The following is a 72,089-nucleotide window of genomic DNA, read 5'->3' as shown; positions in this document are numbered from 1 at the left end:
CAGCGCATTTTTCTTTCTGTTGGATTCGTGACTTTAAGTAAGCACATTCACTCCGTCTTACCCATGAGCCTTATGGCTGATGTGTCTGTGATATCTAACTACGTTCATACGTCAAAGTCACCGTCACATTAGCGGAGGCGAGAATCTATCTTGAGTTAATGCATGTGTATGGTTATGGAGCTGATAAAATGAGCTGTAACTCGTAAACAAGTCTATTTTTTTAATAAACACATGAATGTATGACCAGATTATGTGTAACAGTGAGATTAATATACATGACACAGTTATACAGGACAATGTGACTCCTGGTGGTCCAGCGGCAGGATCCTGTGCACTCGGGTTCGATTCCTGAGCAGGGAGCTAAACCAGGTACTGAAGAGTTAGCTCTCAGTGCTGGTCCCAAGCCCGGATTAAAGGGGAGGGTTGCGTCAGGAAGGGCCAAAACCTGTGCCAAATCGAAACATGCAATGAAATGAAATGCTCCCTGAAATGGGAGCAGCCGAAAGAAGAAGAACAACAACAACATTAAAATATAAAATTATAGATGTCACACATTTCTGTTAATGTATGTGATTGAATAAAAGCAGTAAGATGTATATTGAGAGAGAAATGACCATTAACCTTGTGCTTGTTCTGAACATTTACATTTCTGGAGAGCAACTTACAATTTGTTTCATTTTTTATACAATTACAAGGGTTAAGGGCCTTGCTCAGGGGCCCAGCAGTGCAGCTTGGTAGACCTCATATAAAAACTATATATATATATATATATATATATATATATATATATATATATATATATATAAACTATAAAAATCACCTAAAAGGAATACATCAGTTAATTTTTTAAAATCTATATAACAGTAATCAGCAATGAGATCCCAATCCAGTCACAAAACTGACCCTCATCTGTAATACCACATATTAAGAACATTAACTAATAGAGTAAAGATGGATTTCAGAGAAGCTAAACAGCATTAAACTATAAAAAATACTGAAGTTACCAGAGTTTCTGAACTGTAAGAACCTCTAAGACGTCTCTCACAAAATAAAAACACATATTCTCTGAGATAGTTCCCCAATTTATAGCCATAGCCTTGATCCCTCGGTCTCTTTGAAGTGTCAAATGACTCTTCCATCCGAGTTCTGCACTGCGCACTGATATTTTCCCCAAAATCTTTCTGGACTCTCTGAATTCAATTAGCAGACAAATTGTCCCACCAAGAGGATATCCCTGTTCACGAATTAGTTTTTAGGTTGTTTTATATCTATGGTCTAACCCAAGGGGTTGTCAAGTGGTGGTTTGCGGTTCCAGATTTATTTAATACCTGAAAAAAATAAAAAAAAGTACTGTAGCAATGTCTGTAGTTCATCCAATCCAGTTCTCTAAACGGCATGAAATTTGCACTGATTTTCTTCTTCCTCTTTTTTTATTTATTTTTTTTTTAATTTCATTTATGCCCTCTGCTCTGATTAGTGCTCAAGGGGTTCAGAGAGAGAGAGAGAGAGAGACAGAGAGACAGATAGAGCAAGAGAGAGTAAGAGAGACAGAGAGAGCAAGACAGGGAGAGGAAGAAAGACAGAGAAAGAGATACAGAGAGAGAGAGGGGGGGCAGAGAAAAGGAGACAGAGAGAGTAAGAGAGAGGGAGCAAGTGAGAGAGAGAAAGAGAGACAGCGAGAAAGACAGAGAGAGCAAAAGAGCGGGAGAAAAACAGAGAGAGAGAGAGAGAGAGAGAGAGAGAGAGGAAGAAAGACAGAGAAAGAGATACAGAGAAAACAAAGAGAGACAGAGAGTAAGAGAGAGGCAGAGAAAGACAGAGACAAAGAGAGTAAGAGAGAGAGGAAGCAAGTGAGAGAGAGAAAGACAGAGAGAGAAAGAGAGACAGTGAGAAAGACAGAGAGAGCAAAAGACAGGGAGAAAAACAGAGAGAGAGAGAGAAAGAAAGAGAGACAGCTAGAAAGACAGAGAGAGCAAGAGAGGGAGAAAAACAGAGAGAGAGAGAGAGAGAGAGAGAGAGAGAGAGAGAATAAAAACACCATGTTTAACAGTTAGTTACAAAACACAAAATTCACAGCCAACTAATTAGAAATTATTAAGTATTCAAAAAACCATTTCAACCACCATGATTATTGCTTCTCTGCTTTATTATAATAAAGGAATAAAGGAATTTGATGAAAACTGGACCTTCAGATATTTTAGCCTTTCTATCCAGACTGTTTCTTAAGAGCCCTCTTTCACTGTACCATTTATTCCTGCTGTAGCAAAGTCCCAGGTGAAAGTATGTTATCTCATCTTCAGTGCTCATGAAGGCCTCAGCATAGATTGCACTTCCGCTCATTAAGACTGGAAGGGCTTATAAACTGCCCCCGAGGCTCTTTGAGCACCGGTGAATGTGATGAGTCAGTGGAACTGATGACGGGCAGAAAGGCTATTATGCCACGCTGAGCCCATAGATTCATAGGCTCACTTCCCAGTAGGCTGTACTGGTTGAACTCTGTCCAAAGTATTAGTATTATAAGCTTTACTCCTACTATTACTCTTTTCCCAAGCTTTTTCCTAGCTGGAGATTCATTTCCATAGTCGTTTTTGAATTAATGAGGAGAAATTAAACGGCTTAAAACATTATAGTTCGGGTCTCGAGAGGATAGAGTAATGGAATAAAACTGAATAAACATGCAGAACTGCACCGGCAGCCATTTTCACTGTCAATCGAAATTCGCTGGTGTATCACGTGCGATATCAAACTGTATCTATAGACTGTGTCAAGTAAACGTCACAATCACATGAATATCAATACGTTCCAGATTTAGCTGATTTGGATGCCATGTATGTAGAGCTAGTTTAAAAGAGCTAGTTCAACAAATGCCTGAAAGATGTTTTGCTAACTGAGTGTGATTTCCTCACGTTGTGAATGTCATGATTCGATCAAATTGTTAGATGTTTACATGATATACAGTAGAGAAACAAACATAAGCCTAATTTATTCCGATTAAAATCAAATCCCAGCCATGCTGTTCCTCAGTGTTCAGAATGAAATCTTTCAAAGCAGTTTTCTCCTTTTTCACTTTTAAGCCAGAATTTCAAATGCTAGCCTCCAGTTCCCTCACACCTTCCAAAAAACATGCTTGTAGGTGGACTGGCAGCTCTAAATTGCCTGTAGGTGTGAAAGTGTGTGTGCAATATACTGGTGTCACTTCCAGTGATCCTGGCCCTTTCTGCTCTCTGGACCTGCCTGATCCATCCTGATGCCCTAGTTCTGGTAGAAGACTCATCACTTGGAAACTATTCACTGCTGCTGCAGATGGATCCACATGAACAACCTGGAGATACATCGGCTCGCCTCGATTCTTCTCACAGAAAAACAGAATATCTTAGTATCTGCCATTATATTATGCTACGTTATATAACTATATTTTGTGCAGCTCAAAATTGATGATGAGTATTATGAGTCTCTTTGGCCCAAAATGCTTTATTTTGATACTATATTGGCAAAAGTTTTGGGACACCTGCCTTTACATGCACATGAATGTAATATGGAGTTGTCCCGCCCTTTGCAGCTACAACAGCTTCAACTCTTCTGGGAAGGCTTTCCACAAGGTTTAGGAGTGTGTTTATGGGAATTGTTGGACGAGAAGGCCTGGCTCGCAGTCTCCGCTCTAATTCATCCCAAAGATGTTCTATCAGGTTGAGGTCAGGACTCTGTGAAGTTCCTCCACACCAAACTCACTCATCCATGTCTTTCTGGACCTTGCTTTGTGCACTGGTGTGCAGTCATGTTGGAACAGGAAGGGGGTCATCCCCAAACTGTTCCCACAAAGTTGGGAGCATGATATTTGTCCAAAATGTCAAAATGTCAAAAGCATTAAGAGTTCCTTTCACTGGAACTAAGGGGCCGAGCCCAACCCCTGAAAAACAACACCTGACTTCAAGGATTTGGAGCAGTGTCCCAAAACTTTTGACAATATAAGTGTATTTTTAAACTGAAATTTGCACAAAAAAGAGAGTAAGGTTTCTGTCCTTTTCTTCTTCTTTTTTTTTTTTTTTTGCAGAAAACTACTTAAACTGGCAAAATTGCAAAAGACAGGATGAATGCTGCCAGTTAAGACACGTGTAATTATTTCCTATGATAACTCCTCCCACAGAATGCGTGTTGTAATATGGTCACACGACGCATCACGGCCCAAATTTGTGTAAAATATAGTTATTTTTAACAATTCCAAGCTCCTCCAAATATCTCAAAGATTGACTTACCATCACAAAATCCTGGAGAGACTGATTATGGTTTTGCAGTTTCATGATATGTAAAATTTGTATTTGTAAAATATGTATATGCAGAATAGACCTTTGCATAATCCACTCTTTTAATATCAATAAGTCACTATAGCATCTGTTAATAAAGGTTTATTGATTACTAAGTAGTTTGCTGTGGTTGCATTGTCGTGCTTGACTAATTAACTGTACAGAAGATGATTTCTTGCTCTTATTTTCATTTTTTAATTTAAGGTAAGCTTCTCTGAGAAATGAACACAGTCTTGAGCTGATGTTCTCTCATCATCAAGCTGAGCCCGAGCTCACAAACACATATGAATAACGATTTCTCTCGATATCCTGCCGCAAAGTCTGCGAGGTAAACATCATCTGTTTCAGGACTTTTTATCCCTTTTGAGTCAATAATAAGTCACATCAGGGGGATAAATGAAACCCACCAGGAAGAAGGAAGAACAATTTACTCTCCTGTTTATCCCCTTGACATCCTCACCAATTGAGATTAATGAGTATCTGCTGACAGCCCAACTTATCAGCACTACACAGTATTTCACCTGGTCACCACCAATCAACATCACATTCCTCCCTAAACATGAATAACCAGAAAACAGGCTAATCTACTAGGCATGACAAGCTAATAGGACTGCCAGGTTCCATCATAACTCTGTATAGTCGTCTACTTTGATAAATCTGTGACTACAATGCAATTACTGTTCATGTGGAACAATATTTGTTCAAAAAAAAAAACAATTTGTCGTGCGGTACAAGCAGCTGTGGCTTCAAGTTCCTGGACTCTTCAGCAATGTAGATGGATAAGTGTCAAGTGACACTTTTCTATTAAATATGTTGCATTAATATACTAGATTTATCATTTATGTTCCATACCTAATTCCTCAGAAGTCAAAAAATGACTGAACTGAAAGAAAGAAAGAAAGAAAGAAAGAAAGAAAGAAAGAAAGAAAGAAAGAAAGAAAGAAAGAAAGAAAGAAAGAAAGAAAGAAAGAAAGAAGGTGGATTTAACCAAAAAAAAAAAGAAACTGGATGCATTACTATAATAAAATATATATTATTAATTAGTACTTAACTAACAAAGTGTGTTTCAAAAATAAATATATTAACTGATATAAAATAAATAAATAAATAAATAACAACAATAATAATAATAATATCATATATAATAATACAATTTCATCAGAAAACAAAGCCTTAAAACAAAACAAACATAATAATAAAATGTAAACATAAATTAAAAGATTTAAAAAAATCTTTACAATATTATTAATACTTATTTATACAAATTTTTACGTGCTTGATATTTTCTTGTTCTACTTTACATTTGTAGTTAATTGTGCTCATTTTAAGCTGAAAAGAAAGAAAGAAAGAAAGAAAGAAAGAAAGAAAGAAAGAAAGAAAGAAAGAAAGAAAGAAAGAAAGAAAGAAAGAAAGAAAGAAAGAAAGAAAGAAAGAAAGAAAGAAAGAAAGAAGGTGGATTTAACCAAAAAAAAGAAACTGGATGTATTACTATAATAAAATATATATTTTTAAATAGGACTTAACTAACAAAGTGTGTTTCAAAAATAAATTAATTCATTGATAGATAAATAAATAAATAAATAAATCAACATCAACAACAACACAATAACATGACATATATAATAATATCATATATAATAATATTTCATCAGAAAACAAAGCCTTAAAACAAAAATAATAATAAAATGTAAACTTAAAACAAAAATTAAGAGATAAAGAAAATCTTTAGAATATTATTAATACTTATTTTTTTTATATTTATATAATATACTTATATTTACAAATTTTTACTGATTTCGTGCTTGATATTTTCTTGTTCTATTCTGCTCATTTTAAGCTGAAAAGAAAGAAAGAAAGAAAGAAAGAAAGAAAGAAAGAAAGAAAGAAAGAAAGAAAGAACACCTACATTATTTATGAGACATTTATTAAACATGTAGACAACCCCTAAGACTTTTAAGCTTCATTTTGTTGTCCTACTCATTCATTCCACTAATAGGCTGCTCGCTTCCTGCTGGATTGATGTGCAAATTTAGTGAAAATATTGAAGCCATATGTCGCCTCTAAAAAAACGACTCTACAAATGGTTAAATTAGTCAGTGTGCATTGGTGGAAGTTGCATCTTTAACTAGAAAAGCAGCTGCTGCTTCATTTGTTTGCTGCGAATGCCTACAAACCGAGTGCTACAATGCTGACATGCCACGTGACCCTTATGAGGGATTTAGTTAATTAAACGAGAGACACTAAACAGCTTCCAAGTCAAATGAAGTGCTCTATTTACTGGCATAGTTAACGTCTCTCTTTTGGAGCGGCAGTGACTCCTGAGTCCAGTCTGTATTTTCCCCAAAAGAAGCATCGAAGAAATTGTGTCCCTTATCTCCAAGCAGGCTGAAACAGCAGCATGGAGCATGGTCTGCAAATCTAATTAGACGAGATTTGTAAAAACTATTGTAGCTCCAGGTTTGATTCCAGCATCTCTAATCTCAGCAGGGGAACTGCTGCATCTGAGATGTGCAATTATTTTGCATAGGGACACACAGCTTAGTGTCTATATTTACAAAAAAAAAAAAAAAAAACACCAAAAAATCTTCATAGTCCAAAAAAGGTGTTAGTGTAAATTAGAGAAATTTTATGCAGATATTTCTAAGGTTGCTATTTATAATCAAGCACAATCTTGGGTGTCGTTTTTGGTCGGATGAAAGGTCACTGAAGTGGTGAGTGTTTTCATAGTATCAGCTTGAGTGTGCAGAACTGGAAAGAGACACAGATTCAAGAGTCAAGATTTTATTAAACATTCGTGCAGTGAACCCTTCCCCTTTTTTATACACTGTGCATACACTGATCAGGCATAACATTATGACCACCTGCCTAATATTGTGCTGGTCCCCCTTTTGCTACCAAAACAGCCCTGACCCGTCCTGCACTGTGTATTCTGACACCTTTCTATCAGAACCAGCATTAACGTCTTCAGCAATTTGAGCAACAGTAGCTCGTCTGCTGGATCGGATCACACGGGCCAGCCTTAACTCCCCACGTGCATCACTGACCCTTCCTTGGACCACTTTTGATAGATACTGACCACTGCAGACCGGGAACACCCCACAAGAGCTGCAGTTTTGGAGATGCTCTGATCCAGTAGCCAGATCACAATCTGGTCCTTCGTCAAACTCGTTCAAATCTTTACACTTGCCCATTTTTCCTGCTTCTAACACATCAACTTTGAGGATAAAATATTCACTTGCTGCCTAATATATCCCACCCACTAACAGGTGCCATGATGAGGAGATCATCAGAGTTATTCACTTCACCTGTCAGTGGTCACAATGTTATGCCTGATTGGTGTATAAGCGATTAAATTTAAAAAAAAAAAAAAAAAAAAAACCTCTAAATTGCAATTAGGAAAGAACAGAAATAATAATAAGATGAATATGTAAAATTAAAAAATAAAAAATAAAATAAAATAAAAACTTTTTGCAGTTATCTCTTTTTAACCACGATGACGGAAAATGGAAACTCTGCTGGGATTCCCATTTTCTGTTATGCCGGTGGAATGGAAATCAACTTATTAGACTTTTTCAATCAGTGTAAACAAATGAATTATTTTCTGTCTGTGAGTCTGATATAAAATGAGTCAGAATACACAGAATTTTACTGGTTGAAGATAAACACCTTCAGATTTTAGACGCTTATGAACAAACACTTGGATCATCTCAGAGAGCAGAAATGGGTTTGAGATCAACATTTACTTTGAAGATAAAAATTTTTTGGTACTTTTCTGTGGAAAATAATGGCCATAGTAGGCTAGGTAAAAACAGAAATACTTACCAATCACTAGAAATTCTTAAAGCTTTTAGTGTCTTCTTTCATGCGAGTCATTAAGCATCACTGTGGAGTGTGACATGACAAAGACATTCAAACTCGATGAAATCTGAGCTCATAGGAAGGTCTAACTTACTGAGTGTTAACGATGTGTTTGAACGCTGTTCTATTTCTGCAACTCAGAACAATCCCATTTGGTCATAGGTGTAACATCTGATTAACAACTTCTGATTAACAACCTGCGTAATGAAGCCTTCAGGAAGACCAAGATTTACCATCAGTGCTGAACATTTACAGCAGCCTCACCATAATCTGCCGTTTATTTCAGAAATTCTGCATTTTGTATCCAGACAATGGCTGCATCTGTTTTCAGAACACAAACCAACAGTCTGAAAGAAAAAAGAAAAAGAAAAGAGGTCAATGATTTTAGCTAGCCACATTAGCATGCATCCATTAAAATAAATTAAATCTATTGAAGTGTGGCAATGACAAGGAGTCCAGCCAATTTTTTCCCATGGATTTGCTGTCAATAGTGAGAAACAGGAGATAATTAGGAATGGCTGCTCGGTATCACCGTTAGCACTGACTCATCAGTAAGTTGCATGGATATTTTAACACGTTTTATATGACCTGGATATAATAATGAGAATATGAATTATGGTTAGCGAACAACCCGTCCCATGGACACGGGTTTCTAAATGGTCGTGTTGAATTTTTAGTGGCAGTTTATTAGTAACATGCATATAAACATTGCAGGGAAGTGAAGTCACAGAAGGGTATCTACCTTTTCTCTGAACACTGACGTTTCACACAGGATATTTGTTTTATATTACATTTCAGCAGACTTACCATTTATCTCATTTCATTCAGCTGAGCGTTAAAGGCCTTCTGAGTAGTAGGCCAACACCTTAACCACTAAGCTACCACATCCCACATTACTTAAGCCAAATGTGTGTTTGTTCCTAGCTGATAATGTGATATTAAATACTAAAAAACAAACAACATATGGCTGCTTAGTGCTGACGCTTAACAGTGTCACAATGACCGTCTATAAACACTGGGGAGAAGACATGGCTGGAGGTTAGCTACACCGATATTATTAACTACTTTGTTACTTTCAGGGTAAAAGAGCTTTTTATCCACAGAATGATATGAGCATCCATAAACCATATAGTGCACAGTTGGAATGATTTATAATCACTTATAATCATCCATTTTCACCCAGATAAGACTGGGTTCAAGATTCAAGATTAAATTTGTCACGTACACAGTTATATATGGTTTACAACTTGCAGCAGAAAAAAAATCCAGCCTACTCTTCTTTAGACTGTACCTATACACCGATCAGGCATAATATTATGACCACTGCGAGGTGAAGTGAATAACACTGATGATCTCCTCATCATGGCACCTGTTACTGGTTGGGATATATTAGGCAGCAAGTGAACATTTTGTCCCCAAAGTTGATGTGTTAGAAGCAGGAAAAATGGACAAGCGTAAGGATTTGAGCGAGTTTGATGAAGGGTCAAATTGTGAGGGCTAGATGACTGGATCAGAGCATCTCCAAAACTGCAGCTCTTGCGGGGTGTTCCCGGTCTGCAGTGGTCAGTATCTATCAAAAGTGGTCCAAGGAAGGAACAGTGGCGAACCTGCAGCAAGGTCATGGGCGGTCAAGGCTCACTGATGCACTAAGGCTGGCCCGTGTGATCCGATCCAACAGACGAGCTACTGTTGCTCAAACTGCTGAAGAAGTTAATGCTGGTTCTGATAGAAAGCTGTCAGAATACACAGTGCATGATGGGTCATGGCTGTTTTGGTAGCAAAAGGGGGACCAAGAAAATATTAGACAGGTGGTCATAATGTTATGCCTGGTTGGTATAAATAAACTAGAAATAAACGGAACGAAAAATAGGTAATAAAATGTAATATTTGTACCCTTATAACAGTTCAGAATGTGCAAACATCACAGAATGGTAAGTGATTTATTAACATGCAGGTGAGTTACCTGTAGTAACAGTAAAGTGCAGTGTGCAGAATTACAATGGAGGAAATGAGTCTTTATGGATTCCTAAGAGTCTGTTTCCTCTCAAGGTTTCTTCCTCATATAGTCTCCGAGAGTTTTTCCTTCCCACTGTAGCCTCTGGCTTGCTCATTAGGGATAAATTTAAATGTGAAAATTTACATCCTATATATTTATATATTTCTGTAAAGTTGCTTTGTGATGATTTCCATTGTTAAAAGTGTTATACAAATAAAAGTGAATTGGACTGAATTGTATATACCTTCTTTAGGGGCTATTTTAAATTTAACACTGCAAGCTATGCACATTTCCTCATTTCCTTGCAGCTACCTGTCATAGAATGCAAGACATACATTCTTTGTGGGTTTGCTGGTGCTCAAAACAAGATTTTCGAGGAATTTCTTCTGTTTATTGCTGTTGTTGTGGCAGCCAGTGACAGCACAGCTTGACCCTAAGCTCATTTTTATTCATACTAACACTCGAAAAGTTTCTGCTTAATTAATTCAGTTGCTGCCTTTAGCCAGATTTAATAAGAGTTCCTATAGAGGCAAGAGTTCGACGGAAGTTTGAACCCATCACGGCGATGCTCATTGGGTCTTCAAGAAAACGACAAACTAATCAGGAACAAATCTTTAAGCAGGTGAACACAATCAAGACCCAATCAGGAGATAAACCAGTGAATAAAACAAAATGTATGTGGATATATGAACTAAACATGGAAGAAGCCATACTCACTCTGAGTGACGCAGCATGTGCAGAGAGAGGGAATTTATAACGTTCACAGTAATGTAGATTTCATTTAAAATAGTTTTCTTAGCACTCACTGGTTTGGTCATTTGAGACTGGATGGCGAGTGCTATGTCCAGAATAGTATTAAATAAACATAAAAGTTGGTCACCATCTTTCTTGACGCAGAGAGAAAGGAAAAGAGAGAAGGAAGCCAAGTTCATCATCCCCTGCTGGCAGAAGGTCACAGTAGCAGACGGACCGAGACTGAGTGGTTCTTTTGCATTCCAGAGAGAGAGAGAGAGAGAGAGAGAGAGAGAGAGAGAGAGACGCAGCTCCTCAGCTTCCATGTGAAATAAAGTTAGAAATACAATACACTGCCTCATGTGGACCCTGTGTGTTTGCATGGGTTTCTTCTGGGTTCTTCCAGTTCCAAAAATCTTGCTAAATTAGATACTTGCACCAAGGTGTCAGTGAGTGTGAATGTGTGTGTGGTGCTCCATAATGGACTGGCTTCTCATCCAGGATGTATTCCTGTGTTGCACCCACTATTCCTGAAATCTACCAGTATAAAACACTTACTGAAGAAGAATGACTGAATTAAGGAGTCTGGAAATGACAAAAGACCAAAGATACAACTTTGATCTCCAGACCTTATGAAGACTGAAGAATAAATAAGGTTTTAAATGAGATTTAAAACTGTCTGTTTTGGGCGACGACTTTATATATATATTTTTCAAAGTGTAAGCACTAGCACTACAGAAAACCCTGACTGCCTTTAAACCTCACCCGAGAGTGTGAGAAGTCTTCCGTTTGTCCTTCAGTATGATTTATTTTTGTGTGAATCAATGCATGATAAAAACCCCTCTTGCTGGTCTTGTCTATCGAATAAATCTGACAAGGGCAACTTATTGGGTCCAAGAATTCACAGTGGGACAATTTATCAAAAGGATTTCCTGCGTGAAGTTTCCTGTTTCTGGATTAGGTTACAGTCCTGGAACTGGAAATGATATATCCAGAATGTTACAGATCCAGAACCTAAAATCTTCTTCTATAATAAATAAAAAAACAAACACCTCCAACGTTGCTATTATTGGCCCTGTCACATGCCTGACCTGAATTGGGTATCATGTAGAAATGTATTATGTACATCATTTATTTGGAGAAGGCTTATATTACCAAGATCCCGAGCCCAAGGCAGGTGGATGAATGCAATATTTCTAGATGTGATGAGAAATTACTGTAATATTTTTGACATCTGTTTATCTGAAGCCAAACATTTTACACTAAAAAGGATTAGCTCCCTGGTTTCTTTAATGGTTGGCCGTCTTCCCACCCCATCACTGGCTTTGCCAAGACATTGCATCTTCATATTTTGAACAATTAACTAAACACAGCTATCATGATTTTGCCAGCGGCAATTTGACTATTCATGCTTCTTCCATTTACTGTTTTTTAATAGGTAAAGTACAAACTTTTCAGCTTTCCAGAACATGATATGCTCGATCGATCATGCCATCCCATTAGACAAGTTATAGCATTCATTTTCTGAAGCAGTTCATAAGAGGTAAAGGATATTCTTGTAGGCAAGAGGAAAAGTCAGTGGTTGTATTCATTGTCAGATAAATTACCTTGCTCTGTGAAAGAAGGCATATTTTATCTAGGTTTGGTGTTTAAAAAGTGCCAGACTCTCCAGCTATAGTTAGAAGGCTGTCTTGCAAAGCAGTCTGCTGTATAAATCACAGAGCCCTGGCTGGATGCAAATGACTGGCTGATGACATGCCTTGCTAACAAATAAGTAGACTTCATGCTATATAAATAGGTTATGTTAATTGGTTCTGAAAAACACGTGGTGATTTCGCAATCAGGCTTTTTTTTTTTTGTGCGATTTGTTAATCCTTATTTTTACAATAGCCTGGAAAATATGTAGAACATGGATTAATATAAAAAGTATATTAAGTAGCTGAATAAATGCTTGAATGTTTGTTTGTATTTACCTGTGGCAAAGTGGGAGGAACGTCATGACCATGGTGGGAATGGGGGAGTGGGCTCGAAGCATAATACCCATAAGTTATTCAAATGTCAAGCCCACCCGAGTGTCATTCAACCTCTGCAGCTGATCCAGAATGCAGCTGCAAGACTTCCAAAGTGTTCAAACCACTCCACATTGATGCTTGCCCAAGCCAAAGGACTTGGTATTCAGTGATCGTGGTCTCTATGATCTTTCAGCTTGTTCAGGCAAGCACTTCAGAATGTGGAACACAATTGTATCATGGGATCTCCAGGATTTGCTGCAGACACCATATATATAGGAGCTCCAGCAACCACAGATGTACAATGTACATGACCCAGCCTTCACAGCTGTGTAGGAAAGTCTCAGATAGAATACTGCCCAAGTATTTAGGGGATAAATCTATTATGAGTGGATGGCATTCTATAGTAAAAACAGGAATAATGGGTGGGGAGATGGACACCCATTGGCATATCACCACCGTTTTGGTTGCATTGCTGATCTTCTGGGGTGTGAGCCACAAATACACAGCTATCAGCATTGTGCAACTCAAGGACCTGCACTGCTGAGGCCTTTGTGGTTGCCTGGAGCCTTTGGTTATTAAAAAGATTTCCATCCAGCCAGAAATCTCTAGTGTTCCCTCTACTGCTTTCCAACTTGTCATGGAGCTTTGTGACACAGGGGAAAATGATGTTGAAAAGCACTGGTGCCAACACACTGGTGCATACATTAAAAGGCACCAAATCCTGTCTCTGTGGTCACATGAGCCACCATTACATCATGGAACAGCCGAATTTTATTTCGATGTCTCAGAGTAGCTCTCAGTTCACAGTGGGCTTTGGATAGATCGACAAATGCTGTGAAAAGGTCCTGATGTTGTTCATGGCACTTTTCTTCTTGCTGTCTAACTCTGAAAATCATGTCCACAGTGCTCTGGTTTTACCTGAAACTACACTCATTAGGCCCTTGAGAGTGGAGGAGTGATGAGTTGAGAGTTGGTTGAGGAGGACTTCAAGATGTTCAACCCACCTTACCAAGACTTGTTTTTAGTCTTTTTAGATTTAAAGTCCATGTGCCACTTTTAAGGGTATAATGGAGCAACTCCTAGAGCCATCAAAAGCCTTTATGGAGATGTAAAGATTGTGCCTGTCTTTTCTATCAGCATATGAATCAATTTCATGGGCTTTGTTCATCCACCATGTATTTTGCAATGTGCATAAGGCTGTATGTCACTGCTGCTGGAGGATGGAGGATGAAGGACAGTTAAAAGTAGTCCTGTGTACTCTGCGAAGTTTCCAGCAGGGACAAAATGGTATCAGAATTCTCATCAAGCCAATCCTGATGCTTTATAGCCTAGAGAGTCAACTACATCTGTGCGTAGCACTGAGGTTATGGAGGATCATTTCTAATTCAAGGTGTTATCAGAGTAAAGAATGGCCTCAAAATCTGGTATCTTCATGCCTACACCGTGACAGAACATGTTCCTTTCTGGGGCTAATTTTAACTTAGCACACTTTGTCTGCTTTTTAGTGGCTTTCCTGAGATGTAGCGCACTTTAACGCAAAGCTTGTTCATAATTAGACAGGGTCAGTTAGACATCTCTCGTGTCAACACACCTTATTATGTGCCAGTGTTTAGATCATGGGTGCATTGGAGATATTTTATATTAAGTTTTTTCCTGAAAATCCATTCCATAAATCGCTGTTTCTTCGCACCCAAGTAATTCCTGGTGATACAGTGTAGTTGATAGCTCTAATAGCTGATAGAAGCTATCCTTCATACTGTTGTCTGACAGCAGTGTGGGCGCATATGCACTTAGCAGAGTAGCATAGCACGACTTTGCCAGGGGCATATAGAGGGTCATCTGCCTCTCACTTATTCCAGTAGGTGTTTCAGTGACACTGGTTAGATGGCTATTCTTGATTGTCAGTCCAAAACCCTGCTGATGTTGGCCATCTTAGGGGTAGCCTGTCCAGAAGAAGGTGAACCCACGTCCCTGAATGGCCTTGGAGCTCCTAGTTAGGACCCTGCACGTCAGCAGCATGGGGTATATGGTTGCTAGCAGATAGGGTTGAGTGGCACCTGCTTTTGGCAGACCTGTTTAAGGTCCACAGTGCTCACCCCAATAAGGAAGGGCCTGGAAAAGGAGGGCTAAAAATTGTCCACTCTACAGTCTCCAAGGTTGGTTACCAGACATACCTGGAATTCCACTTTGCGGTCAAAATAAGAATCCCTTTCAGACTGGCAACATGGAATGTTAGGACCCTCCTACATAGTGATGGCAGCAGACCCTTGCAAAAGGATTTCTGAGGAGCTGAGGCACTACAACATTCAACTCTATGTCCCAGTGGTCAGACATGTACCCACTAGGCCAGGACGGCAATCCGTCCCTTCATGTAGAGTACCACACTGAAACAAGGCAAGTGAATGTAGAGAGACACACTCTGTATTTGTGTTGTTTCCCCCTGCCCATCCCACCCTACACCACACACACACACACACACGCGCACACACAAATTGTCACTCAACTACAGAGATAAAAGTTGCTATTCCAAGATTCTATTCCCAGGTGCAGATAGAGGCAAAGATGAAAGTGCTGATAAAAAAAAATGAAAGACCTCAGCCGCAAACTGATGGAGGTGTCACACATGGGCTGATCCTGACATCTCTCTGCATCAGAGCTTAAGGAATACGCATTAAACCCCAGTCAAATGGAAAATGTCTGAAAAAAATCAGCAATGAGTTTTGCGTCTGTCAATGCTTCAGTTCTTGTACGTGTTTTCAATCACGGCTGCCGTTCTCACTCCGAGACACAGGACAGAGTTTGCATATTTTGGTTAAATTTAGATAATGCTTGACTAAAGCCGAGCTCTGGGAGGATCAGAAACATCCCTAGGGTTTTCCTGAGCGGCTTGGCATAGAACTCTCATACAGAATGGCAGCATTTCCATAAATCACAGTGATGACTGTTTAGTGACAGCATCAAGTAGCAAAGGGCGTTTTATTGAGTGGAATCTTAATTCATAAGCGTGGGCGTGTGTGTAAATATTACAAGGCACCACTGCCAGAGGGAATGCTGATTACATCTAGATGCTCTGTTGTTCCAGCACATCAACATGTTTCATTTTTTCTCTTTTAGAGGGGCTTCATAAATTATGGCTTAGTTTCTACCTCAGGCTTGTACGGGGTCGCCGAATCCTCCACGGGTCTGATTAGTAACTCGTGGAGTTGATCTATAGCCACTGGGATCTCCAGTCCGAATAGCTTAATTGACTTTCTGTAAATTCCGACACAGTCCTTGAGAGAGAATCAGGTAATGAGGGGGAAAATGACGAGCGGCAGCAGCTCAGGCTGTAAATCACAGCCCCAAGAGTGAGATGCAGAAACAGGCAATGTATGGGCAAGTCTGAAAGGCCACGAGGGCTATGCAACCCTGGCAGAGAATCTTTAAAGGGCATCTCAGCACTTTCTTCTGTTATCCATCCCCTCACACAGCCATAATTCACAGCTTGAGTGTGAGACCAGTGGGATAACTGACTTTGCTGGATGTCTGTGAAGCTTTTCAGTCATCAAGGCCATTCTAAATGTCTAGTAAGTCAACAGATCTGGACTTATGTTGAATCTTGAACCTTGAATATGCTTCACTATGTTTTGACAAACTGTGAAGACAAGCTGTGAAAAATCTTCTGCATATTTTTACTGTCCAGAAGCATGTCTAGCCTTAAAGGCATATTCCACTGATCTTCAACACGATCTCTATCCTCTGCATCTGTGAGATTTACACAGACAAGACCTTCAAAATGTTCCCATATGCTGAGAAAAGAAACTTAACTTAGTTGGGGAATGAAAGGTCTAAGGGCAGTTGCTGTATTTGTTGTATTTACACAATACAGTAAAAGGCCATTTCAGCTATATACATTTTCTGTAAATGTTTCTGATCATTTTGCACAATCAGACTCACACCCAATGATGAACTACACTGTATGGCCAAAAGTATGTGCACCCCTGACCATCTTCCCCAAACTATTGTCACAACTTGAGAAGCTGACAATTGTATCCAATGTTTTTATATGCTTGTCGCATCAGAATTTTTCCATCGTTGGAACTAAAAGGGCCTAATTTTGGAATAGAAGAACTCGAGTGTCCTGCACAGAGCCCTGTCCTCCACCCCACTGAAAACTTTTGGGATAAAATCATTGTTGCAGTTCACCCCAGACTTCCAAATCTAACATCAGTTTCTGGTCTCACTAATGCTTCAGTGCCTGAATGATCACAAATCCCCTCAGCCACGCTCCAACGGCTAGAGGAAAGTCTTCCTAGAAGAGTGGAGGCTGTTGTAGCACCCGGGACCAGCTTCATAGTAATGTCCATAGCTTTGGAATAAGATATTTAAGAAGCCTTTAGGGGTGTGATGATCAGTCATCCACAAACATTTAACCATATTGTGCAGTACTACTAAATCGTATCACTATAACTGAAATATAGTGCTATCTCTGGAAGAACTAATAATGCATATTTAAGCATTTGCAAAAATCTTTGAGGAATGCGTGAGAAAAAGTAAAGGCAAAACCAGTGAATAAATTTTTCCCAAAATGGCCTTGAATAAACATATTTTACATTTTACTTTAAAATGTCTTTAAAATCCAGCAATGAAATGTTCCTATATAAAACGTGTCTATATTAATCATCACTTTTGGTGAAATTCAATATTTTAGCCATTCAAATAATCAGGCATAATTTGTTTTCGGTGGACAGCACAGCCAGCGGGAAAATCTCCTAAGAAGCCCATGACACAATTATACAGTAGATACAAAGCTTCTACTTTAGTAGTCCTTCATTAATATTTTATTTTTATCCTTAAGTGTGATTAGCCAATGAAAACCTATACTCATACTCATTTACATATTCACTGAAAACTACTTTTTACTTCTTCACTTTCCAAGTTGGCCTGTTCACCCGACTTTGTAGTCATCATCAATATGTGTCGATGTTTCTGTTTTGCACTGTGCTTTTATTGTATAGAAGAGCCGTGTGTAGACTTTCGTTCATGCCGTCTCATCCCAACACCTTCATTTCTAGACTGCACCATTTGTATTTTTGAATTGGCTTTCTATACTTCCACATGTTATTTCAACAACTGGCCCTACCACATACTGTATGTTACAAGTGTCTTCATTGTTTATGGGGTTTTCATTTTTATTTTCCCTTGGTACAGAGAAAAATTGTTGAAAATCTTCTGCACAGTAATTGCCCTTCCACTACAGATGCAATGTATAAAGATTAGATATAAAGAAACAGCTCTGGAGTATTCCTTTAATGGCTTCTTACCTGCAGGTTTGGCATCAGTGTACTCTGCAGTGTGAGGGGTCTCGAGAGAGAAGACCGGGAGACGACTGCTGATGCTGAGCTAACAGAAAAAAGGTGAGCCACATAGAAAGATCGCTGGAGCTCACTGTGGGGGAGGAATACGTGTGTGTGTGGGTGTGTGTGAACGCTCTCTCACTGGCGCTGGAAGCTTATTGCTGTCAGAGGAGAGAACAGAGTGTCAGCACGGTGCAAGTGCCACAAGATCTGCTACTGTCAGCATCACAGATATGGAGCCAGATATACCTTTTGACCCGCCCACTTATTGAAGCCTGCTTCTCTGTTTTAGTCACACATGTGCATCCTCTCTCTCTATCTCTCTCTGTCTCTCTTTCATATATACACACACACAGATTCAATTTGGTGTAATCCCGCAAACTTTCTCCTAACTTCTTTGTCTTTCAGGCTCTCTGAAACACTTAACAAGAGCAAAAAAAAAAGAGTAAAGAAGACAGACAGGCAGTGAGCTGGGGGGTTTCTGGGACACCCAGAAGAAACAAAAGCCGCCAGAACGACTCTAATTGGCTGCTGTTTTCATTCATGCTCAAAAAAAAAGCTCTTCAGAAAAATGCTGAACCATGACCATCAGCATGCACTCAGCAAAGGCTGTACAAAAACTGCAACAAAAAAAAGACTTCACATTTGAAAGAAACAAAAAAACAAAAAGAAACACTGCTGCTTTCTTTAAGTCAACTGAACGGCAAGACAGAAATCTGGGTGACGTTCACCGCTCTTCATTTTCCATACACTCCCACATCCCCCATCAATAGAGCTTCGCCTGTACCAAACCTAATAATGTTATATTGTGAAGAAAGAGCTGCCACGAGTGAGGATCTTCTCAAAGCCAGGGTGCAGTGACACAGCTACAGCTAAAATTAATATCTTGCATAACGTCTTCCCTCTTCTCTTCTACTAACATAGAACTTGTCATCCATGTGATGCATAGGTTTTGACAGCCGCATGATTAAGAAAGCCTTTCTGTGAACACTAAAAATCTCACCGGGCAAAAGCAGAACCAAAGGATGTAGTCTCAATGTACTTGTACTGGATTTTATTTCATATTACATTTTACAGTTTATTTATTTGCTACAAAATTCATACCCGGAGAAGGATAAGAGGTGAGAGAGGCCAAAATTTCTTTAAGGACGATGGTTGATTCGCAGACGATGGAAGTTTTTTGATATTGTCAGGATTTCGCAATCACCAAACTCTTTGGAACATGTACCAGAAAGACTTTTCTTTTATTAAGCACAAACATAAGCATTCACTAGACAGATTGAGGATTCTGGCAAGAATAATTGTTATACCGAATCCCTACTGTTAAGGATTTTGGAGGGTTTGTGATGTCCAGGTTGTTTTGTCTCCTGGTGAAGCTGTTAAAATACATGGCATCATACCTGTTATCCAGAGATATTAAATGCTAATCAGGTAGCCTCAGCCAAGAATCAAGCTATCAAGCATTTTACACAGCCACCCGATCCCCCTGACCTACAACCCCCTGAAATCCTGCGTAAGCAATACAGGAGAGTCAGAAAGACAGAACCGAGGACCTTTGCTCTGTATTCTCCTATCTCATCAAGCATTATAGGAGAAGACTGAGTGTTGGCAGAAGAAGGTCACACAAAGCACTCTCCAATTTTTTTTGCACACCCTCTCAGATCCTCAGACACTCATCAGCTTTCTGTCCTTCTGTCTCGGCTCTGCAGTGTAGGTATTACGACTTTTAGTTTTACTGCCCCAAAAACTGCGGAACTCTCTTCCTTTCCATCTCTGTGAACCCAACAAAACCCAACTTCCTTTCCACCCACCCAGTGATTCATATGTGCCTGTTTTATTGCACATGCTAAGTTTAAGTTTGCTGTCTGTTTTGCTTTATAGTTATATAAACGTGACTTTGAGATTTATTGGGTTTTATTCCTTTTCTTGTTTACATTTTAGACCTATTATTACATGGGTTTATGGTATCACGTGGATCTGTACGGTATCCTTGAGTACCAAGTATATATTTCCAAGGGTGTCAATAATTGTGAACTAATTGAGTTTCTTCTATAGGTTTAGTTCGCTATATTAATCTAATTAACCACACAGCCATTTCTTTTAATAACCTGGAGCTGACTGTATCTGTGATAATCATAGAAATAAAGCTGAGACAGTAGATTAGATGTTAGCCTGAAACAACAAAAAAAAACAAAGACTCAAGAGTAAGCGTCTGGTATCAGATAGGCTTCATCACTGCGCTCTGCCCCTCGTTTGTCCGTTTATAGAGAGCCGGACTGAAATACAGAGCCGTGTCCCTGGCCATTCATTCTTCACCTGAAAAGGATGTGTGCTGTTGATGCTGTACACAGATTAGCAGCCAGTCCACGAGGCCAAACTCCAAAGCTGTCTCATGCTCTTAGCATCGATCCGTTCAGATGTCAGGGATATCCGGCGGGTCATTTAGGTTTATGTGATGAGGCGGGAGTGCACAGTGGGAGTGAGATATCAAACGTGGAGAGTTAGAGGAGGATTCCTGTAATGCTGTTTGAAATAGTCGCTATGCATAATAGATAACATATAGCAGCAGAAAATGAAATTTACATCAATTTGAAGGTGAATTTGAAGGTGCTGCATCAGTATTCATGCCGCGAATCGTCTACCCGAGTATTTAATTCATAAATTATTCTTTAACATCTCATGTGTCGCTTGTTTATTTCCTGCTTCCTGTTCATGGCTCTAATTAGCGAGTGAATTTACACCCCTTGTTTATTCTTATGTGTTCGTGAAAACGTGTATAGTTTGCTTTGCTGCTGTTTTAACCTGGTCTTATTCTCGATGACAAATATACTCACACTGTACAAAACCCCTAATGACGCAGGTGCTCACAAGTTAAATGCCACTAGTCACCTCAGTCTGAAAAACGTTGGCATGCTAGCATTCAGCTGGAGCACTTCACAGAAAAAGGGACATTTTCATTGCCTGGGTTTTATTCGTTTGCTTGTTTTTCTCTAAGTGACAGCTGCATTTAAACTCGTGAAACTCAGCACACAGACTATATCAGTGATTATGGTTACCAAGGAAGAACACCCTGCTCAGGATAGATTTTATCCAATGGTGGTAACCAGGCTTCTATTGTTTATATAAAATGATGTCACTGTTCACACTACATTAAGTCAGATTCATTCAGAAATTCTTCTGACAGGTCGATTAAACACTTTGACAGGAAATTGTTTTCCATCTCCATCTGATTTATGACATGGTATAATGATGTCTCAAGAAAACAGTCACAATCCTATAGAAACACCAGAACCCTTGTTGCCACCATTATATAGTAACCATAGTCTCTAACCCTGTAACACTAACTGTATCCTATTTGCTTAATGAGTTTCTGAGATCTCTGCACCAACCACATTTTCACAGAAGGTATGGCAAGGCAAAATAAAAAGAACCAAACCCAAAGAAATGTTTGAAATGTTTCAAAAACACAATAACAAAATCCAAAAACACAAAGACAATTCAGACAAACTGGAAAAGGTAGGTATATTTTGTGAAGGGAATTCTTACCGCTAATTGGACGACACATCTGTCACTCAAGATGAACAGGAAGTCCAGCAGTAGCTGCAGCAGTAGAAAGTTGATTGACGTGTATATGAACACAGCTCTGCTCTTATAGCGCTCCTTACATCGTTTAATCTGGAATAGTCCAGTCTTCCAAACATTCCTGCGCTCTTTAGGTGTGTTTTAAGACTTGCAAACTAATCTTTAAGCCACGATACACTATCCGTATATCCAAAATCACGACAAATGAACATCCTTGCTCAAAGCAGTGTTGAATGAATTCCATTTTCTTATGAATAAATAAATATATACGTTTCTTATTTTCTTTAAAAATGGTTTAAAGTGAACGCAGAACTCCGCACATGTACAAGAAATATACACAATTTCCTACTTCTTGTATATCTTGAGTGACAGATGTCTCATCCAATCAGCAGTAAGAATTCCATTCGCAAACTATACCTACCTTTTCCGGCCTACTGTCTTTGGGTTTTTGGATTTGTTCATTTGGTTTCGGATTTGTTATTTTGTTTTGCACTTCTCGGCCACCGTAAAAATTGCCCTAAACACCTGAGGTATCAAATATGACACAAATATGACAAAATCATTTGTGCAAATATTTATCACAAAAGTGTATTTTGTTTAAAGGACCAACAAACTTTTAAAAAAAATGATTTTCACCTCAATTTTTTCACCTCTTCCATGAACATTAACTAACCCCTAATAAATACACACACCTCTACTCAGGGCTCTTTGCTCCTCTAGCACTCAATTAAAAATCCTGTATCGTAGCACTACTTGTACTGTATTGTCCTCTGCCTGATACATCTCTTTGCTTGTGCTTCCTCATTTGTAATTCACTTTGGATAACCGCGTCTGCTAAATGAATAAATGTAATGTAATGTAAATGTTAAGAGTATTTCTTAAGGCGAAAAGAATTCTTAAGAGGCTAATGAAATCTCTAAAATAAATCACTTCACAAAACATACCCTCACAGTAGATGTATGTTTTCAGTGCTCTGAGATTGTAAAAATGTTCCTTTTAGAAAATCTATATTTAAATAGTGTTTTCTTTCATTCATTCAATCATTAATTCATTTATCTTCAGCAAGCTCTTTATCCTTGTCAGCATCTTGGTGGATCTGGGGATTAACCCTTAAATATTGTGAGGGAAACACAGTAAATTTTTATTTAGGGAATGTTGTAGCTTAGTGGTGAAGGTGTTGGATTACTGATGGGAAGGTTGTGAGTTCAACTCCCAAGCTGCCTCCACTGGGCCCCTGAACAAGGCCCTTAACTGCTCTGTGAGATAAAATGTAAGCCACTCTGGATAAAGGCGTCTGCCAAATGATGTAAATGAATTTTTGGAAAATTGGAGGAAACCAGAGAACCTGGTGGAAACCAAGACAGTCATGAGGAGAGCATTCCAAACTCCACAGTAGTAGTGGACACTAACCCAGTCTCAGTATTGAACCCTAGAGCTGCGAGGCAGCAATGCTTCCTACCGCACCGCCACTGCGGCCCCTAGGTTATTTTAGTGTTCATACATTCAGAATAAATAATTCAAGCTTCTAGTATTGGAAATAAATCTTCAAAAACTATATTATTGCTCATTCCAGTGCTAAAGTTCACTTTGAAATGAATGGCCTGGAATTTGGTCAATTGACGTAGAGGTTTTATGAATTAAATGCTAGTTCATTTTCATTATTGTGTCTTTTAAAAATGCTTCCTCTTTTCCGCTCCCATCCTGAATCACACTCAAGTTAGCCATGATTTAAAAAAAATAAAAATAAAAATTGTGTCTAAATTGTGCCAGAAGCTTTCAGTACTCACCCGGCTCTAGTGGTTTCATAGATTCCTTTGAGTTATTTTAGTTTATCTTGCTTATCCCAAGTCATGTTTTGGCCATCTGTTTATTACCATTTTGATTTTACTATGAATATGAATTCCCCCCTGTTCGGTCTGTTTGACTTTGATCCGACCTCTGCTTCAGTCGCAATCTGCAGTTCTTGGTAGCTGAAATAAAAAAGATTTTGCATAGAAATTCCACCCGCATTCACTTTATCCAGCATGTAAGAAGGGGTTGTTAACATACCAGCCTATTTATACCACAATCGCTAGATTTTTTTTAGGTCATTTCTGGGTCAAAAAGCCTTGGTATGTATAAATCCATATTCATCAAACTGACACACTTTGGGGTGTATGAGAGCAAAAAGCCTCTCAGTTACAGCTGAAATATGGCGACACTGCAGAATCTTCAGAATATAAATAGTCATGTCTAAAAACGTTATTTTGGCGATACGTGTATCTCCTGCCACGGTTTTAAATCGAACGCTCTGCAAAGCGTGGAACAGTGTATTACAAATCCCACCTCTGCAATGAACTGAACTCAAAGAATGAAGGAGTGGAGGGGAAAAAAGAAGGAGTAGATTAACTTCAGTGTGGTTTGTAATAGATCCAATAAACCCTCGGAATTGAGAGATCGACAGCATTCAAATATTATACTGGCTGGAAAATTGCTTTTCTTTTTGTATTTTGTTTTTGATCTTCTATCAAAAGTTTGCTGAAAAGTGCATTTCTTTATTTGATGGAAATAATCAAAACCAGTCACTGACCTCTCCTGTAGTAGCCTGTGATACGCTTGAAACGCTGCGCTTTTTTCCAAATGCAACACTGCAGTATTATGGACGCAGTCAAATAAAAAGAATCGCGTTTAAACTCAGTTCATTTAATAAATCGTTGCACATTCACAATAAGGGATTCTTCATATACCCCGAGGCAGATCAGATACACTACAAATAAGAATCTGGACAAAAATGTTCACGATGAGAAAACCATCTAGCAAATTTGTGCTGCTCTATTGTTTCAGATACATTTTCATTTGGGTGTGATGTTTTATGTTTTTTCTTTTCTTTTTTTTTCCCTAAACATCAGCGAATTATGCAGGGCATAATATATAGCACTAATCCATAAGAGGTGAGGCAGTACTCTATAATGCAGTTGTAATGCCTAAGCATGCACAGGAACAGGGACCGCTGGTCATAAGCAAACAAAATTCGGCAAAAAGAAGAAAGCTTTGTGTTTAACATTACAATCCATACAACTCGACATTGAATGATTTTGTGCTTTTTGTTCCACGTTCACGCATTAAATCCTGTCCTGGAGACGACAAGCAGAAGTGTCTGATTCGTGCAGTGCTCTGAGTGTGCTGATAACATGTTGATGGGTGCTCATTTAGTGCATGTCCAACCCATTCCACGGTGTTCCTTAAAAGGCTGGTTCATTTAGACACTGTGAAATTGATTTGCAGCTTGAGTAATTGTGCTTTGTAACAGAACCTGTACGAGTCACTCAAGGTTAACTGCATCTTTTTCTGTGCATTATGCGACTTGCTCGAAGAGATTGTGCTCGAGTGGAGTGCAAATCGAAGTGAGATCTTAAGCACTGATAGGTAGATTGTGTTCCTCCTCTCTCCTGCCTCCTTCACGCCCTACTCGTTTCGCTTCACAGGTGATACTTCCTCAGGAGATCAGACTGCCACGTGTTCTTCCTGTCCGGGAAGCGCTCAGGAATCCGAATGCGTCGGAAGTCCTGGATGCATTTCTGGAGCTCCTGCTCTGGCGTTAGCTTCTCCTTAGTCGGTTTCCTCTTGGACGGGGTCATGAGGTCACGGTGACCTGTGGTGCGAGTGCGCAAAAGCTCCGTCCTCCGGCGGGTCTCCGCTTGCATCGACTGGGCCGGTCCTTTCTTCTGGGTCCGTTCCAGAGTCTGGATGTGGTGGTGTTGCTGGGAGACGGGACGGGCGATCACTGTCTCCTGGGGTGAGCTGGCCTCCGAGTGGGACTCGGAGCAGGAAGTGGAGAGCTCGTTGAGGGACGTGCCACTCTCGCCCTCTCTCTCGCTCTTCTGGCTCTTGCAGCAGCACTCGCAGTGAGAGGACGACCAAGCTGACGGCCCACCTGGAAAGAATACAGACAGAAAAGCTCTGGAGCAATCAAGACACGTTTGTCTGAAATACATAATTACTGCATGAAAATCAATTGCAAATCAAGGCCTGTCAGGTGCAGATTTGGTGTCATCTTGCAGAGGATTCGTTCCTAAATGGATGCATGCAACTCTATAACAAAGGTCAATGTGGTCAGACAAAACAGTGAAAAGTTTTATGACACCATTAGCAGACAGTTACGTTCCAGCTGGCTCTCGGATGTCGATGATGCATTTCATTACTGCTCGTTCCTAGCTTTATGCTCTGCCATTCAAAATTCAGCATTTATCCTCCAACAAATAATTCTCCTAAACACAAGTCATTGACATTCAGCCAAACACATCAGCATGCATACAGGGTGGTTAAACCAATCATTTAGCACTGAAAAGTTCGACTATACCTCTGACCTTATCAGTGACATTATACTGTGGGGGAATCAACATTTTTTTAAATCTTAGTTTAATAGGATTGATTTTGTTTTGTGTTTAGGGATAAAAGCTGGGGTTTGGTCACAATGGCTTGTCACTGATAACGCTGAGCATCAGACACCTTTTGTGTTGTGTTATACACGTGCAGGCAGAGTCGGACGAACAAAGATATGATCAGATATGATCACTAATATCAGAACACTAAAATCTTCATTCTTTGTTTGACTGTAACTTCAGTGTACTTAGTGACAAATCCCATATTGCACTCTCATGCTGAGGAAGAAAATGGAAATCTTGCCTCACTCCCTAGTGTGATTCAGCCTAATGATTTCCATTAAACATTTTCCCATCAAGATATAATGATTCTCAAAAGTCCAACATGTTAAAGTTAGATCCAGGATTCAATAAGCATGTAATGTCAGTAGTGTTATTGAATCTTTTCAATATTTGGCAGTGCTTTCCTGTTTCCTAGCAGACAGCATAAAGCTCACAATCATTACACATGATCGGATTACAGATCCATTAAGATCATTAAATCATCCTTAGAAATTAACTTATTGTCACATCACCATCACAACAGACTTCTGTAGCACTCTTTGAGCTTCCTAAAGGGTTCGTCTCTACATGGAACCCCTCTGTTACAGGCTCCAGTTCCCAGTATCGGGAAAAGTATTGTTTTATTTCCTCAACGTTATTTTAATGCATCTAATAAAATATTGTCTACTTATGAGAACCAGGGAGCTTTCTATCTTTTCTATCTTTCTAACTTTCCACTCACCAAACACATTAGACACAAGTTGATGGTATTAATAAAAAAAAATAAAATAAAATATATTTGATAATGGCCATTGTAATTTCCACAACACTAACAGAATTTAAAAAATGACAGACCTCCTGGCTATGGTTTACGGTACCCTGGGAAAAGGGAATTCCAGTTTTGTAGGTTTTCCCACTGCTCTAGAAAACAAATGATCGTTTTTACAAGTCACAGCTCACTTATTAAAATGCCTGGGATCCCTGCGTTTGAAACCCCGGGGAGAAATGGGCTCATTGAGTGTTATTGTGATGGCTAACATTTCTAGTTTTCTAAAAATGGGCTGTTAGTTCTGTTGGAGTATTCCACCTCGAACCACAGTACAATCTGGGGTGTAAGATGGAATCATTCATTCAATCATTTGGGATTAAGACTGAGATTCTTTAGTTTCATTGTATACAATTTTAGGGAAATGGTGGCTCAAGCAGGTAAGGATCTGGGTCACTAATTGGACAGTCGTGGGTTCAAGCCACAGTACTGCCAAGCTACTGGCACTGGGCCCTTGAGCAAGGCCCTTAACTCTGGCTGACCCTCCTAACAAGCTGGGGTATGCGAAAACCTGGGGTGGTGATAGAGGTTAAGGCTCTGGGTTTTTTGGTCAGGAGAGTGGGCTTCAAGCCCCAGCATTGCCAAGCTGCCACCACTGGACCCTTAAGCAAGGCCCTCTGCTCCATACGGCTGACCATACACTCTGACCCCAACCCTCCAAGGATGGGAAATGCAAAGAATGTGCTATAATGTATATGTGACAAATAAAGGCTACTTAACTTAAATCAACAGATTTTTTTCCTCAGATAGCAATAAGGACATTTAAACATAACACATATGAAAGGAATTTAAAATAAAAGTTAAAAAAGAAAGAATTAAGAATCCATATACACTATACTAGACTGCACATGAATCTATTCATTCTCTACAAACACTTATCCTTCTGGTTCATAGGAAACCTGGAGACTATCCTATGAGACTCAGGGCACAAGGCAGGGTAAACCCTGGTCAGGATGCCAGTCTACCACAGGGCACAATCGCACACACAATCACACACTATGGACAATTTAGAAATGCTAATCGAATGTCTTTTTCGATTAGCATTGGGGGAGGAAACATCTGGGGCACAAGGAGAACACACAACGCTGGAGGTGTAAGGCATTAGATTAATATAAGTCATTAGAGGCATATTGCACACTGTATAAAGTGACACGGGTGAATTGTAGTGTATATGAAGTGCCCTGTGGTGTGTATTTTGAAAGTATATGTTGTTATACAAAGCCATATGGAAATGACAGAATACTATTACAAATCATTACAAAGTGGTAACCTCTCCTCTAACGGCTTAATTGATTTTTTTTTTTTACAGTTAACCTTGGCAGAAGCACAAACCGCATTCGATAAACAGTAATATCTATAGATAGCATGCTTATCTCTAAAGCTATAACATATCTAGATGCACAAAATGTGTGTGAGCATACAGTGTGTGTGTGTGTGTGTGTTGGTTCTGCACTTTTCTATTCCCCCCCTCATGAGTCCTCACTGCTTTTTAAAGAATACAAAGACCTTATCTCCTGGATAGAAGCTCAATAAAGTAAATCTGATACAACCACCCCTGGGCTTTCTTATTTCTTGTTTTCTCCTTTTCATGTTTCTGGGTTTGTCTCCCATTACACCATTGCTGCGTCCCGTTACACAGTGCTGTGCCCTCGAAGATTATCTGCCGATTTGGACCACAATCCATCAGCTGTCCTGTCGGAGCTCATAATAACCCAAGTTCAATCAAAAAGCGCTGGAGTGTTGGATGGGGCAGCATTCTCTTGGTAGCAAGTGCAATAATGAGCTGAAGGACAGCTCTGTGATTGCCCTGGGCTGGAAAAAAAAAGGGTAGAGGGAGAGGTAGAATCAGCTTCCTAATAGCTAATCTATAAGAGCAAGTGCAAAGGAAGCTGTGGAGCAATTTCACTTCACAGAAATTAGATCAGCCTCCATTCACGCCCTCACTATCTCTCCCTTACTATATATGTGTTAAGCCAGCTTCTCTCACGCCCTCCGAGCCGAGTGGAGCGGTCTGCAGGAAAGGGCTCAGGTTGTGCGCATTGTTTCCGAGTGGTTGGCGCGGCCCTCCGGGATTTCCAGTCTAGGACTCGAGCCAAACCCGGCATATAAGATCATAAAACTTTCATTCTGCAGCACTGCATCGAACGGCTTGACAATTCAGGCCCCCGTGCCCAACTGGAGTACAGCACAGATTTCCGAGATCCCCCCCCCCCCCCCAACTACGGATTTTTAAAGCCATTCACATACATCCCATACTGATAACAGTCATTCTACACCATGTGCTGCCAGCTATGCATTTTTTGCTGACTGCTGTGCATCACATTATAGATTCTAATATTCTTTAATTTACAGTTTTATTAAATATGGAAGGTATTGTATTCTCCGAGCTACAGTAAAAACTAGCGGATGCCTGTTCTTTGGTAAGTTCTGGATATGGGTAGCCTGAAATTGGCTTGTGACAGCAAATATATATACGGATTATATAAAATAGCTTTGTTCAGCAAATATTCAGGGTAGTTTATTGGGTGTGTACTTCGGAAGTGCATTTATATAATCGATTCGTTATAATTATACAGAAGATTGCTGCAATATCTGTAAGCCCAATCACCCAATCACTGATTGCATTTACTCTGTTTATTATGATCTCTCTTGCTCTCTTGCGCTCTCTCTCTCTCTCTCTCTCTCTCTTTCTCTCTGTGACTCAGCTGTCCGGATCGTATTACAGACCCATTAGAGCATGGGTTTGTCTCTGGACCTAATTTAGTTTCTATATGTGAGCATTCAGAGGAATCACTTAAAGGCCTGATGAGATGCATTTGGCAGGGAGATTGGGCTCAGACAATCATGACACAGGAGGTAGTTGTTCTCATTTATACCCCACCACCACCTCTGCCTCTACCACTACCACCGCCACTCTTTTTTTCCTGCACCTCCCTGCATGCAACCTGCTCTTTATGCCTCAGACACGTTCAGACTCAAAGATGCAAGAACACTGAGCTGAGATGAAAAAGCTCTCTTTATGAAGCACACAAAATCACTACAGAGAAGCTGGCTATGTGTCTCTGCTTCAGTGCTATACCGTAAGAATGCGGTTTAAATTAGGAGCCGAAGAAATACAGAAAATATGCTCATTAGATTCCCAGCATTCGACAGGCCAGTATTGATATTGTGATATCTACCGGTTGGAAAAATATTCACCTTTAGTGTCTCGCCTTAATGGTTTACAGATAAATCATTTTTTCATTTATTTAATCAGTGTCACTGGATCAAATTTATTGAATCTTTGATTTTATTCTGCATTTCATCAGTAAAGTTGTAAGGAATGTTTTTAAGCGCAGTCAGCTGCTTTCGAGTCAACTTTCCCCCTCAATCTGAAAGCAGAGATTGGAGAAAATGGGCCAGCTGGCTTTATGGGGTCTAATGGATTAAGTGCAAAGTGTTTAAAGCTGTATAACAGTATAACAGTGGCACATTTCCCCATGCTGTAACTTTCCCTGCTGCTGTAACTTTGCCCCTGCTTCACTACTAGTTGCTGCAGTTAGTCACCTAGTTTACGTTTCCTAAATCGCAAAAAAAAAGAAAAGATGAATGCTTTAAACATGCCTCTGAACAGCTTACTTGGTCTGGATCATATAACTTCATCTCCATACCGCCTACATTCAGAGGCCATTAGCAGGAGGAAGAAAATAAAATCAATCAGAAGACTACGACCCACAAGCTGATTAAAGAGGCTATTATGATGTCAGATACAGGTATAAAGTTACTTTATATTCACAAAAGCCACAACAAAACACAGCATCTATCTGTTGCATCTCTGTACTTTCATTCATTATCTAACATTAGCTTCGGGTAAATTAATACAAACATGATCATGTGAGCATGTGTGATACATTCATCTGGGATCGTAGTCAAAACAACCTGGCAGAAACTTGGCCCTCCTGCATTCATTTTAATGGCCATCTGGACATGAGAGTTTCATAAAGGAGAAGTTATTAGAGATGTCACTCAGTGAAACTAAGCCTGTCCTGATAGGGCTTGGAGGGTTTCTTCAAATGAGCTGACTACTATAATGGCATTCCTGTTGATGTATTTTTTTATTATTCTCAATCCACACCTTCAAACAATGAGCAATTTAGATAGATACAATATATTGCTAAAAGTTTTGGGACGCCTGCCTTTACATGCACATGAATGTAACATGGAGTTGGCTTGCACTTTGCAGCTATAACAGCTTCAACTCTTCTGGGAAGGCTTTCCACAACGTTTTGGAGTGTGTTTTCACCATTCCTCTAGAAGAGCATTTGTGAGGTCAGACCGGGAAGGCCTGGCCCGCCATCTCTGCTCTAATTCATTCCAAAGGTATTCTATGGGGTTGAGGTCAGGTCAAGTTCCTCCACACCTCCAGAAGTTCCTCAATAACTCGCTCATCCATGACCTTGCTTTGTGTACTGGTGAGCAGTCATGTTGGAAAAGGAAGTTGGGAGCATGAAATTGTCCAAAAAGTCTTGGTATGCTGAAGCATTAAGAGTTCCTTTCACTGGAACTAAGGGGCCGAGCCCAACCCCTAAAATTCAGTGAATTCAATGATTTGGAGGGGTGTCCCAAAACTTTTGGCAATATAGTGTAGATAGATAGATCAAGTCAAGAAGTTCCTTTACTGTCATTTTAACTATATATAGCTGGTGTAGTACACAGTGAAATTAAATAATGTTCATCCAGGACCATAGTGCTACATGAAGACATAAGCTACATAAAACAACAAGGAAGTAGATCTAGAGGAGATCTATCTATCTATCTATCTATCTATCTATCTATCTATCTATCTATCTATCTATCTATCTATCTATCTATCTATCTATCTATCTATCTATCTATCTATCTAGGTCTTCAAGGTTGATGGTTTGATTCCTACTTCTGTTCTGTGTGTGTAGTTCACATGTTTTACCAGTGATTTGGTGGTTTTATCCCCCAGTCCAGACATATAGGCTGATTGGCATCTCTGAATTGTTTGTAGTGTGTGTGTGTGTGTGTGTGTGTGTGTGTGTGATGGCTTGGCACTGTCTCTGGGTGTCCCCTTGTCTTGTGCCTTCAGTCCCCCTCCAGGTGTAATGCAACCTTATATAGGATAAGCGGTTCAGGAAACAGATGGATAGATTTCCATAAATGGCCATGTATGATCATTACTAAGCTACTGTTAGGCTGAAGAAGATAAGAGCAGAGAGTGGGTGGTGTTATATGGTGTTATATCGTGTTGCCACCTTATAGATCCAGGGTCTGAGATCTGAGCTCCACATCTTCTCTACATTTCTGTGTGGGTGTCCTCCTTTTTCTCTGTTTCCTTACACCTCACAGAACCATGGCAGTAGGTGGACCGGCTACTCTAAATCGCTCTTAGGTGTGAATGTGTGTGTATGATGTGAATGTGTGTGTAGAGTGCTCTGTAATATACTGTACACCCATCCATATACTGTATTCCACACCTCACACTCTGAAGGCTTTTGACTAGATGATGAACGAATAAAGGTATTTGGATTAGGTTTAGGTCACAATCCTATCTAGGACAAATTACAGACTGAATTGTTTAGTTAATTCTAATGTTACTAGAAATAGAGTTGTTCCCAGATCAGGGTCACCACAGCAGATCATTTGATCCACATATTCTGATTTGGCACGGGTTTTACGCCAGATGCCCTTCCTGACACAACCCTACCATTTCATCCAGGCTTGGGAGTTAACTCTTTGGTGGCTGGGTCAGCTCCCTGCCCAGGAATCAAACCCAGGCCAGGGCAATGATAGCGCAGGATCGTGCCGCAGGACCACCAGGAGGCTACTTGAAATGGAGTAGTAGCCACATGTGCTACAGTAATCTAAGATATTGGTTGTTTTGTGTAAGTGTGTGTGTGTGTGTGTCATTCAGTAAAGCAGATTTGTTTGGCTTGTTGGTTAACAGGTTAGTCATCCAAACAACAAAGCCATTTTTCCAGGTAATGTGAATCTTTTAAGATTCAAACTGACAGTATAAAAAAAAATATGGCTTCCAAACAAGAAGATCTCTCAACACAATGGTCAAAACTCCTTTCAGAATATCACTCTCATTCTTCACACATCTGAGTAGGCAGCTTTCCTAAGCAATGCACTTCAATCCTCCTGACCTTTTCGAAATGGCAGCCAGTGACAAAAGTCTAAAAAGGATTGAATTTTTTTTTTCCATTGTGTATTCTGTCTATTGTCTATTTCTATTTATTTAACTGTAATCACCAAAACCCCTCTAATCTGATTGCTGCTTGGGGGGTTCTAGTAACTAAAGCCTCTTGCTTGTGCCTTTTTTGAAAATACAAAATTCATAATCCTTTTACTGGTATTCTGTTACTCCCCAGCTATGAGGGGAATAGCACCTAGATCACACCAGCTCAACCTAAAAACAGTATTAGAGATGATTGAATATCCACAGCTCTCAGTAAATGTGGCTCCAGGCTTTCATTTCTGACAGGTCCACCAATCATGCCAGTCACAACTCTGCAGGCGTTTATGGAGCACAGTGAGTTTCTCAAGCCTAGGCCACACACACACACACACACACAGCCTCTGTCTCCCCCCTGCAGAGAGAACACCCTGCCAATAACAACCATCAATTTCACTCAGATATAAATAGACGTTCTCTTTTCGCTCTGCAGCTTTGATCCAGGGAGCACTTTCAGACGAGAAAAAAAAAATAAAACAATACATTACCAAAGTGACCATCATGAACTGCATGCTCATAAAAACTCATAATATTTTAAAAATAAAATTTATTAACCTTTTTTTTTTCATTAATATGGTGACATGGAACAAAAACTAACGATTAAAATAATGAAAATCATTAAAAATGTCACCCAACCATTCTAAAATATTGTGAGAATTAATATTTTTTTTTATTTCTGTGTGATTTCAAGAAAATATAAAAACTAAATATTTTCCCAATAGGCCTAAATTTTTGTCTAGAATTCATCACTGTAGTAACAAATAAATCTGGGATTTTCCAAGAGTCTGCAATTTTAAATCGCACTATTACGTAGAAGGGAGCTCTAGAAGGATGCACATGTTTTGCACAATATTTGATTTATATTTATCTATTTATATTTCCGATTTATTCATATATACCCTAGACGTCCTGTAAACAGAGAATTATTGACCATTCTTTTATTTTGTTCTGTTTTTTAATGTGGTTTTCGTTCAGAATGCAACATGGTGAGAAAACAAAGCGTAAGAAGAGTTTATTTGTCATATATAAACACATTACAGCACTGTGAAATTTATTTATTATTTTGTATATTCCTGCTTGTTAGGAATTTAAGGTCAGATATTATAGAGCATCTCTGTAGCAGAGAGGGTTAAAGCTCTTGGCTCAAGAGCCCAACAGTGGCAGTTTGGCATTGCTGGGATTTGAACCCCCCAACCTTCTGGTCAGTAAATCAGAGCCTCACTATTGGAAAAATAAATAAAATAAAAAACCAGGTGGTGTGATTCAGCCTGACATGAAGTAGACTGACTGTTACACCCCAAAGTTGATTATCTTCCAATATTAAAGGTCAGCACGTACATTTGATCCGTTCATAATTGTGTTTAACGTTGTGGAACGTCTGTGAAAAGAGTTCGTTTCTGTTATCGCTTTCATTAGAACAGCTATAAACGGTTCTTCCCTCGCCATCCTCTCTCTTTTCTCAAGGACCAAAAAACAGCATTTGTCAAGTTACTGGGAAACTGCAAAGCACACAGTGCCCTGTGCTGAAGACACTCCTGTCTTGTTGTTGTTGTCCTTCAGCTACTCCCTGTTCGGGGTCGCCACAGTGGATCATCCGATCCGCATGTTTGTTTTTTTTGGCACAGGTTTTGCACCGGATGTCCTTTCTGACGCAACCCTCCCATTTTATCCAGGCTTGGGACTGGCACTGAGAGTTAACCCCTCAGTGGCTGGGTCTGTCCCCTACCCAGGAATCAAACCCAGGTCATATCGGTGTGAGTGTGGGATCCTGTCAGGGACTGAAGACACTCCTGTTTCATGAAACTTAAAGTTATAGCTTTACCTCTGAAGCATTGACACTGGAGACTTCTACACATCGCAGAAAACTTCAGATTAACAATTACATGTTTGTTGACATAATAAGTCAATACCTTACCATTTTCTATACCCACTTTATTCCTAATTAGGGTCACAGGGATCTGCTGGAGCCTATCCCAGGCAAAAGGCAGGGATGGACCCTGGACAGGTCACCAGGCCATCACAGGGCCACACAAACACACACTCACTCCTATGGGCAATTTAGAATTACCAATCAACCTAATGTACATGTTTTTGGACCATATACCTTCAATTCATTGATTTGGTTAACATAAAATTAAATTTGGTTAATATTTTATATAATATTTGATCTATGATTCCAGTCAGTTTTTTTTTTTACCTTACTGTTCAGTAACCTAGGGCATTGGTGGCTCAGTGGTAGGTTTCTCGCCTATCATGTGGAAGGCCTGGGTTCGATTCCCAGCCAGTGCCTGACCCCAGTCACTAGATGTAGTGTCGGTCCCAAGCTTGGATAAAAAATGGGAGGGTTGTGTCAGGAAGGGCATCCGGCATAAAACCTGTGCCAAGTTGATGTGCAGACCAGTTGGTCTGCTGTGGCGACCCCTCACACATGTAGGGAGCAGCCAAAAGAAGATTTATTTATTTACTGTTCAGTAGCCTAAATTTCCATTTGCACTACATAAATTCACTCTGAGACTCAAAAAATCCAAATGTACAGCCTTCAAACATCAACAAAATAAATTCACGAAAGATTTTCAAGCTTCTAATTGAACAGAATGAAAGACTTCAAAACCTGAACGCTAGCTGTAACCCAAGCCTGATTTCTGAGCCTAGGCTTGGCACAGTTTCCCGAAACCATACTGTAATATAATACACAGAACGTTCATGATACTCTCCCTACTGTTTTTTTCATTGGGCTATAATGGATTTAAGAAGCCCTGCCCAGATTCTCAAATGATCCGGGCGTTTTCCTGTTTCGGAAGACGAAGCGAGGAGTTCCTCTGTCATGTGGCGAAAAAGGAAGCGATGTGATGCAAGCAGCGCAGACAGCTAATGGTTTCAGGACACTAAAAGCTGCCTTCTTGAAAGCAACTTTGATGAATCTTGGCTGCGTGCGCCATTCGAGCGCCCTGCCAACAATCGGCAGATCAAATCAGCATACACACACACACACAGAGATACTGTACGTAATTTGCTTTTCTGTGTGCATTCTTTAGTTCTCGCAAGTTAAAGTTAACGCATAAACTCCTGCCTCATTATTCAGCGATTCATCTTTAAGCATATTATTCAGAAACTCTTTCAGAAACTGAATCTCATAGGAAACTGTTTTGTAATTACAAGTGAGGACTGTAAGTCTGAACCCACTGACAGAAAGCTTACAGGGTTATGATGAACCTGCCTCCAGCTATGCTATTCTTTATCTTCCGGTTCCTACCCAAATTAGGCCAGGCTGTCCTTGGAGAAGGAGGCAGTGCACCACTGATAACTCGTCCTTACCAGCACAGAAACTCAATATCTAAGAGACACACATTCACTGCAGTGAGCTGGGGCGGTGAGCAGGACGAGGCCGTCATGACCCATCAGGATCATCCTCCAGGCTGTTATAATCACTCAGGATAATATGGTGATGATTTTTTAGAAAGTGATTCAAATTACAGCCCACTGTTCCTTCAATCACATTTCTAATCAAGCGTAATAATACGAAAAGAGACCCGATTTGAAATAAAAAGGGACGACAAAATAGGGTCCGGCTGCTTCGGGCTTTAATAAGCACTCATTGTCCTAGTAGGAAGGCGATTCTCTCCTGGCATTTTCTCTCTGTGATAATTTCATCTTCTTAATGATGATGACAAGTGTGACCATCTCCTGACAGTGAATATGACCAGCGCAGAGACAGATTGAAGAGTCCGGATCGTCTCCTAATAGTCTCGACACCTCGCAAAAACGCTGATGAAGCGTAATAGGACATCCAGCTTGACGAGACAGCCTGCAGAGCTACAGTCATCACCATAATACATTTTATGAAGCCTCACATTCTGCTACCCGTGAACAATATAAGGACAGTAAAGTGGGGGAGAGGAAGCACATTCGTTCTTTAATAAGAAGATCTTGTAAAAACTAATACATTTGGTGATCAGTCCTAAACTTTTATGTTACATGACCACGGGCATCTGTATCACGTTGTTGTCTAATTATCTGGGGTATTTAACTCTTTATTCCAGCACACTGCCGTTCCAGTCCACCGGCAAAATGGAAATCAGTAATTCAATCAGTATAAACAAATTAATTATTTTATTTTAGTGCTCTAATGTAAAATGAGTCAGCGCACTGTTGGCTTTCAGAGTGAGACCTTTCCTCTTCTTCTCCTGGGGGTTTTAGTGGTTAAAGATAACGCCTTCAAATTTTAGATACTTAAGAAAAAATACTTGGGGCACACTACTTTTGAAGATTTATGCGAAAACAAAATGTTTTGGGTTTTTTTTTTTTTCTTTGAAAATATTGCCCTCAGTAGACTAGTTAAAAAACAGAAATACTTATGAAAAACCACAAATTCTTAAAATACTGAGTGTCTAATTTCATGTGAGTCGTTAAGCACCACTGTGGAGTGTGATATGACAAAGAGATTTAATGATGCACATAAGCACAACAAAAAAGGCGCAAACTGCATTGCAAAAGTTTGCCAAAAATTGCAAAAGTATTGGTAAAGCACTCCTTGTCAGTCTTTAGTTGTTGTCATAGTCATGTTTTCAGTAAACCAAACACCACCATATCCTTACAGGACGATAGAGTAAATATTCACATAATAAAACTCTTTCTATCAGACAATTGTTGTGGCGCATATGGTGACATGTGGTGTGATCTGGATCCTCATACCATCTAATGGAGTTTTTCCTTGCCACAATCGCCACAGGCTTGCTCACTAGAGATGATTTTATCTAACATCTAGGACTTTTTTGTATGTTTTTTGGTTCCTATGTTCTGTAAAGCTGCTCTGAGACAATGTTCATTGTTAAAAGAGCTATACAAATAAAATTGAATTGAATTGAATTGAATGTTCACATTACTGGATCAGGAATTCACTTCCACAATTATAATATTGTAACATAATCTAATATAAAGTGTGACACTGATCAAGTTTTGGGACATTTTTGATGACCATTTTTCTATGAAGCTCCCAGTAAAGACAGGGATACAGTGATTGGGAATAAATCTACAATTTTAGAGTCTTACTGAACATTCTTTATTGCATCATTGCCAGAAATACTTTCTCTTCATTAATGACTAAATATTAAGTATTTTGCAGCACAGTAATCCCCCTCTATATATCGCGGTCCCGGTATATCGCAGATTTTTATTTGGAACATAACAAACTAAAAAACGGTATATCGTGGTATCCACAAACCTTATAGTGAATTGTTTTTATGTTGAAATACGGTAATTTATTAATACAAATATAATAAACAAATATATAATAAATAAACAAAATTAAAACATTAATTAAAATGAAGTAAATGTTAATAATATATGAAATACTATACAGCGTAGCGTTGTTTAGGAAAGCATGGTGAGGGGATGCTGAAAATCTAAATACAGTACGGCTGGAGAAACGAGTCCGGCCAATCGGAATGCCCCATTCATTTAATCATGGTTGTGATTGGCTGCTGGCGATGCCTGCAGTTGAGTAAAGGGAAGCAGAATTCTCCAGCATCCCAGTTTTTCATTTTTCACTGTCCCGAGTGTTTGGTTTTGTTCTGTGTACGCTGTATTTTTACAATTATTTCTCCAAGCCCTATTATGTCGCCCAAACGCTCTGCACTCCCTAAGGCTTCTGGCGAGGAACATACATACATACAGTACTCACTATAAATGTGATATTTCTACGAATTTACTCAAAATTCATCTCGCTATATGCTTGCAAATGTTTTCTGTGTGCGTTTAAAGAGTGTGGGAGGGTAATTTACGGCTTAAACAATTATAAAAAAAAAAAACATTTGGGGGTGGCGTCCGTGTATCGCGGATTTTCGTTTATCGCGGGTGGGTTTGGAACGTAACCCCTGCGATAAACGGGGGATTACTGTGTTTCAGTTATTTTTATTTTTTCCAAATCAGCCCTTGCCTGTAAAATCTTGAATTATAATTATACAGATGGGTCTAAAACGATCCAATCACATTTGAGTTGTTGAAAAACAGAAGGTAATTTTCTAACAGGAGCGAGGAAGAAAAACACAGACATGGCCAGTCTGGATTGAAATAAAACCACACACTGGCACCTGCAAACGTTGTAATTACCCCAGACCCACATGGAAATCCAACCAAAAGAAGGTTTTTTTTCTGTTGGAAGTAAATTCTTAGCTTTAAACGGGTGAAAGAAGAAGAAGAAGTAGAAGAAGAAGAAGAAGAAGCTGCACCACTTCTGTTGACAGAAGCCACACAATGGAGTGTACTGAGCCAAATACTTGGTGCAGAAGCAAACTGGGATCCTTTCATCTGTTCAGGCTGTTCATGCTGTCTTACAGGGTTCCCTAAACCCCCATGAGGTATGCTCTGTATCACAAGGATACATTACTTTTACTTTAATATTCAGAGCTGGCCGGTTCAAATCATATCTCAGTAGATCATAGAGAATTTTTTCTTACATTCGAAGTGTTTCTTTAACTTTATTTACTTGATTCCTGCAGTTTATAACGTCTAGAGTACAGCTCTAAGGATTTATTTATCAATCTCTGCAAACCACACCCATTCAAAACACCATGTCTGAAATCAATTCCTATATGATATGCATAAAAACAAGCGTTTTAGAGCAATGTAATGTAGAAATATGAAATAAGAAAGATGTAAGTAAACATCGTAACACCGCAGCCTGCGTGGCATGCTGGGAAATCGGGTAGCAGTGCTGACTCACAGCTCCACAATTATAAAGAAACACGACAAATCTTTACTCTAGAGCTCAGAGTTCATCATCCTGCAGATTTCAGGAAGGAAAGCAAGTCTAGTTTCATAGGTCTAAGATGATAAAAACCTACCATTATTTTGAAGTATGTGAGAGAAACTTTCTTTTAAAGATGTTCTCAGTGACCATTTGTATTTCGAGAGATCTGTCATCCGGATTCACTGCAATATTTCCTAACTATGTAGAATTGGCCCAGCATGAATTTCTAGCCTGAGATATCCATCACCGTTTATTTTTCATAGACCCCAAGTGGAGTCCGCAATCAAAGTGCCTCCAAACAGACTTTATCTTAACATGCAAACTGCCGAGAATTTGATTGACATACTGCGTCTGAGGAGAGAACAATTAAAAACAAATGCACTGCATGGATCACAACAAATCAAGTAGCAGATTTATCTGTGAATGGAAGACAGCTGCTTTGGTCTTGGCTCAGTGGTTTCGGTTCTCATTGAGTTTTTATTAAAATAACATTTTCTCTGTAATTGATATCAGCCATGATTTTTTTTTTTTTTTTTTGCTATGTGCACAGGTCCATAAACACAACCTTGATTGAAATCTATGTTAAAAGCTTAATGAGGCCACTGAACACTGAACAAAACGATCCAAACTATATATTATGTATTTTAAAAATATGCTTCTGTTTTAATATGATGCTACCTCTGATGAAAGATATTTCATTCATTCATCTCCAGCAGCCCATCTTGGAAGCACTGGGCACACAAGACAGGAATACACCCTTAAGGCTAACACACACATACACACACACATACAATCACACCTTGAGGCAACAGCATCAATCGAGTCATGATTCCACATCGCATGGTTTTGAGAGATGGAAAGAAACCTGAGTATCTGCAGAAAACCCACACAGACATGGGGAACACATGAGAAATTTCACATGAATTCACTGAGATCATGATTGATTTAAGGACTTTGAAGCCATGTTAAAAAGTCACCATGCTGCATCATTGGTATTGTAGCACGGTGGCACTGTTTTCACTTTAATGGCATTGTACAGTATTTACGTGACTAAACTGTCAATCAAATTGGACACTAATATGAACCAAACAACAACCCGGGTTAACAAAGCAGCTTTCTAAAACATTCCATGGAAAAAGTTTCTAATGTTGTATGAGATATTCATGCAATATGTTTGATTGTCTTTTGGTAGTACACAGGGTGTTGGGGAAAATACAATGCTGGCTACTTAGCTGAGTACCTGGCAGCTTTTTAGGCTCCAAGTGACAGATCTAGTGACTTTTTGAGCAGATGTTGGCAACAGTCCTGCACTCAATAGGACTCTCCAGGTCACTTCACAGTACTGGATATACAAGGTCAGAAAGCAGGCTCAGCTGACTCACCACCAGTGTATAAAGCCTGACTAAGTTGCACTTGATGGGTTTAGCTTGATGTTCCCAACTATCTTCTAACACCATTGTTCCCAATAAGCAATCACTGAGCACTACTGCACCGAATGACCAATCACTGTTCATCATTGTTCCCAAAGACAAGCCACTGATCACCATGGTGCCCAATGACCAATCACTGATCACTATTGTTCCCAGACCAATTACTAATCACCTCTGTTCCCAAAGACCTACCACTGACCACTATTGTGCCCAAAGACCAATCACTGATCAACACTGTTCTGAAAGACCAAACACTGATCACAATTTGTCCCAAAGACAAATCACTGATCACTATCATGCCCAAAGACCAATCACTGATCACCATTTGTTCCAAAGACTAATCACTGATCACCATTTGTCCCTAAGACCAATCACTGATCACGATTTGTCCCAAAGATCAATCACTGATCACGATTTGTCCCAAAGATCAATCACTGACCACTATTGTGCAGAAAGACCAATCATTGATCACCATTTGTCCCAAAGACAAATCACTGATCACTATCGTGCAGAAAGACCAATCACTGATCACCATTTGTCCCAAAGACCAATCACTGATCACAATTTGTCCCAAAGACCAATCACTCATCATTATCATGCCCAAAGACCAATCACTGATCACCATTTGTTCCAAAGACTAATTACTGATCACCATTTGTCCCAAAGACCAATCACTGATCACGATTTGTCCCAAAGACCAATCACTGATCACGATTTGTCCCAAAGACCAATCACTGATCACGATTTGTCCCAAAGACCAATCACTGATCACGATTTGTCCCAAAGACCAATCACTGATCACTATTTTTCCCAATGACCAATTCCTGATCACCGCTGTTCCCAATGACCAATCACTGATCACCATTTCTCCCAACAACCAATCACTGAACACCACTGATTTTTCCCACCAGCAACCTTGTTTGCTTTTTGTTTAAAACTCTCTTCTTGGCAATATTTACAAGTCACATGAATTATTCCATCTTTAACTGATTTTTTAATGTCTTTTTAATTTCTTAAAAACTCACTACCACTGCTTTATAGTGTTTAATAGAAATTACAGCATTTTGTAAATACATAACACGTGTCTTGATAAAACCTTCCTTCTGCATATACCATTTTTCATATGGAAATGATCTTGATTTCATAAACATGCTGGTGACTTATTCTACATTCCCATGTAAAGACTTGGCAACACAGATGAATGTTAACAAAACTGCATTCATCTGTGTTGTGCCATATTAGATCTATAACACCCAGTGTGAGGAGCTGCCAAGTGAATCTCCTAGTGTGAAGCCAATTAAAACCATTATGGTTCTGACTCTAAGCCTAGTCACAAGACTTACATCAGTGCCAACACACTGTCGCGTTTGTCAGAGCAGCAGCAGATTCGCAGGGTCCTGAAGCTCAGATAATATTAACAAGCTGAGGGAGGTTATGTGCTTTATCTGCTTTTCTGCTATGTTGTTATCCCGGTTAACCAGCGATGGCCCAAGCCTCATGCTATTTACTTCACACCATCCACCTCCAGTCCTGCCTCAGTCCCTGTTACACTGATAGGATTGATTTTCTCCAGCCAGCCAGCTGTCGTCGCCTTGTTTGCCGTTGCACAGACTCCATTATGGCTGCAAATCATTGCATTCGGGGCTATAATGAAAACTGTGATTCCACACTAAAGCTTGGAGTAGAAGTAGCCAGTGCAATCTATTTCTCTCTCTCTCTCTCTCTCTCTCTCTTTCTTTCTTTCTTTCTTTCTTTCTTCATACTTTCTTTCTTTCTTTCTTTCTTTCTTTCTTTCTTTTCTATCTTCTCCATCCCTGTCTCCTCATTTCCATCTCTCTCCCTCGGTCTTGGCATGCATTGTATTTTGACAAGCCTTTCTTTCTTTCTTTCTTTCTTTCTTTCTTTCTTTCTTTCTTTCTTTCTTTTTCTTTTGTGCTAAAAGCGAAAATGGATTCAGCGATGTGGTCCTAATTTGCTGCTCCCTAACTACTTTCCTCACTGCACTAGTGTGGAAACAGTGTGACAGTGACTACTTTGACATTTCTGTCACATCAGAAGAACAGTGGACAAGGATGCTGGGTTTGTACAGATATTTGGCAGGCTCTTCACACTTTCTGGATGAATTCCTCGCTTGTTTTTACAAAGTAAATGTAAGCTATGTATATACTGTATGGGTTATGTGTCCTACATTTTGCATTTTTCTTCTGAAAATATAGAAGACCACAACATGGCCACCAACACGGTAACAGACAACAGGACACGGAAACCATATTCATATTTGTATTCTCATTTTTGCAAACTAAGCATGTTTTCTGCTATTACAAACTAGATTACAGTAAAATTTATACATTACTGTGAGCTATAGTAATTGTGTATAGTAAACAGTGTCCGGCTAAGCTACCTGGTGCTGGATAGCTTGTTATCATTGTGTACACTGTTAGCATTCAGAATGAGATCTTCTTAATGCAGTGGTAAATACAGTAGTTTCTACCATTTCATTTAATGCTAAAAGTCATTGGTTAAGCTGTTAAGTCTATATTGTTTTGTTTATCTTGTTCATGTTACAAAGAAATGCTCCTGTTAGCTGGATAGCTAATGTTTAACGCTTGTTGTCTCAGGTGCTAGCATGATATTTAGGCTAAGGCGGTGAAATGCATTTGTCAGGCGTGGACTGATTCTGATGATAAACCTGAAACTAGGCCAAATTTTCTGGCATTAGAAAATGGGTTCTCTTTTCTTGTGCTTCTCAATCTTTGTGTTGGAAACAAGGTCATCACTCTGTGTATTTCTGATTTGCAGTATATTAACTTTTTAATTGTTCTATCTTTCCCAGACTTTGCAAATAATTCTCCCCATATTTAGACAATTTACTCACTGTGATATCTGTATAATTGCCACTACGACAGAAATGGTTCTGGACATTATAGATACACTGCACCTACACATCCCCTTTGTTTGCCTGTGTTTCCAGAGATTGAGTAGATTTATTTCAGATTTTATAGTCTTGCCTATTTCTTGCAGCCTTGTTTCCAAAAAAACTACCTGAAAGCTAATCCTGCGTGAGACGATTAAAATGTGTCGTGTTTGCTAACAAATGAGAATACTATCAGCAATACAGTATCTAATAAATTGGTTTTAAACATACATGATGGTCCTCCATCCATTCAGTGGTTTTTCAAAAGCTTTGCCTGATCAATGTAATCCATGGTTCTGCTTTATGACCCAAAATGTGTAATTGATTATCATTTTGAATCCTCTAGTGCGTTAAAGTGAAAGTAATATTCATAATCATCTGATAGCATTTTAATTAGAGAGCATTCAAGCAGACCCACAAGATAATTAGCTATAAGGCTCCAGTCTTTAATGAGTAAAGAAATCAGGTTAAGCTCATTTATCACAGCAATAAGTAATGCCAACTGATATTAAAAGCCTCCTAGGCATAATTGGCTTTAAACAAGGAATACTTTCAGGCCTGAATTTACATTGGCCTATAAAGGACATAAAAATAGATCAAAGATTTGCACAGATTCTCTTATATCAAATATTTAATCAGTGGAAGTGGACAGAAAATGTATTCTAATTTACACACACCATGGAGGAAGGAGCAAGAAGCAACACCTGCTGAGCACCAGATTTGCCTGAAGTCTCGTTCATGGACTCGGCTCAGGTGAAAGCCAAGGGCATAAATACCTGTAGCCTTTTCATATCTATGTTAATATTCGTTGATAGCCTGACTCATTCGAACCCTGAATCCAAAGGCATTGACATTAACCCTAACCCGAATTTATACTTCAGTTTGCTTAAACCAGCACCTGATTTTAAACTCATCACCTCCGTTATGAATTATCATGAAGCATAGACATGAATTAATAACAGATTTCTTTTAATAGGGTGAAGCATGATGCATGGGAATGGGTGTGAGATGTATCGATGAACCCAGTGACTCTTATGCAAAGCATTCTGCTTGTATTAACAAAGTGTATGTACAAAGTACAAATTGTCTCTGTTAATTAATTCTGCCTCATAACCTTAACTCGATGGTTTGGTCAAACGCGTATAAATAAAAGACGAAAATGTCAAGCACGACCTGCGGCAAATCTCCACAGAGACAGAGAGAGAGTGAGAGACTTGGAGAATTATTCAGCCACCACCGACTCCCTCCTCATGTCACCACAATTAAGACATTATCAATCAGTTTGTCCCCTTTAGTTTATGTTGTGGTAAGACAGCAGCTGTTTAAGCCAAAATGCGTCTGAAGTCACTGAAGTCAGTTAAACACAACTAATGAATTTCACCGGTAGGCTTAAGTCTAGTGCCAACAAATTCTGCTGGCTGACGGATTTCACACACCTGGGATGTGTTCAGATGATGGCATGGACATTAAGAATAAGAACAAGAGACTGCTTAAGATAATATGGATAAAGATCACACCTCATACCAGCCTGATACTCACAGTCACACTGACTTAGCCAAATCTTTATTGCCAAATAATGCAAAATGCCACAGATGTGATGCCAACAATCATTAAAGACCAAGCTGGTCATCACTCTCAGTCACTAGAAAGACAAAACAGATATTTTCCCACAATGTTTTCATTAAAATCTAGTCTGCCTCTATAGATAATCTGATACTGAATATTTGATTAAACGCCAGAACATATTTCATATATTTTCGAATCCAGTGACATGCTTTATAATCATATGATATTAACTCACTGATCTTTTTCAGGAACACAGGGCACAAACTGTCCTAAATCATGTGACATTTCACATAACCATGGTCGAATGTCATTACTGGAACAGTATTAGATATCGTCCACTGAGATCTGAAATGGAAACCATCTCCTGACATATAACTATGTCAACATGTATGTGTGGACAGGAAGCAAATAATATTGAGCCATAATATCATATTGTGAACTGTCCCTCCCCCTCACGCGGCAATTTTCAAGCCAAAACCTAGAGCCTGTTTCTTTCCAGAACAAGGAGAGGTTTTATCCTGTGCTCACGTGCACGGTAAATATCAAACAAGCTGACAGCATAAAATTTTTCAGTAGATCAGATGAGAAAAAAATGTCAGATTCAGGTCTGATCCACCGTTACAGGCCAGTAGGCTCATATATTCAGTATCAGACCAGTGCATGAGGATGAAATATGTTCAGTTTATATTAAAATGTCACAGTCTTCTATCGTACTTGTGCATGTTATTGTTAGAATTCTCTCTGGTAAAAAAAAAAAAAAAACGTATACACAATTTTGACATTGAATACACTTTATATTTAGACTAGGAATGGAAATTGTGTAGACTGTAAGTATATATACACTATAAGACTCTCAGTTTAATCTTATTCTCTTTATCTGAACTCTCTTTACAGACTCTAAAGACAGCCTTTATAGATTTTCTGTATGAACACCTTTATAGACACTTTACAGGCTCTCTATAGAAACTGTATAGACTCCTTGTATAGGCACTTTGTATAGATTTCATAGACTCTTAGTATAGTCTCTCTCTCTCTCTCTCTCTCTCTCTCTCTCAACTTTGTATAGACTCTCTGTATAAACACTATAGACTGTCTTTATAGACTGTGTAAACACTCTCTATAGACACAATATAGACTCTCTGTATAGGCACTTTGTATAGACTTTATAGACTCTTAGTATAGTCTCTCTCTCTCTCTCTCTGAACTTTGTGTAGACTCTCTGTATAAACACTATAGACTGTCTTTATAGACTGTGTAAACACTATAGACCCAATATAGAATCTCTGTATAGGCGTTTTGTATAGACTTTATAGACTCTTAGTATAGTCTCTCTCTCTCTCTCTCTCTCTCTAAACTTTGTGTAGACTCTCTGTATAGACACTATAGACTGTCTTTATAGACTGTGTAAACACTATAGACACAATATAGAATCTCTGTATAGGCATTTTGTATAGACTTTATAGACTCTTAGTATAGTCTCTCTCTCTCTCCTCTCTCTCTCTCTCTGAACTTTGTATAGACTCTCTGTATAGACACTATAGACTGTCTTTATAGACTGTGTAAACACTATGGACACAATATAGACTCTCTGTATAGGCAATTTGTATAGACTTTATAGACTCTCTGTATAGACACTATAGACTGTCTTTATAGACTGTGTAAACACTATAGACACAATATAGACTCTCTGTATAGGCATTTTGTATAGACTTTATAGACTCTTAGTATAGTCTCTCTCTCTCTCTCTCTCTAAACTTTGTATAGACTCTCTGTATAGACACTATAGACTGTCTTTATAGACTGTGTAAACACTATAGACACAATATAGACTCTCTGTATAGGCATTTTGTATAGACTTTATAGACTCTTAGTATAGTCTCTCTCTCTCTCTCTCTCTCTCTAAACTTTGTGTAGACTCTCTGTATAGACACTATAGACTGTCTTTATAGACTGTGTAAACACTCTCTATAGACACAATATAGACTCTCTGTATAGGCATTTTGTATAGACTTTCTAGACTCTTAGTATAGTCTATCTCTCTCTCTCTCTCTCTCTCTCTCTAAACTTTGTATAGACTCTCTGTATAGACACTATAGACTGTCTTTATAGACTGTGTAAACACTATGGACACAATATAGACTCTCTGTATAGGCACTTTGTATAGACTTTATAGACTTTCTGTATAGTCTCTCTCTCTCTCTCTCTCTCTCTCTCTCTCTCTGAACTCTGTATAGACTCTCTGTATATAGACACTCTATAGACTGTCTTTATAGACTGTGTAAACATTCTCTATAGACACAATATAGACTCTCTGTATAGCCACTTTGTATAGACTTTATAGACTTTCTGTATAGTCTCTCTCTCTCTCTCTCTCTCTCTCTCTCTCTCTCAAAACACTGTATAGACTGTATAAACACCCTCTATAGACATTACATAAACTCTATATAAAATCTCTGTAGACTCTCTGTGTGGACTCACTACATGGTCTCTCTGTAAAGACTCTCTGTTATATGTACACTCACTCTATAGACTCTGTATAGATTCTCTGTATAGACTCTCTGTATGAATTCACAATAAAGAGTCTCTATATAGACTTAATGGACACTTGCTCTCTACAGACTCACTATGTATGTTTATATGATTTGTGTAGACTCTGTAGAAGCTGTATGGACTCTCTGTATGCACTCTCTGTGTAGACTCTATAAACTGTCTGTAGATAATCACTGTATGGACTCTCTGTATTCACTATATAGACTGTCACTGATAATCACTGTATGGGTTCTCTATATAGACTCAATAGATTCTCTGTAGATAATCACTATACAGCCTCTGACTTTATAGACTGTGTAGATTCTATATATGGACTCTCTGTATAGACTCTGTAGATTCTCTGTATGGATGATCTCTACAGTCTTTAGACTCTCTGTATGAATTCTGTATATAATCTATAGACTCGCTGTATGGACTCTACAGACTTTCTCTTTAGGGCTGTTTTTCCACTAACCCACAGCCAGACTTTGATGCCATACTTATGACAAATCCCACAACCAAGCTGCGTTTAAGCTTTGAGACAGCAGCAGTTAATTGTCAGGAAAACCTGGCTTGATTCCACTTTTCCCTAAAAAGGAGGACTTTCTGCAGGATTTAGCAGGATATATGCTGTTCTAATTAGCTGCTGTCTGAAAGTCTCTGCCTGTCTGGATTTCTTTTTATATTTATGAATCCAAAACTTTGTTTACCGTGATAATTATACTGAGTACACAGCGCAAGTCATTAACCAACCATATGTCTTATTTGCTCCAAACGCCCTACCTGTCCTCTGATTGCTTGGTCCTGCAATCCAACTTTTTCCATCGTAATTATCAAGGGGACTCATTCGCAATTACTTACAAAATGCTTTTTAATTGGCCATATGCCGCAACGTCGCTCAGCTAAAACAGAGACAAGCCAGATTAACCACTAATGAAGGCAGGTGATGGTGCATCACTACTGTGTGTGTGTCCATGAACTACTCATACATCTAATGCCTCATTTAGAGAAAATTCAACCTGGGAAAACAAACAAGAACAAAAAAAAAGTGAGTCCAAATTATCAAAACCAGGTACTGAAATATTAATAACAATGTCTGTTTATCTGCTGTAATATCTGCATCACCTTTGTCTGATTATTGTGCTTCATGTTCTCCTCGATTTTTTTCTGGAAAAATCCAGAATTTCCAGAATAGCAAACAACATCAACCAATATCTTAAAATACATTTTATTAACTTCATAACTAGATTCTGCTTTAGAATAAATAAATTCAGACCACTTCAAAAGTTACTGTTCTTTTATCACAGACATGGAAGGCCTAGGGCAGGGCAAACTCCTGATAAAGATGTGCTGATTATAACAGTGTGCCCTCCAGTGGTCTGAACTAGCAGCACTTTCAAAACCTTCAGCACCAATCAGGGCTGTTTCTAGCTCAAGCTTTTGCTTCTCTACATCAGTGGTTCCCAATCCCAGCCCTGGAGACAGCAAGCTCTACACGTTTATGGATTTCCCTGGTTCACACACACACACACACACACACAAACACACACACCTGCTTCCTGCACTGAAAGGCTTGATAATTAGATCTGGAGTTGAATCAGATGTGACCGTATACAAAATTACAAAATACAAAATTAGGCTGAGAAATTGACCCAGTTCTCTGCAAATGTGTGCACTTGCATGTCCAAGGGTCTAACACAACTGCCTCAGTCATTAAGGGCTTGTTAATTCGATCACAGCCTGAATCAAATGTGTTGAGGTAGCGGAAATAGAAGAGCATAAGAATAGCACGCGGTTTCCAGGACTGGGATTTGGGAAAATGCTCTGATCTGAATCACATGAGCGTAGGCTCAGTGTTGCCAGTTTCTTGTCTAAAGTGGGACATTTTTCGGATTATTATTTTTTTGGAATAAACAGTGGACTTTGGTTAGTAAATGAACCTTGATTCATGTGTGAAAATCTGTTCAGACTACTTTAAGATAGGAAGTTAGGAATTTTAAGGTTAGGGTTAGGGTTAGGGTGGGGTTCCCAAACTCAAAGGCATTTACAATATATGAAAAGACATTTCCCCCAGACATGATGGGACTAATAGAGTATGCCCAGAGTGAAAACTTTTAAAAAGTTATATGATTGGATATAAGATGTCAAATTTAATTTCAGCCAGAAATTCCCAGGTCTGAATTTACTCCTTATCTTATTATTAAGGATATTAATCTTAAAACATATCATTCAGTTACTACATCAAATAAATAAGAAAGAAATGTGTTTATAAGAGTAAGCATTGTGAGCCTGGACCCACTGATGGGTCCTAGGGGTTTAGCCAATAACAACAAGCTTTTTATGGGCCAGTTTGAATTATGGCTCAATAATGGATGTCTCTGGACATTTCTGGTCAGTCTGTGCTTATGGGTTAGTGGTCATGACTCTTCTTATGACTTAACACATATAAAATCCAGACAAAATTGATGCTGTTTGATTATAAATGGTAAAGCAAGCAGAATAAGAGAGAACCACTGTCACAGTAAAGATGATCTTAGCTTTATGATACCTCTGGGAAATTTAACCTAGCTTGAGTAGATGGGCTATAATTTGGTGAATGTGTAGGTTTTAAATGGATTATTGGGAGTCCAAATCTGCCAACTCTGGCTGGATGATGATGATGATACTAGAGCTTTAAAAATAATAAATGAATTAAAAATCCCACTGCCTAGAGACTTACGGTAGAAGACGTACTCTGTGCACTTGCACCACTGCCTGTCGTCGGTATGCGAGGCGTAAAGGGGAGAGGTGAGGGCCGAGCTGCACGCCACCAGCCGGAAGCCGCTCTCGGCAAGCAGGTCAAACGCCCTCTCCGCGTGCCCGAACGTGAGGACAAACCGGGACGTGTAGCGCTCAGGAGGCCGCTCAGGATCCCTGCTTTCCCTTAAAGCCTCTCCGAAGACTTCTTTAGCCAGGGCGACCCTTCCGCAGACAAAAAGTTTGGGCAGTCTGATACCTTTCCCGTCTGAGACGCAGGCGTCGCGCGCGGATGCGACTGTGATGAACCCGTAGCGCCTGTGGGATGACGGGTACGATCTCTGATCACTGCCTTGAGATATATCATCTAAATCACTGTGAGGGTATTCATCGTGGTTTGGTCGCTTCAGGTCATCAGGGGTAAGGATCTTGACCAGCTCTGGAAGCTGGAAGTACTCAGCCTCGCGCTTGAGTCGCCCTCTTTCCGGGAAGTGATCGGGAAGGACGACGTGCTTGTCTCGCAGGTAGTCCAGCACGTATCGAAACAAAAATCCATCCCTATCAATGAAGCATCTTCCTCTCGTGTCTCGGGCCATGTCACCTGATGTCTCCTTTTTGGAGGAAAACATTTTGGCCAGTAAAGAGTTGGGCATGCTGGTCAGGGTGGCGCGCCGGGTGTAGTACACCTGTCCACCCACGTTCAGCTCTATGACATCGGAAGTTTGGGTCGAGCCACTGTCTTTGGGAGCCTGATAAATCCTACAGTTTTCAGTCAGTGCCATTTTTTTGATGCGGTGTGACACGGATCACAAAGTCACAAAGTTTTGCTTAGTATACGTTTATGGAAGCAGAAGCGCAAACCGGCGCAGTGCGAACGAGACATCACAGTAACACCACGAGCTTGGTAACTATTAAATCCCTGCACACTACGGTACAATATCAAACACGCACACACATACACACACACACACACACACACTCAGAGCAAGGTATTTACCTTGATCTCCTTCAGCTTCTCAAAAAAAAAGTGCTTTAAAGTCCTGGTGCGAATTATGCCACTGAACCTCCAAGTTGTTCCCAAAACGCGCCTTTCAGTCTACAGATTTAGTAACATTTCAGTTTGGAGCGCATCTGCTGTTGGATGTGTACACGACCATGTGTGCTATCAGTTCCATTTGAAATGGGTCCGACTGTGTGTGTGTGTGTGTGTGTGTGAGTCTGTTAGAAGTTGAGCGCAGTCGACTGTGCATGATCAGTGCGCTCGCCCCGGGGACTGGATGGATGATGATGTTGCTACAGCAGTGCGGGGAGGGAGACCGTTCTCAGGGAGTCAAGCCTTACATCATCTTAAAGGAGAATGACAGCGCATGCAATCAGCGCATGCGCACCCTGTGAGCATTAATAGTTTATATGTAAATGCAGGTTGTGTAAGCAAATCAAGGAGCAAATCCACTCAAACAAATGTTTGTTCATAAATAAATAGTGCAGCTGGTAGTGATGCCACCACACAGCTCCAGGGTTTAATCCTGAGCTCAGGTGGGCTTTCACACCTTCTCCATGTGTGGGTTCCTCCATGTTCTTTGGTTTCCTTCGACCCCCTCAAAAGTATGCTAGTAGATGAAAATCAGTAAGTTGCCCCTAGGTCTGAATAAGTGTATGAATCCATGTGTGCGACTTGTCCTGCGATGCACTGGCGTGAATTATCTTGCATTCATGGTGGAGTGTTCATGGGAAAGGCTTTGGATGATCCACTGTGGCCCTGAAGATGAATGAATGACTGTAATTAAAACTGCATTATTCCACATTGTGTCATTTCTGAGTTTAAACAAAAGTAATCCTCTATGACTACCACATTTATAAGCATTTTTAGGTTTGCTACAGATATAAGTCAAGGACCGTGGCCTGCGAGTGAACTGAGGGGGCGGGGTTACTTGATTCACACATGCTGTCAAAATGCATCTATGTGCCTGGCTTCCAATACTAGTGAGAAAACAACAAAAATCATACCTCCTATTCTGTAGAGTTCAGCCTGTGGCCTGAGATGTGAATGAGAAACCAGAGAAAGATTTTGCCATTTTAATGGAAAAACTACAAAGTCAGCCAAGGTATTAGTGTTTATTCATTTAATACCAAATTGCTGCACATGTGGCTATGGTTTCCTAACCCATTATGGCTGGGTTTTCTTTTTTCCCCCCATCATTTCCATCATAATCTTATAGTATTTCTCATATTGTATATGCTGAATGTTTCTTTTCCCATCAGTTACACATAAGCCTTTAGATACACATTTCTCCCAGAGGTATGCCACATAGCAACAAAGCATTTTGTGCAATATTTGGCACAATCTCCACACATTCCAGTAGCTGTCAATAAAATATCTGCTCAGAGGAGAAACTCTGGTCTCTGTGGCACCTCAGGGTCTGAAAACAGGATAAACTACAGCAAAACTGTTGACTATACCATACGTTTTCCAAGGAACATATATTCTAGATTTATTGTACTCACTTAATTCAACTCATCAGATAAATACAAGGCCTTAAATAAAAAAAATCTTTAGAATTACCTTGATTTTTTAAACAGAAGTCAAGTTTTATTCTAATTACTGATATTCCTACCAGAGAGCTTTAGCGCTTCTTTACATAAAAAAACGAGTGCTGCAACAGTGCTTTAGTCTTTTAATCTGTCCAGCTCTCTCCCCTCCTCATCTGTACACTCTGCTCAAACAGATCATCTTCCAGAGCATCAACTTTCATGCAAATTCCGCCGTTAGCAACATCACACACAGCCACTTAGCTGAGCAGAGTCTTGAGGAAAATGGGTTGTGTGGTGGAATTGAATTCAGGACGTCCAATGTTTGCTGTGTCTCCACTAATTCTGTGTTAGATTTCTCATTAATAGGACATCGTTCTAAAATAGTGAGTGAGAAACGAAGGTCTCGAGAGAAAAGAGGTTGAAGCATAACAGCGAAACTTGGCAGGTATCCCTTATGAATTTTTCTTGTCCTATAAAACGTCAACGTAGCTGCCCTGACAATGTATCCCTGTGACATCACCGTGGCACACAACTTCAGGAATAATGGAAACAACTATTAAATTAGTAAAAGAATCACCAAGCGCATACATGTTAAAAATCTTTCGAAACATATTTAAGATGTTTCACGGTGGAGGTTTTCTATGCCAGGCCTAATCTGGTGTATTAGAAGAGCTCAAAAACAAAGCTGTGTGTAATAAGGCTGTTGCCTTTCTAAGAGTCTAACCCCCCTGTTAAAAGTGATTCTGCTATAAGCTTTTGGCTTTGGAGCATTTCTGAGTGTTGGCTTTGAGCTTACGGTCACGCTTTCTCTGCTAATCACAGACATTGTGCTGAACGAGTGTTGCTAAGCACCAGCCACGAGACACACAGTGGGATCCAAATGGTAAAATGTGCTGCAGGTTCATTTTTCTCATGACAAACATTTACTTATTTTAATCGATCTTGCAATCCGACTTTCTGACGTCTTCCCAATTCAAACCAGTGTCCGAGGGCTAAAAATACTGGAGTCGTTTCATATGTGCTGGACTTGCTTTACATCAGCACTATCAGACTATATATGCTGAATTTTGTCTAGCTCTGCCTATGCAGTCTTCTTTGAAAAGCAGACATTTTACAGTGGCCAGTGTAAGTGCATATGAATTATTGAAGTTGGAGTGAGACTGGATGAGTTTGGGTCATGCAAAAAAAAAAAAAGACATTCAGCTTTTGGCATTAAAACACTTGCATTATGCAAACACACTAGTCAGGTAACAGCCCCTGTACTCTTCTTCCTCCTCCTCCTCCTCCTCCTCCTCCACAGAGAGTAGGTATGGAGGAGGATCTGCATTCAGTGAATTCTCACCACAGTTAAGTAGAAATAATCAGTATGCTCGTCTTCTAGATCTTTCTCATTGCATATATAAGTGATTGAATGTCCCGCTGACATTACAGGTTCTGTGTTTTCTTGTCTGGGTTTTTTTTTTTTCTCTCCACATGCAGGCATAAAGCAAGCACTTCAGAGCAGGGAGCCGCTATCACCACCATGCAGCAATCCATTGACCTAGATTTTCTGGATTTCAGCCACTCTTGTAACACAGATAGTGCAGGAGCTGCTTTTTATGGATTTGGATGGTCCTGGATGTGAAGATGTTTTTTTTTTGAAGCTATTCAAATAGAAGACATCAATGCAATTTGGTTCTTGTTTGCATTTGCAGCAAAGCGGCATTAAGAGACAGGACCTGGTGTTAAACATAAGTTTAAACAGTATGATTAATCATTTCATTATTGAGCATTATTAGCTAATTTGCAATCAACAATTGATAATATAGTGATTATTATTATTATTATTATTATTATTATTACATGCTGTAGCCATAGCTATCTGAGCTAGAAGTCACAAGACATGCTCTATACCCTCGTTACATTAAATATACCGTGCCATGCAGACAAATCCATCTTCTTTCCATTTATATTATATACTTTCTATATAAACCATATTGATAGTCCAATTTTCCACAGCTACATGACCAGCTTTGATGGCAGTCAATTGGTCTGCTAGCTAAAGCCTTCAAGCTTTCAAGGCTTTCAGGTACAGGTGGGAAATCAATCATCAGCCAATGGTAGTAATTTTCTCTTGATCTATAGTTGTGCATACATGTCACCTAGTGGACAAAGAGGGGGAAAAATCTCCTCATTTTTTTAATACCATGATTTATTAAAAGCCTTTAACATTTTAGCGTCGGCTTTACGCACCATAATATATAATAAATACAAATCTTTAGTTTTATTATATAGGCTTATATATCAGCATTTTGTTTTGTTCCAGAAACCTTTTGATTAAAGATCCAATTGATATGTAATACAAAAAAGAGACACAAGATGGCAGTGTTCAGTAACCCACGCAATTCCAGTTCAACTCAACGATTAGTTAATTTTATTTAACCAGGGGGGACAAAATGACTTTTAGAAGAGTAACCTGGTCAAGAAAGCATTACACAAACATTTAAAAACACAACAACAATAAATATGTCATAAAACGACATAAAATGTGTACAAAATAGTAAACAATCAAATATCACAAAAACTTCCACCATGGCTATACTCAGTTATTTACAAGTGACTTCATTTCAACCAGTAAAGGAAGCACTGAAGGTGAAGTGTTTATTAATTCCAGTAAGGAATTTAAGTTGAAAAACCTTGTTCCGGACCTAATACAAGGGGAATCTGTTGAATAATATCCTTTGAATGAAGGTTGTAATGACTGTACCGCTTATCTGATCTATCATCGGGTCACAGGGAGCCTGTGCCTGTCTCAGGCGTCATCGGGCATCAAGGCAGGATTCACCCTGGATGGAGGGTTGTAATGTTTTACAGCAATAATGGATGACAGATACACTATATTGCCAAAGGTTTTGGGACACCGCTCCAAATCATTGAATTGAGGTGTTGTTTTTCAGGGGTTGGGCTCGGCCCCTTAGTTCCAGTGAAAGGAACTCTTAATGCTTCAGCTTCATCCCAAGACATTTTGGCAAGTTTATGCTCCCAACTTTGTGGGAACAGTTTGGGGATGACCCCTTCCTGTTCCAACATGACTGCACACCAGTGCACAAAGCATTGACTGAGTTTGGTGTGGAGGAACTTGACCTGAACCCAATAGAACAGCACTGAAACTTTTGGCAATCTAGTGTATTGATCTATAAATAAAACAGTAACAGTGTTAGCGCCGACATAGCACAGTGCTTCATGTTCTAAATCAGCTCACTTTCAATACTTATATAATTGATGCAAGTGTATTTAAATGAAAAAAACAGCTTTCTGGTTTCTCTCTCTGCAGAGTTTCCCACGTACTCAACGTGTCTATGGCATAACGTATTGTATTTTTTAAGAAATAGTTTTCAAAGTGTGCTTCATGAAGCAGGGAGTCTGTGATTTAGTTTTTTTTTGTTTTTGTTACAATGGTGGAAATATAATCTATCATGATCAAAGTTCATACATTTATTAATGGGATCTTACAGCTATTAGTCTGCATGACTGCTCAAGTGAATTAAATGAGACAAAAAATGTCAACTCGGGCTTTATGTCTTCTGTTGGTGAAAAATCCAGAAATAAAAAACTCCATTAGTCCAAAAACTAACCAGAGTATTAATGTACACATGTGATCATTTGCCTAATATTTAAATAGATGTTTGAACGTTTTTAATGTTTATTAAATGAATCTGTGCTGAGGAGGTTTATGAAACGTATTTCTCAGCTAAATGGCTAACTGTCTGCAAGCATTTTGAAAATTACTGGGCAAGAATATATTAGAGTTAAAATCTAAATTTAACTACTTAATTGCCAAGTTTACCTCCCAAAATAGTGCATTATCCTAAATAAACTATTTAATAACATCTAGTTATTGAAGTAATCATCTCATTTCCAAGTAAATAGTTAGCTAACTTTGCTAGCTCATTATCTGAAAGCTTTGTGTCAGAGGCTAGCTGATTATATTTGATTAAAGTCTAGGTGTGAGATATATAATAGGTTAACTCTTGTTGAGGGAACGTATCTGTTTTTATTTTATGGAAATGCAATTATATTTTTATATATATTTATATTTATATTAATGTAGCTAACACTAGCTGTATGTATCCTGCTTTGAAACTAGCAGGCTATTTGGTTGCTAGCAAGGAAACATGAGCTTGCATGACTAGCAGGGCTCCTGTAAATTTGTTACCCTGATATTTTTGAAGCTGTTATGTTTAATCAGACATTAGAATGGGACATTAATACAGAAGAAAAATCATGTAAGGCTGAAAACGTAATAATATGAAAAGGCAGGAGATGCAAGAGCTTTGTTGCTTCAGTTTTAGAGCCTAGTTTTATGGTAAAGTTAATGATGCTGTATTTATTTAAGGTATTGTTACACACAGAAGTGGTACTGTATGGATAATGTAAAGTCTTTTAATGATCAGGCACTACTCTAAATATTTTCCCAGAACACCAGGGGGACTGTTGCATGAAACTCTAAAGCTTTATACACTGTATACTATAGAAAATCCTTCACAACGGAGGTGTGAGTAAGCTTGTGCATATATAATGCCATGTGATGGATCGGTGTCCTAGCTGTCTAACACTGTCCTGAGTGACTCAGTGACAAGGCCTGGGTTCATCACAACCTTGAATTTAAATGGACAATGCATGAACAACATCGATGTGATGCTTCATCGATGCATTGTTGTATCTCGTACATCTCAAAATTGAAATAATGAGTATTGATAATAAATGGTACATGTAATGAAAACTGCTCTAGTCTATACTGTATAGTTTGGCCAAGAATATTAAGACAACACAAGTGCCAACTTATGGATTGAAATATCTTTGAAAAAACAAACTACTTCCTTCCTCTTCAGTGTGCAACGCTTGCTATGACAACCATTTTTAAAGGTTAAACTTCTTGGATAACAACCTTTCCACATTTTATGAGGGATAATACTGCTCGTAACACATGGGAAGCAATGTTAAATGATTCATATCCTGCAAGCGCCCTCATTAATCTGGCCTTGGACTGTGGTCATCAGCAAAAACATATGTGAGTGTAATCGATAATGTGATTGCTCCTACTACTGAAACATTCATCATCACAGCCACCTTGTCTACAACTGTTTCTGTGGTTTGCTGGACTGCTGCGATGTAGTGTAAAATAGTGTAAAAGGTTTAGGCTTTATTGAAATAGTTGCTTCTGATACTGCATGGGGACATTTTGAGAAATGAGGAAAAGCTTTGAGTAAAAAAAGGACCAAAAGGCCAAAATGTCTCTTTTTGATTACTAAAGTTGAGGTTAGGGTTTGATTTAGGTGTAGCATTGCATAAAATAGCTTTATTAGTAATGATGTGAATATTGAAGGTCCTTACAATGATAGTAAGACGTGTGTGTGTGTGTGTGTGTGTGTGTCGTACTTTCTTATTCAGTACACACAACTCTAACACAGAACATAATACCAGGCAACCAAGTGTGTAATTTGGGTACAGCAAGATAGAGCAGTGGCTTTGTATTAAAAGAAAAAAAGGACTATGCATATTAAAATGGAGGGGAAAAGAGACAATTTGTGATTAAAATGCTACTCAGTCGATTTGTACATGTTTTGCAGTAATATGACACATTTTTGTCAATTATTTAGTTAAAACATTAAAATGTTTAGTAATGTGTGTGTGTGTGTGTGTGTGTGTGTGTGTGAGAGAGAGAGAGAGAGATAGCAGGAGACTGTAAACTGACATTTGCAAATGAAGCCAGAACTTGATGTGTGTGTGCGACAGGGAGCAACATGTACATACACCAATCAGGTATAACATTATGACCACCTGCCTAATATTGTGTTGGTCCCCTTTTGCTGCCAAAACAGCCCTGACCCATCATGCACTGTGTATTCTGACACCTTTCTATCAGAACCCCCATTAACTTTCAGCAACAGTAGCTCGTCTGTTGGATCAGATCACACGGGCCAGCCTTCACTCCCCACGTGCATCAATGAGCCTTGGCCGCCCATGACCCTGTCACCAGATCACCACTGTTCCTTCCTTGGACCACTTTTGACAGATACTGACCACTGCAGACCGGGAACACCCCACAAGAGCTGCAGTTTTGGAGATGCTCTGATCCAGACGTCTAGCCATCACAATTTAGCCCTTGTCAAACTCGCTCAAATCCTTACGCTTGTCCACTTTTCCTGCTTCTAACACATCAACTTTGAGGACAAAATGTTCACCTGCTGCCTAATATATCCCAACCAGTAACAGGTGCCATAATCAGTGTTATTCACTTCACCTCTCACTGCTCATAATGTTATGCCTGATCGGTGTATATTCATTATATCTGTAGATGATATATGTGTTGTGATGATTGTTTTAAAATTATTTCAATAAACTACACTAATTATGGCAATATGTATTTAATGCTACAGTATATAAAATGCTATACACACATAATTTGGCAGGCAGCTAGTAAACTGAGGATATCATGGCCCATATGTTGCTGTATCATAAACCAGAAGTTGTATAGAAGCAGGACAGGTTTGTGTGTTTTTCTGTATTCTTGTATTTCGGTTATATCGGGCGAGTGAGTCATCTGTAGTGTCTGTGTATATTTATTACTCTGTCTTTTTGGCAGTGTGCTAAGACTATGCAGCTCTTGCCTAATGTTCTGACCTGGTAGAGAACAAAATGAAAAGATTAACTAATAAAACACAGGGAGAACGCAGCTTTGTTTAAAATATATATATTAATCAGGAGACTTAATCAGGAGACCTTGTATATATATATATATATATATATATATATATATATATATACAAACCAGAAGTGTCCAGAGGTCCAAATCTTGCTTGCAACACTGTACAGTTACCTAGTTAGACTTGCTGTATTTCATCCCATCTCAAAGCTTTGTACATGCAAGGAAACGTCTCTGGGGCTTACACTTGACTCTTAATATTTACTACTATCTCAATCAGCAGTTTCGTTTCGAAGTTTTCATAGTGTGAAACCAGGCAAATGCTTGCTGACAAACTCTAAGAAAAAATCAGTATCATTTTAACGGCCTCTTCTTGTAAATGTGGGTGGTTTTTGGCCATGTTTAGTGACAGAATGTACCAGACACTTCAGTACAAGCAAGACAAGTCTTTAATAATTTACTGTAAACTGTCAAAGACAACAAAACTTTGACTGCCTTTTCTTTGGCTTTACATTTTCACCTTGCAGCTTCTATATCCTGTTTATTCTATTTACTTACTTGACTTTAGATCATTCTGCGGCACCAGGTACTATGTTCTATATTGTATCTTTTGTTGTTTTTTCCTATTAGCCCTGTTATCGCTGTGTACAACCAGCTGGAACAGGTCAGCATGCTAATGCAGTCAGCGTAGCTGCTTACACAAGTTATCTTGATAACCTTGGAAATGAAAGGGAAAGTCCGAAAGGCAAAATGTCATGACACTATAACCAAAGTATTGTGCAGTTTGTTTCTGTAACTAGCAACCAAGTCGTAAATAAGCCGGAGGTAGAACAGATAATAAATGGAACAATTATGTATAAGATGCATTTATGTGGCCAAAAGTATGTGAACACCTGACAATGAAAACCATTTGTCTTTCAAGAACAATGAGCATTAACATGTAGTTGGTTCCCCCTTTGGCATTAAACTCCACTAAACCTTCCACTAAACCTTTGGAGCATTGATGTAGGGATTTGTGTTCATTCAGCTACAAGAGCATTATTAAGATGAGGTACTGATGTTGAATGAGGAGGTCTGGGGTGCAGTCAGATTTCAAGTTCATCCCAAAGGTGTTCAGTGGGGTTGAGGACAGGGCTTTAAGTTCTTCCACTCAAACCATGCATTCATGGAGCTTGTTTAGTACTGTGATGGAAAAATGTAAATGTTGTATAACTGATGGTCATGCCATGGTCAGAACAGAGGGGTGCAGCTAACCAAGGTCTTTCAGCTTTGTGGCAAAATATAAGTGTGATGGTTAGATGTCCACAAATAGTATATAGCCATATAGTATGCATTCAATATGTCTACAGTACAACGTCAATGTTATTGTTCCTAAACCATTAAGATATTGTAAATGATAATATTTCTAATATATTTCACTTATTTCACCATTTTAGGGATCAAAATATGCTGGTCATAAATGTATAGCTGTACCAGAAGATAAAGTAGAAATAGTTTTGCAAGTTATAATGATGTTCAACTCCAGGATTTTGAGAAATCCATTTTAAAGTTGCAACGCTACATAAAGTGGAAAAGTTCATGAGGGTGATTACTTAGAACACACTCCAATTAGTTTAATGGAGTTAAATGACATTAAAACAATAAGTACTGAATTTTTTATTATTCTAAAAATAATGGTATGCTGTATAATAGTGAGAGAGAGGAGAAGTACATGGAGTTACTGTATGTGTGTTTTATGAATAGCGCTGTTGGTTGTACTGTATGTGGTCATGCCTTCTGGCGGGTGGTGGACAAAGAGAATATGGAGGATAGACTTAAAAATGGTTGCTAACAATAAACCCAGCGTTGGATAAATGCTGTAAATGGAGACACAGTAACATTAGGGGTGGTACAGTGGTCCAAAAAAACCTTCATGCTCCAGGCTCCATGCTTCAATCTTGAGATCCTTTTCCTGTCTTTGTGGAGTGTCTGTGATTATTCTTCCTGTATTTGTGTGGATTCCACATGTTCCTTTTTTTTTTTTTTTTTATTCTCAGCTTCTGCAAACATGCTGGTTGGTGTATTCCAGGGTGTATCCCAGATTCATCACATACACCCTGTTTCTGGAAGCCGCTATGAAAATAAACAATTTCGGGAACAGTTTAAAGTACCATCATCCTCAGTTCATTTATTCATTTGTTCGGTCATTCTTTTATTCAATTCAACTCTACAGTCAGCACACAGGCAAAAGCTCATATGTTTAGCAGATTCAAGCTTCACAACAACCACTGCATAATTAGCACAAGTGAGAAGGTTTATTTATCATTTGCATAGTACGCTAAGACATAATGTATGTGCCTTGAAATGCATGTGGCAAGGCTGAGTTCATGTGCTAACACCTAATATAAGGCACAGGATGTACAACACACACACACACACACATTATGCTAATTGCTACACTTTAGCAGTTTCTATATGAGGACAAGCCCTTGTAGTGACATTTAGGGACATAAGAGTATTTCTTGAACTAATTCACAGCTCGAACTTAATCAGGAGACTGAAAGCTTTGAGTCAAAACTAATTTCACTAATTTCCTCATCAAAATTATCAACTTGTGTACTCAATCCATTACCAACTCATTTCTTAAGGTGTTACCAGAAGCAATCAGACAGAAACCTCTTCTAAAATAATAAATTCTAACCCTAAGCACTGGCCTAAATCTTAATCTTAATCTACATAAAACTAGTTGTTATCAAACAACAACCTGGGTAAAAAATTAAAAATAATTAAAATTAAAAACTTACCTCAGCTCCTGTCAGCTGTCTATTTACAGGCTAATATCAAACCCAAGATCCTAGAAAAGGTTGAATATGTTATGTTCATATCTTAATAGCACCATGACATCTGTTAGGCCTCATCATAGTACAGAGACAGCACTGGTTAAAGTGGTGAATGACCTACTATTAGCATCTGATCGTGTTATGTCCCCTTGCTTGTGTTGCGCGAGTTTAGTGCAGCTTTTTACACCACTGATCATACTATTCTACACAATAGCCTGGATAATGTTGTTATATGTCAGATTGTTATCAGTTTGTTGACGTAAATAGTGATTTCTCTACGAATACTAAGGTAAACACATGGTGTCCCACAAGGCTCTGTTTTGGGCCCATTGTTCCCATTGCCATATTTATATATGCTTCCTCTGGGTAAAATCATCACAAACATGGTACTAGCTTCCATTGTTATACTGATGACACACTGTTGCATGTTTTTAGCAAAGCCAGATGAGAGGCACCAGCTTCTTCAAGTTGAAGGATATTATTTATTGGATATTTATCAACTTTCTTCTACTTAATTCTGACAAGACAGAAGTACTAGGACAACATGTTGATAGAAGTAAGTTTTATGATTACAGAGTGTCCTTTCTGTTTCAGAATGTTCAGCAGTAAAAGGACTTGTGTGATTATTGACTCCAGTCTTTCATTTGAAGCTCATGTAGATCATTTTGCTAGGATTGCCTACTTTAATCTCAGGAATATCTGCAAAGTTGAGACATATACTGTCACTACATGATACAGAAAAAAAACTGTTCATGTTTTTGTTAGCTCTTGATTGGAGTATTTTAATACCTGGATGTTCCTTTCCGAACCTGAAACCACATGCACAGCCTGAAGATAAGTGAGATTATCGTGGATGCTACAATTTAGAAACCATAAAACATGACTCAGTTGCTACAACAGTTTTGTTACCATGACTTAGGACTGTTTAAACTGTTTATAACTTCAACTGGTCCAATACTTGAACTGTATATAAACCCATCCTCCTTCAATACTTTACCTATTTATAACTTAAATGAATTCAAAAATACAGTTACTCTGATGCTTATATTCATAAGTTGCTCATAAGCTCCCAAGCTGTTGGTTACACAGTTGACTATATAATATTCAGTTAAAGAAAGGAAATCACACTATCCACAGTTACCCAGATGAGGGTAGGTTCCATTTTGAGTCTGGTTCCTTTCAAGCTTTCTTTCTTTTCTCACCTCATGAGGTTTTTCCTTGTCACCGCTGGTTTGCTCATTCAGAATAAATGTATATTTCTGTAAAGCTGCTTTGTGTCAGTGTCCATGGTTAAACTCAGAATCCAAACAAAATTGAATTGAATAAATTTGAATCAATATAATCGAAGCAAAATTAATCAAACGATGAATTACTTTCTCACACTAATTTTCCTGGATGTTTGCTTAGCCAACAAAAAAGTTTCAAAGTTCAAATTTTACAAAGATGAATGATCTGAATCTACAGCTTCATGTCAGGAATCTGGAATGCTGATTAGACCGGAATTCCTATCTATAGATAGCATGTCTATTTGTTCTACACCTACCTGCTTGGGCTGATCTAAACTGCACTCGGTTTGGCTGCGTTCCATGTCGACATGTTAGCAAACTAAGAATGAGTCTAAAGTTCATAGATAGAGTGCATTAAGTAGAATGCACTCATGTTTTAGTATACAGTATATGAGGTGATCATTGACAACAATACAAATTATTATTTTGCGGTGTGTGATTTAAGGTTGTTTCACAATATTTCAAGCATGAAATACTTGAAAATAACTTTGTTCAGGTACATGCTTTCATCTCATAGTCTTCTTTCTTAAACAAACTAAGCTACTTTTTGCCCTACATTAATTACCACACCCCAGGCCACTCCTCTCCGGTGGAAGCTTTCCACTGTTTCACTAGATGCAACATTCACTGCAGTGGCTTGCCATTGTTTATGTTTCTAAGCCCAAAACCCAAAAGGCATTTGCTCTCTCAACAATACCTCGTTGAGTGTTTCATCCTCATTGCTCTTTGGATTAGTGTAGTGTAGTATTGTGTTTGTTGTTTTAGAGCCTGGGGTTGTAGACTAGACTTTAGTTATTTGCCTTTAAGAAATACACGCAGCAAAAATATCTCTCACCTCTTATTTATTTTGCCTTCATCTTTTAGAACCCAGATCCCAGATCAGCTTTGGCAAAACCAACAGTTCAACCCATGGGATTAGGTTTATCCTATATATCATTACATTACAGGCTAGGAGCAGTATAAATACATCTGATTTGTTCGTCACACTTCCCAGCCCTCTTCTACAGCCATCGATTCACATTCCTGACTGCTGAGAACTTTGCTACTATTTTCTTTTTTTAATGAAGGCTGGCACATTTTTTGCTCTCTGGTTTGTGTGCTAGATTTTTCATTTATTTATCGATAACATTTATTTACCTAGGGATCACTTGATTCTGTTCAGGATCACGATGGATTCAGAGCTTATCCCAGGAACCCTTATCCCAGGAACCCATGAGGTGAGACTCTGCCCAGTCCCGAACATGAAAATTTTAATGAACACTCGTACACACCAAAGGGCAATTTAGCATAGGCAATCCAACTACTGGCATTTTTGGGAGGTAGGAGGAAACTACAGAACTCTGAATGAAGAACATGTGAAGCTTCACACAAACTCATGAGTGAAGCAGAGACACTGGTGCTGTGAGGCAGCAATGCTACCCAATATAGCACTATGCTGCACAAGCTCTTGACTAACTGTGTTTCTTTCAAATACTTGACACTTGGACTTTTGATTTTTATTTTTTCTTTCTTTTTTTCTCAAGAAGAATGGCTGAAATCCTGAAGCATTCACTTTTTTTTACACTGCTACATCTATCTGCAGATAGTAATATGATGAACTATTCTCAGATTCTCTGGAATTCTTTCCATTTTGCAATCAGTTTAGAACACAGTAAGGTCCCGTCAGGGGGAAGGAGTAAGACTACAAGTCACATTAGCTCATGTGATTAGCTAAACTTGAAGAAAACCATCTTTCAGGTCCATGTGCTACTTCTATGCTGATGACACTCAACGTTGTGTGTAATTTCCCCTGAAGCACGCTTTTGTCTCAAACCATTAAAAGCAATCTTCTCTTGTCATCCTGTCATACTGACTAGAGCAAATGTTAAATACATCGCCGTCAAGCTCTGCAATTAAATACTACTGCCACCAACTTCAGGGTCAAAGATGATGACCATATAATCTTTACAAACTTTATCACAGCAATCTCCCAACATGGCAGTTTGGCTCACTAAGCAAACAGGCTACACTTCTCAGAATGATATATGGCTGACACATATTTTTGGTTTCAAAGCTACATACAATCGGCACAGAAAACACCCAAGTAGTTGAAGGCTTTGATCTTACGACTTTATGACCAGCAGCCCGCTGGGCCATTCCTCCCCCTGCAAAAGTAGGCACTTTAACCTGTAAAGCAATGCTTTATCGTCTAGCATGCATTGTGAATTGCTGCAGATGATGCAACATGTGCAAAAATCTAACCAAAACACACTCATTACATCCTTTATCTCACAGTGAGGTCTCGCTGTAGCTGCAGCAAATTCAGCCTAATGCTAGAAAAAGTTCACTCCTCCACACACAGACTTCAAGTGAATGTCACCATCTGATACCATCACCGCATGGTCCAAAACTAGACCGGTGCTTCATTTACCCTGTGGATTATCTTTCACGACCTTCAAGAAACACTCAAGACTCAACTCCTCCAGGAATATTGACACAGTAACACCTTCACCTCGGTTTAGCTGAGTGCGTATTTGTTTATCACTTCCATCGACATGAAATCAATAACATGCATAAATTATTATTCACTTTGTAACACTCGGTTTAAATCATGTTTAATTAGTGCGACCTTTCCAATACATGGGTTGCCCCTTGTTCGTTAATCCGATCAAGTGCAAGTTTTTATGTTGCAAAAAATATTGAATCAGGAAACAAACCTCTGGCTTTTTACAGTAAAGTGAATTCTACTTCCTGCCGGTTAATTCGTGTCCCAGTATATTAGATTTGAAATAGTGTACTTTAATACTTTAACACTTTAACAGATTGATGTTCTGCCTAAATGTTTTTGTTTACTTGGGTAAAGTCAAATGTTACTGTTTACAGTGGAGAATGCAGTGAAATGCTTTTTTTGACTGTTACACAGTGATATAAAATAAAAATCGAACAGAGAATGCAATAAATAAAAAAATTAAAAAATAAAAATTGAATTTACAAGTAACGAAAGGAAACATCTATAGAAAATATAAATAAATATATGATTACAGACCAGGACAGCATGGTGGCTTAGTGGTTAGCACTGTTGCCTCACAGAAATATGGTCCTGGGTTCAAATCATGTACATTATGTTGATTGGTAATTCTAAATTGCCCATAGGAGTGAGTGTATGTTGTTGTCTGTCTATATGTGGCCCTGTGATGGAATGGTGACCTGTCCAGGGTGTACCCCTGCTGTTCGCCCAGTGTGTGCTGGGATAGGCTCCAGCAGATCCCCGTGACCCTAATTAGGAATAAAGCGGGTATAGGAAATGGATGGATGGATTACAGATCAAAGATTTGCATGCAATTTTATTGCAATATAATGCTTGAGATCTAAGTTGAGGATTTAAATGTACACCAGGTTTTAGGTAACAGTGTTAAAAAGAAGTAACTAAAAGTGTTTTTAATTAGGCGTCATGCTCATACTAATAACTGATAAACCTATCCACTCTGCTGGACTCCACCCAGGACCTTTTGTCCTCCCACGCTTTCAACCACGCTTCGTCTTTCAACCTCAGCTAAAGTTTGCATGAAATTAAAGCAATGTAAAAGCATTTGCACCTGTGTGAAATATGTACAGAAAGAAGCCCCAGGGAAGTGCTGTAAGAATGCGACTGTGACCCTCACATTATCATGTTGCTCTTGGGAATTCCACTAAAAGCTCGTAACAACCACAGCAAAGCATCTGTTAATTCATTATTCATAGCTAAGTTTATAAATAAAGTTTAAGCTACAAGTCATCTTTTATGGCCAGATGGAGTGAACTGAGTATTAAGTATTTTTGCAATTAGGTCTCAATTCTGATCAAGCAGAAAGTATGTAGTAGGTTTGTGTGTCTCGTTTTGATGCATTCATCATTTCTCTAGTAACAGCTCTTTCAGGGGAACTCGTACGGCTAATCTAAACCTCACAATAAAATTAAGGACATGTTTTTATTTAACATGAGATGATTATTTAACATTTATTAAAGGAGTGTCAGAGCTTGGTAAAAGTCAGCATGGGAAAGTCCTCCAGGTTGAGAGTAACATGAGAAGCAGCATTTTTTGCTTTTTTTGGTCTTTCTACATTCTCTTTCAAGAATGAGTAAAAGAGAGAGAGAGAGAGAGAAAGAGACTATTCAGGAAAAAGGAAATGTGTCTAGCTGCTTTATAAGAAATAACTAGTGTTCCATGTATTAAATATAACTATAAAAGGCAAAATCCCATGAAGTAAAACACTTTCTTTGTATTTGTATTTGAAAACAGTTGTCATTGTGTTTTCTTTTAATCACAGAGAATATACAGTAGCAGTGATATATAAATAATAATGTTTGAGATATTGTCAAAGAAGTAAAATTCAGTTTCCTCTGTGGAAAGTCTACATCTCTAATATAAAAATGAATCAGGAAAAAAATTTCCAAGTGAAATACCATCAAAGTTTTGTCATTTATGGCAGTCAATCCACTGTTTAGACAAGCACAACACAGTTTCCTCTGCAAAAAGCTTTAGTATATTATAGAGAATAAGTGCCTGAACCTAACCTTCCCTGGAGAGGATTAGGTGTGCTCCCTACGTTACCATGGTGACATAAACAGATTAAATGTGATTCACTTGAAACTGAGACAGAAAATCGAATTAAAGCTCAAAGATAGCTAGCTAGCCAATCGGTGTTAAAACAGACGCGGGTGCGAATGCGAAAGAGGTTGGGTTTACACTAAGAAAGACACTGGAAATTACTAGAGAATATTTGTATGAGTCTGAAATGGTTGGAGTTCAGTTTTTCACTATGTGTCCAATTTCAGGTGTGTTCCTGCCTCATGTCCAGTGTTTTTGATTCCACCATGAGCGTGAGCAAAAAAATAAAGATGAATAAATGAACTATAAATATATTAACACACACTAATTGAGCATTTCTCTGTGATAATGAAATAAATGTGTTGTAGTCATCAGTGAAATCCGTCCTCTTTGTCATGTGCAAACGTCTGCACTAAAATGTAATTGAATGTAATTTCCATTGTAGTATTTCGTTCTTCAATATATATGTGAATAAAAAGGAATATTGGCAGAAATCTCATCTCAGAATTCAGTCAGTCCAGAGTTTCTTCTTTCCCTCACGCTTCGTGTATTGTTCCCGAGTCTGCATGTCTGCACAATTTATCCGCTTTATCTTGGAATCTATCCAGATTGCGTGTTTGAGATGCCAATGATAACACACCTGAGAAAGCGTCTTTTAACTTCACACCACTGCTACTGGATCAGGCAGAGGCTTGTCTGACCATGAAAAAGAAATCTGTTTGCAACCATCAGTGTTTTCTGGAAGAAAATAAAAGGTAGTTGGATTGTAGGCCTGAATTTATAGTACATCATGTCAGGCGAAGCAAAGTTGTTGACCTGCAATAATGTAACTATATAAAAACTATATATATATATATATATATATATATATATATATATATATATATATATATATATATATATATATATATATAAAATATTTTATATATTTATTTTTATTTAAAAAATATTACAAAGTATATATAAATACTTAAATGAACACATTAATCAGTGAGAAAAAAAAATACTACTACCTCTAATAATAATAATAATAATAATAATAATAATATAATTATTGTTGTTGTTATTATTATTATTATTATAAATTATATTAATGCAATTAGATATAGTAGAAATAAAATTGTATATAATATATTAATATGATATAAAAATACTATGTAAATAATATGAGCATAAAAAGACTTTTAAAATTACATTAAATATTTATTTTTTAATATAAACATTTTAATAATGGAATAATAAGAATACTGTACACAGATAGTAACTATAGATAAAATTAGATACAAAAAATATAGATAAATATAAATCTGAATATAGAAAAATTTGCCTAATTTTTTATGGACATTTATAGAAATGTAACTAAATAATTTCCTTCCCTCCTCCATTCTTTAACTAATCTGCATCATCGCTTGCCCTACATGCAAGAGGAGTTTTATTGCCCAGGCTGAGGCGTCACCCGGTGTGAGGCATGATGTGTGAGGCCGCAGATAGACGTCACCCTTTTATGAGGGTAAAGGTGTGAACTAGAACAGCTTTATATGAAAGAAAACAAACACATAAAACATTTTATGATGTACACAGAAAGTGCCTACAGGTCCGTACAATATTCTAATGCAGTCAGTGTAGTTTCCTGAATGATGTTCATATCATACTTATTCTTTTTTAATTTTTGCAAACACACTAATTATAGGATTGGGGTGAATGTTCATATGTCCAGACACATCCCTGGTGAAAAAGTTGCCAGATCCATAGATTTCACATTTCTTTTCAACTACATTGTTTTTTTTTTTCTGTTCGTTGTTGTATGCAATACATTACATTTATTGCACAGATATTTTTTATATGTAATTATTATGACACTATGTCACTGCATGTTAATGCTGTTCTTGATGTATGTTGTTCTCATGACACTGTTGAAAGACATCGGTTTAATATCTGATGTAGGTGAAGTAACTGTGGTTTTGTTGGTTCGCTTGTTTGTTTGTTGTTGTTTTCATATTCAACTTCTATTCTTTGGGATGCACATGTAAACACATTCCCTGAGCATTAAATTATCAGATCATATACAAGTTTCAAGTTTATTTCTCATACGTACAGATGTCTGTGACAGTTTGTACAATGAAATGCTTAGCTGAAGCACAGTAATAGAATTTAAGCAACAAGGGGCAAAAAAAGGAAAAGATTTGAGAATAGTACTAGTATATACCGTATATGAACATGTGTGCATTAGCTTATTGGAACAAAAAGAAAGACTATTAGACTATAATAGACGATAAGCAATGAATACAATACTTAGGACATACAGCAGAGTTACATTTACACCCAGAAGTTAGAAATTATTTTGCTATAACTGAAGTGTTTAGAACACAGCAACTGCCAAGAATTCTCTTTATTATTATTATTTATTAAAGAATAACGCTCTTATGTCTCTTATAATTACATTTCGAGTTGTGCAATGCCTGCAAAACAAGTTAGTACCCGTTATTACTTGTGTTGTAGCGGTTATGAACTTTGTGCACAGGAGCATTGTCACGCTGGAACCGGTTTAGGATTTTTACTGAAACGGTAATGCTACAGTAACACAAACATTATCTCCACAGCTGTGGGCTTAACTTAACCCTTTTGAGGAAGAACCACACAAGGATGTGATGGTCATATATATATATATATATATATATACACACACACACACACACACAAACACACTATTGCCAAAAGTTTTGGGACACCCCTCCAAGTCATTGAAGTCAGGTGTTGTTTTTCAGGGGTTGGGCTCGCCCCCTTAGTTCCAGTGAAAGGAACTCTTAATGCTTCAGCTTCATACCAAGACATTTTGGACCAATTTCATGCTCCCAACTTTGTGGGAACAGTTTGGGGATGACCCCTTCCTGACGCAAGGTCCATAACTTTTGGCAATATATATGTATAATATAATAAACTAGACTCTAAGAGCAGGGGTGTCCAATCTTATCCGCAAAGGGCTGGTGTGG

At 38.7% G+C, this 72,089-nt stretch overlaps 1 protein-coding gene across 1 annotated transcript; it reads right to left on the bottom strand.

Moving 5' to 3' along the window:
* Positions 1 to 24,488: 24,488 nt before the first annotated feature.
* kctd16a (potassium channel tetramerization domain containing 16a) lies at positions 24,489 to 52,496 on the bottom strand. Its single transcript, XM_058407524.1, has 2 exons — positions 51,194 to 52,496; positions 24,489 to 25,730 (listed from the first exon to the last, which is right to left on the bottom strand). Exons 1-2 carry the CDS (start codon positions 51,990 to 51,992, stop codon positions 25,276 to 25,278), a joined length of 1,254 nt encoding a protein of 417 aa, XP_058263507.1. The 5' UTR covers positions 51,993 to 52,496; the 3' UTR covers positions 24,489 to 25,275.
* Positions 52,497 to 72,089: the final 19,593 nt, after the last annotated feature.

This window comes from Hemibagrus wyckioides, linkage group LG14, assembly GCF_019097595.1.
Source record: "Hemibagrus wyckioides isolate EC202008001 linkage group LG14, SWU_Hwy_1.0, whole genome shotgun sequence".
NCBI classification, from domain to species: domain Eukaryota; kingdom Metazoa; phylum Chordata; class Actinopteri; order Siluriformes; family Bagridae; genus Hemibagrus; species Hemibagrus wyckioides.
Note: the sequence above shows the minus strand (reverse complement) of the source record. Positions and strands in the feature narration are given on the sequence as shown.

Excerpts from the sequence above, each read along its gene's own strand:
- kctd16a (XM_058407524.1), bottom strand. The coding sequence starts at position 51,992 with ATGGCACTGACTGAAAACTGTAGGATTTATCAGGCTCCCAAAGACAGT. Across the intron at positions 25,731-51,193 it reads CACAGAGTACGTCTTCTACC|GTGGGCCGTCAGCTTGGTCG; the intron begins GTAAGTCTCTAG and ends TATTCTTTCCAG.